Source organism: Spermophilus citellus (genome assembly GCF_964194105.1).
Source record: "Spermophilus citellus genome assembly, chromosome: 13".
NCBI classification, from domain to species: domain Eukaryota; kingdom Metazoa; phylum Chordata; class Mammalia; order Rodentia; family Sciuridae; genus Spermophilus; species Spermophilus citellus.
The window spans coordinates 70,641,717-70,713,805 of record NC_138193.1 but is presented as its reverse complement, the minus strand read 5'-3'; the positions used below and the strand labels follow the sequence as shown (position 1 = coordinate 70,713,805).

The 72,089-nt window shown below is 37.9% G+C and overlaps 1 protein-coding gene across 1 annotated transcript; it reads right to left on the bottom strand.

The window, feature by feature from the left end:
* Positions 1-35,903: 35,903 nt before the first annotated feature.
* Positions 35,904-65,409, bottom strand: CLHC1 (clathrin heavy chain linker domain containing 1). Its single transcript, XM_081264026.1, has 11 exons — positions 65,218-65,409; positions 60,552-60,739; positions 54,660-54,793; positions 52,254-52,455; positions 52,030-52,142; positions 51,340-51,433; positions 50,545-50,651; positions 44,703-44,877; positions 40,938-41,140; positions 39,712-39,891; positions 35,904-37,370 (listed from the first exon to the last, which is right to left on the bottom strand). Exons 1-11 carry the CDS (start codon positions 65,392-65,394, stop codon positions 37,174-37,176), a joined length of 1,770 nt encoding a protein of 589 aa, XP_081120152.1. The 5' UTR covers positions 65,395-65,409; the 3' UTR covers positions 35,904-37,173.
* Between the last annotated feature and the right edge of the window lie 6,680 nt (positions 65,410-72,089).

Here is a 72,089-nt window from a genome sequence, read left to right as displayed (position 1 = left end):
TGAACTATCCAATAAAAAACAGCTCCCTGTGACAGATGTGCAGCCCCCCCCCCCCAACACAGCCCAAAAAACCTCTGGAGAGAAAGGTTCCTGATTAGTTTAAAAACCAGGAACTGTGAGGTCTACAGGTGATGTAAGGAGATAAGAACAAGTGCCCTATCACATGAGGGGGCCCCAAAGAAGATCGTTGGGGTGCAGTCTCCCATTGAAGAATGGCAAGTGCTGTACCCCACCTCCAGGAGCTTAGCCCCCAAGATCACCCCTCCCACCCTAATAACCTTCACATCTGGAGTGTGGAGATACCAGCAAACAACGGAAAACCCACCTATGGGATGACAGGGAAGCGGAAAAGATACTGATCTCCAACAAAAACAATCCTTGTATCTTCCTTCAAGATTTTCTCTCTCTCTCTTTTCACTTTATTTTTGGCCCTCACATCCCCAATGTTTATGAAAGCAAGTAATTTTCATAAATTAGTCTACTGAGGACTGGGATGTCTGAAGAGTATATTTTAGTTGTGTTGTATATTCTTTTATCTCCTATTTTTATACTTTTAAATTTTTCTTAGTTTTTATGATTGTTTTCTGTACTCTCTGTACTATCTTCCCACTTACTTGTCTCCCCCAAATCACTTTCTCTCTCTTTTCCTGGTACTCACCAACTTCTTTAGCTTCTTCTTTCACACTTCCTAAGATCTAAAAACTCTATATCCTGACCTCCTACTGGCTTAACATCTATCCTACACCTCACCCCCAGTTCTTTGTCCACCATCAGAAACTGAAGACCCTTTTGCAAACCTACTATTTATATTGTAGATAATAATTGAACTCTCCACTTCTGTATATTGTGACAAAACCATAAACATCTTAATAGCAGTTATTTGGTTCAAGGCTGTATATTGTTTGTATTTGGATCTGTTAATATTGTTCTCCCCTCAAAAGAGAGGTATTGGAACCCTGCAGGGACACTATAAGCCTATAGGGTAAAAACTGACACCTCAGATCTGCAGTGCTAGAAAGGAAGACACATGAACAACATGAACACACAAGGGAAGAAAAGTGTCTCAAACAAACCAAGATATTACATTATTAGAATCCATGGCCAGCACAACAGAAGAAATTACAGAAAAGGAGTCCAGGATATACATAATTAAAATGTTTTGTGAATTAAAGGATGATATAAGAGAGCAAATACAGGCAATAAAAGATCATTTCAATAAAGAGCTACGCTTCAATAAAGCCTGCACTATAGAACATCCTTGGCAAAATATTCCATGTGGAAGGAATAAAGAACAACAATGAAAATCAGCAAAGGAAGGCATTACACTAAAGGAAAAAAAAATCAAAGGAGAAATCAAGTCAAGTTCAATACCAAAAATAAGCAAAAATGACCAGGAATACAAATCATGTCTCAATAATAACCCTGAATGTTAATGGCCTAAAATTACCAATCAAAAGACATAGACTGGCAGATTGGATTAAAAAAGAAAAAAAAAAGATCCAACAATATGCTGCCTTCAAGAGACTCATAGGAAAAGACATCCACAGACTGAAGGTGAAAGATTGGGAAAAACATACCACTCACATGGACTGCGGAAACAAGCAGGGGTTTCCATCATTATACCAAATAAAGTAGACTTTAAGCCAAAGTCAATCAAAAGGGTAAAGAAGGACATTTCACACTGCTTACCAAGAGATAACAATTATATATGCCCCAAACAATGGAACATCTACGTTCATCAAACAAACTCTTCTCAAGTTCAAGAGTCAAATAAACCACAATACAATATTTCTGGGTGACTTTAACACACCTCTTTCACCACTGGATAGATCTTCCAAACAAGAACTAAACTATAGAACTCAATAGTATAATCAATAATTTAAACTTAACAGACATATATAGAATATTTCATCCATCAGCAAGTGAACACACTTTCTTCTCAGCAGTACATGGATACTTCTCTAAAATAAACCATATATTATGACACAAGGCAACTCTTAGCAAATACAAAAAAGTAGAGATACTACCCTACATTCCATCAGATCATAATGGAATGAAATTAGAAATCAATGATCAAATAAAAAATAGAAGCTACTCCAACACCTGGAGACTAAATAATATGCTAGTGAATGAACAATGGGTTGCAAAAGACATCAAAGAGGAGATTTTAAAAAAATTATCAGAAGCAAATTAGAACACTGATACAATATATCGGAATCTCTAGGGCACTATGAAGGCAGTACTAAGAGGAAAGTTCATTGCATGGAGTCCATTCCTTAAAAGAAGAAAAAAAAATCAACAAATAAATGGCCTAACAGTACATCTCAAAGCCCTAGAAAAAGAGGAATAAATCAACACCAAAAGCAGTAGAAGACAGGAAATAATTAAAATCAGAGCTGAAATCGATAAAATTGAAACAAAAGAAACAATTGAAAAAAATGACAGGGCTGGGATTGTGGCTCAGCGGTAGAGCACTCACCTAGCATGGGCGGAACCCAGGTTCAATTCTCAGCACCACATAAAAATAAAGGCATTGTGTTGTGTCCATCTACAAAAAAAAAAAAAAAAAAAAAAAAAAAAAAAAAAAAAGTCTCTCTCTCTCTCTCTCTCTTTTTTAAAAAAATGACAAAACAAAAAGTTGGTTCTTTGAAAAAATAAATAAAATTGATAAACACTTAGCCATGCTAATGAAAAGAAGGAGAGAGAAAACTCAAATTACTAGCATTCGTGATGAAAAAGGAAATATCATGACAGATACTACAGAAATACAGAAGATAATTTATTTAGAAAATTTGTACTCCAATAAAATGGAAAATATTGAAGGCAGTAACAAATTTCTAGAGTCATATAATTTGCCCAAACTCAATCAGGATGATATACATAAGTTAAACAGATCAATTTCAAGCAATGAAATAGAAGGCACTATCAGAAGCCTACCAACCAAGAAAAGCCCAGGACCAGATGGATACACAGCTGAGTTCTACAAGACCTTCAAAGAAGAACTAATACCAATACTCCTCACATTATTTCATGAAATAGGAAAAGAGGGAACACTTCCAAACTCATACTATGAGGCCAATATCACCCTGATTCCAAAACCAGACAAAGACACATCAAAGAAAGAATACTTCAGAACAATTTCTCTAATGAACATAGATGCAAAAATTCTCAATAAAATTCTTCAAATGGAATACAAAACATATCAAAAAGATAGTGTACCATGATCAAATGGGGTTCATCCCAGGGATGCAAGGTTGGTTTAACATATAGAAATCAATAAATGTAATTAATCACATCAGAAAACTTAAAAATAAGAATCATATGATCCTCTCAATAGATGCAGAAAAAGCAGTTGACAAAATACAGCACCCCTTCATGTTTAAAACACTAGAAAAACTAGGGATAACAGGAACATACCTCAACATTGTAAAGGCTCTCTATGCTAAGTCCCAGGCCAACATCATTCTAAATGGAGAAAAATTGAAAGCATTCCCTCTAAAAACTGGAACAAGACAGGGTTGCCCTCTTTCACCACTTCTATTTAACATAGTTATTGAAACTCTACACAGAGCAATTAAACGAAAGAAATTAAAGGGATACGGATAGGAAAAGAAGAACTCAAACTATCACTATTTCCCAAGGACATGATTCTATACCTAGAGGATCCAAAAAATTCCACCAGAAAACTTCTAGAACTAATAAATGAATTCAAAAACTAGTAGAATATAAAATCAACACCAATAAATCAAAGGCATTTCTTTACAACAGTGACAAATCCTCTGAAAAAGAAACTAGGAAATCTATTCCATTTACAATAGCCTCAAAAAAATATAAAAATATTTGGGAATCAACTTAATGAAAGAGGTGAAAGATCTCTACAATGAAAACTAAAGAACACTAAAGAACAAAATTAAAGAAGACCTCAGAAGATGGAAAGATCTCCCTTGTTCTTGGATGGCAGAATTAATATTGTCAAAATTATCATACTACCAAAAGCACTATACAGATTTAATGCAATTCCAATCAAATCCTAATGACATTTCTCAAAGAAATAGAAAAAAAAAAGTCATAAAATTTATCTGGAAAAATAAGAGCCCCAGAATAGCCAAAACAATCCTTAGCAAGAAGAGTGAAGCAGGTTGTATCACACTATACCAGACCTTAAACTATACTACAGAGCAACAGTAACAAAAACGGCATGATATTGGCACTGAAATAGACTTGTAGACCAATGGTACAGAATAGAGGACTCAGAGACAAACCCACATAAATACAGTTATCTCATATTAGACAAAGGCACCAAAAACATATTGGAAAAAAGATAGCCTCTTCAACAAATGTTGCTAGGGAAACTGGAAATCCATATGTAGCAAAAATGAAATTAAACCTCTATCTCTCATCATGCACAAAATTCAACTCAAAGTGGAATAAGGACCTAGGAATTAGACCAAAGACCCTATGCCTAATAGAAGAAAAAGTAGGCCCAAATCTTCATCATGTCAGATTAGGCCCTGACTTCCTTGACAAGAGTCCTATTGTGCAAGAAATAAAACCAAGACTTAATAAATGGGTTGGATTCAAACTAAAAAGCTTCTTCTCAGCAAAAGAAACAATCAGTGAGGTGAAGAGAGAGCTTACATCTTGGGAGCAAATTTTTACCACACACATATCAGATAGAGCACTAATCTCTAGGATATATAAAGAACTCAAAAATCTTAACACCAAAAAATACAAATAACCCAATCAATAAATGGGGCAAGGAACTGAACAAACACTTCTCAGAATATGGTACACAATCAACCAAAAAATATATGAAAAACATGTTCAACATCTCTAGCAATTAGAGAAATGTAAATCATCACTCCGGTCAAAATGGAAGCTATTAAAAAATACAAACAACAATAAGTGTTGGCGAGGATGCAGGAAAAAAGCATATTCATACATTGCTGATGGGACTGCAAATTGGTACAACCAATATGGAAAGCAGTATGGATACTTCTTGGAAAAACTGGAATGGAACCACCATTTGACCCAGCTATCCTACTCCTCGGTTTATACCCAGAGGACTTAAAAACAGCATACTACAGAGACACAGCCACATCAATATTTATAGTAGCACAATTCACAATAGCTAAATTGTGGAACCAACCTAGATGCCCTTCAGTACATCTACTGGATAAAGAAATCTAACGGGTAAAGAAAACATGGTATATATACACAATGGAATATTACTCAGCAATAAAAGAGAATAAAATCATGGCATTTGTAGGTAAATGGATGGAGATGGAGAATATTATGCTAAGTGAAGTAAGCCAATCCCCCAAACCAAAACCGAATGTTTTCTTTGATAGGAGGATGCTGACTAATGGCCATGGTGGAGGAAAATGGGAGGAATGGAGGAACTTTAGATAGGGCAAAGGGAAGAGAGGGGAATGGAGGGGGCATGAGGATAGGAAATATGGTAGAGTGAGAAAAACATCATTACCCTAAGTATATGTATGAAGACATGAATAATGGATGGTGTGACTCTACATTGTGTACAACCAAAGTCATGAAAAATTGTGCTCTATATGTGTAGTATGAGTTGAAATGCATTCTACTGTCATGTATAACAAACAGAATAAATAAATAAATAAAATTTTTAAAAATTAAAAAAAGACAGGGTCTCACTAAGTTGCTTAGGGCCTCGCCAAGTTGCTGAGGCTGGCTTTGGACTTGTGATCCTCCTGCCTTAGCCTTCCAAACCGCTGGGATTATAGGTGTGTGCCACCATGCCTGTTGAGGACAAGTTTTAAATACTAGAAAAAAATAAAATACTATTTAGGACTGGGGAAGTTGCTTAGTGGTAAAGCACTTACCTAGCATGTACAAGGCTCTGGGTTTTATCCCCAGCACTGCAAAATTAATAAATTAAAATAAAACAGTATATATTATGTATGTGTGTGTGGGTATATATATATATATATATATATATATATATATATATATATATACCCACACACACATACATAATATATTACAGGATATATATCCTGTAATACATCATTCTCTGAGAAGTTTAGAAAGTTAGAAAAATAGAATGTTATATGTAAGAAGTGCTTTAAATGCCTACCTTAATGTATATACATATTTGCCTGAATAACTACCAAAGTGGCGATTACCACAAATGGGACAAAAAAGTCTTATACGTGCAATATTGGTAGTGATTACACAATGCAGAATTTTACAAGTATTTTGGATGTTGTATACAAAAACTCTTCTGAAGAGTTAATGACAGGCCCTGGGGAATTCTGGTCCTGGCAATGCATCAATAAAACCAGCAGCTACTCCACAGGTATCAAAGGCTGTGATCCCCTCAAGGGGTTGCTGACAGCTCAGCAGCTGAAAGAAGTCCTAAAATCAATACTGATCATGAGGCAATGACATTTAGAGGGCATTGAACACTAGGATAATTATTTCAGGGCGCCATTTGCTAGAGCCAAATGCTTGCATTTCCAAACGGCAAATCTTTTCAGGAGCAGATGTATGGCAGTGCAGGCCTGGCGGTGCTGAGAGCCATGGAAACTGTTGTGCAAGCTGTTACCGTCAAGCAAGTAATAGCAGTCCCAACGCCAGCCTCAGTGCTTCATTAAGACAGGTTTCAACTCATCAGACACCACACCCATTGTCTCAAAGTATCACAAAAAGGATAAGTATGCCTGTAATAAGATGAACTAGGGCAAAGTTAACAGCTTCCAGGTAAGTCATGTTGTCTGAAAACCAGGCCTTCTGGAAGCAGCCCTGCAGAGATAAAATCTGCAGCACCCTGGGAAGCCACTTGCTTTTATTTCTTTTTTTTTTCTTTTCTTTTTTTTATTGGTTGTTCACAACATTACAAAGCTCTTGACATATCATATTTCATACATTAGATTGAAGTGGGTTATGAACCCCCAATTTTACCCCAAATGCAGATTGCAGAATCACGTCGGTTACACATCCACAATTTTACATAATACCCTATTAGTAATTGTTGTATTCTGCTACCTTTCCTATCCCCTACTATCCCCCCTCCCCTCCCCTCCCATCTTCTCTCTCTACCCCATCTACTGTAATTCATTTCTCTCCTTGTTTATTTTCCCAACCCCTCACAACCTCTTATATGTAATTTTGTATAGCAATGAGGGTCTCCCTTCATTTCCATGCAATTTCCCTTTTCTCTCCCTTTCCCTCCCATCTCATGTCTCTGTTTAATGTTAATCTTTTCTTCCTGCTCTTCCTCCCTGCTCTGTTCATAGTTGCTCCATTGTGTATAGATGCCACATTTTTTTTATCCATTCGTCTATTGAAGGGCATCTGGGTTGGTTCCACAGTCTAGCTATTGTGAATTGTGCTGCTATGAACATCGATGTGGCAGTATCCCTGTAGCATGCTCTTTTAAGGTCTTCAGGGAATAGTCCGAGAAGGGCAATAGCAGGGTCAAATGGTGGTTCCATTCCCAGCTTTCCCAGGAATCTCCAAACTGCTTTCCAAATTGGCCGCACCAATTTGCAGTCCCACCAGCAATGTACAAGTGTACCCTTTTCCCCACATCCTCGCCAGCACTTGTTGTTGTTTGACTTCATAGTGGCTGCCAATCTTACTGGAGTGAGATGGTATCTTAGGGTGGTTTTGATTTGCATTTCTCTGACTGTTAGAGATGGAGAGCATTTTTTCATGTACTTGTTGATTGATTGTATGTCCTCCTCTGAGAAGTGTCTGTTCAGGTCCTTGGCCCATTTGTTGATTGGGTTATTTGTTATCTTATTGTCTAATTTTTTGAGTTCTTTGTATACTCTGGATATTAGGGCTCTATCTGAAGTGTGAGGAGTAAAATTTTGTTCCCAGGATGTAGGCTCCCTATTTACCTCTCTTATTGTTTCTCTTGCTGAGAAAAAACTTTTTAGTTTAAGTAAGTCCCATTTGTTGATTCTTGTTATTAACTCTTGGGCTATGGGTGTCCTATTAAGGAATTTGGAGCCCGACCCCACAATATGTAGATCGGAGCCAACTTTTTCTTCTATCAGACGCAGAGTCTCTGATTTGATATCAAGCTCCTTGATCCATTTTGAGTTAACTTTTGTGCATGGCGAGAGAAAGGGATTCAGTTTCATTTTGTTGCATATGGATTTCCAGTTTTCCCAACACCATTTGTTGAAGACGCCATCCTTCCTCCATTGCATGCTTTTAGCCCCTTTATCAAATATAAGATAGTTGTAACTTTGTGGATTAGTCTCTGTGTCCTCTATTCTATACCATTGGTCCACCCGCCTGTTTTGGTACCAGTACCATGCTGTTTTTGTCACTATTGCTCTGTAATATAGTTTGAAATCTGGTATCGCTATACCGCCTGATTCACACTTCCTGCTTAGAATTGCTTTTGCTATTCTGGGTCTTTTATTTTTCCATATGAATTTCATGATTGCTTTATCTATTTCTACAAGAAATGCCGTTGGGATTTTGATTGGCATTGCATTAAACCTATAGAGAACTTTTGGTAATATCGCCATTTTGATAATGTTAGTTCTGCCTATCCATGAACAGGGTATATTTTTCCATCTTCTAAGATCTTCTTCTACTTCTCTCTTTAGGGTTCTGTAGTTTTCATTGTATAAATCTTTCACCTCTTTTGTTAGGTTGATTCCCAAGTATTTTTTTTTTTGAGGATATTGTGAATGGAGTGTTTTTCCTCATTTCCGTTTCAGAAGTTTTGTCGCTGATATACAGAAGTGCCTTTGATTTATGCGTGTTGATTTTATATCCTGCCACTTTGCTGTATTCATTTATTAGTTCTAGTAGTTTCTTTGTAGACCCTTTTGGGTCTTCTAGGTATAGAATCATGTCATCTGCAAATAGTGATAATTTAAGTTCTTCTTTTCCTATTTTTATGCCTTTAATTTCTTTTGTCTGTCTAATTGCTCTGGCCAGTGTTTCGAGAACTATATTGAATAGAAGTGGTGATAGAGGGCATCCCTGTCTTGTTCCATTGCTTTTATTTCTTTAAAGAAGTGTCGGATGGGAGAAAGGGGGACTTGGTGCATCCTCAAAGTCCAGGAGGTGTGCTATGAGTCTTCGCCAGACAAATTCTTCTCTTGGCTGAACTCTGTTGTCCTCTGTGGTGCTCTGAGCCAGGAACATAGAGCCTTCTATACCAAAAATGGTGGGTTCAGTCTCAGGTGACATTTTATCCAAAGGCAGAGAAAAGGAAAGAAAAGACACCATACTGTGCCCACCACAGCAGCCTAAGCACATTTTGGGTTGCATGATGGTACTGCCAGCACCTGTGATCAGAAGCATGCTCTCTGTAGTCACCTATTCTGGTAGGAACTGCCTTCTCTGGGCAGATTCTATTCATTTGCCCTCAGAAATCTAAGCAGAGTGACCAGGAGTCAGTAGAGTAGAAAAGGTATAGCTTTGGAGCCAGGTAGATCTGACATATAAACCGGGCTACAGCTCTTATTAACTGGGCCACCTACGCCCTAACCTCTCTGAGTCTCAGTTTCTACAAGTATAAAAGGGAACTAATAATACCATCTTTCATATCTGTTTTAAGAATTTGAGATAATATGGTGTCTAGCAGAGTGACTGGTACATAGGAGTTGCTCAATAAGTAATAACTATTATTACTAACAAACTATCAAGTTTGTCATGTGGAATCAATTGCTATGCAGGAATGATTAGAAGAGAAGTAGAAAGAAAAGAGATAAAGGCACAAACAACGAAATGGGCTTTTGCAGGAAAGATTTTTCCAGGCCAAGATATAGCTATCACATAGAAAATGTATGGGCCAAAATCCTGCCTTCCTCAAAGGTATTAAGAGAATTTAAATATTCTTTATTCTCTGTGAGTTTCCCACAGTCTTGTGGTCTGAAGTGGGCAAGTATCATCTTGTTTTTATGTGTAAGAGAAACTGAGGTACAAAAGATCAACTAATTCTCTGAGTCAGAGGCACCTCCCAGAGCAAACCCAGGAGCAACACAGCATGCTTTCTGGCCTAGAACTGTTTTAACAAATGATTCATATTGACAGAAACTCCAATTTGAAAGAGAAGGAGGAGGAGCAGGGAGGAAAGGAGTGGGGAGGTTAACTTGCTACAGAAATCCCTGTTTGGGGCAATCTGGAAATAAACTTGTCATAGTTTGAGCTGTTCTCCCATAGTACATGCTCTGACATCATCCTGGGTCGATCATGGTTGTCTGGTTGTCACAGCAGTGAGCAGGAACACAGAAGGACTCAGTCCTACAACATACCTCCCTCCACAGGACCTTCCAAACTCAACCAGTGGTAGCCCAACCTGCCCCACAGCACTGATTCTTTTTTTTTTTTTTTTTTTTTTTGAGGAGGAGGGGGAATATTGGGTATTTAACCCAGGGATGCTTTACCACTGAGCCACATCCCCAACCCTTTTTATTTTTCATTTTGAGACAAGGTCTCACTAAGTTGCTGAGGCTGGCCTCAAATTTACTGCCTCGGTCTTCCAAATCACTGGGATTACAGGTGTGCACACTGCGCCTGGCACCTGTGCTGATTTTTGAAACACACCCTTCTACCCAGCATCTAGTTCAGATGAGGTTCCCAGAGCCTGGGTCAAAACAGGCAAGATGCCCCTGCTTGTTGTATGAGGGACCAGCTTCATCAGAAGTGGGCCTGTAAGGGCTGGGGAGGTAGCTCAGTGGTAGAGTGCTTGCTTGATATACACGAGGCCCTAGATTCAACCTGCAACACCAAAAAAAGAAAAGAGAGAAAGCAATGAAGAAGTGAGCCTGTTTCCGCTCTACTGCAAGACTCCACACAGGTTTTTGTTTCCCATTTCATAGATTATTCAGATTATTCTTCCACCTCTGTGGGGTGGGGAGGTGCTGGGGAGGCAAACACACTACCAATGAGCTATAGTCCCAGCCCTCACTTCTCTCTCTTGATCTAGAGCTGAACAAGGGCATTTTCTCCAGAAACTTGGTTGGTAGCCTCACAAAGACCTCTGAGGAATGAGGCTAAAGCCTCTAGCCAAATGGAAAACCACTAAAAATTTCCCTTGTCTCCATCCTTTCCATTATGTGAACATTCTGTTTCCTTTGGAAAATAGTGTCTCAAATTCCCGTCCATTCATCTGGATAGTATCCTGATCTTGAACATTGGGGAGGCTAGTTCAAGGGGTGCTTTTATAAGTAGGCATTTGGTTTTGTGCCTAGCCAAGTGACTTGAACATAGGGACAAAAATACCTGCTGAATGAATCCTCATTGTTGGCAGTCCAGTGCTCTTTTTTCATGTCTGGATTTTTTTTTTTTTTTTTGGTATGTGGTTTTTTGTTTGTTTGTTTGTTTTGTTTTGTTTTTGTTTTTAGTGCTAGTAATCAACTCAGGGCCTTACACATGCTAAACAAGGCTTTGCCACTGAGCTACATCCCTAGCTCTTGGCTGTTTTTTTAATTATACCTTAAGTGATGATAAAACAGCTTTTATAGCAATCAAAGTAAGTCCCTTTAGAGAAACCACTAGAATTCAGCCATGTTCGGAGAGGAAATACAAGGACCAAAATTATCTGTCTCATTTCTAGTTTTTCTGCTAAAAGGACAAAAAACTAGTCAACTGTTACTCTATTTCAGGGACCACAGGCATTCCTCTGTATTCAGGGAGAGGAAACCAAAGCAAATTTTTGGGAGAGGTTCAAAAAGCCAAAGAATCTACCAACCTGGAAAGATCTGCCTGGCCCTATAAGACTTTGCTGCCACAGTCGTCAAGACAATAGCAACAAAGCAACATCAGGAGATCAGCCCCAGGCTGGAGGGATGGCTATTAAAATACACTTATGTTTGACCTCTGATTTCTTTTCTTTCCACTTTTGCTGGCTAATTCTACTGCAATTTGGAAGCTCTGCAACACAGGACCGCTCACTCTCTCTGCACATTCCTCATGCCAATCCTCTTTGTAAATGTTTGTTTTAAACATAATCTGCAGCTTTACTAAGATTATGTCCTGAGCACACATTTTATAGTCATCTGAATCTCTGTGCTGGAAGAGCTGACCCTCTCCTGCACCCTCAATTCCTGCCTCCAGCTTTATACCTTAGTCTTCTCCATCCATGGCTTTTCCATGCCGTTGGAGACATTTCAGAGTCAGTCTACAGACCTACTGAGGACAAAGATCACGTATCACCCTTACTTTAAATCTGCTCTGTGTCTGGCACATGGAAGGTGCTTGATAAATATTTTTAGCACACCAGTCTACTCCTTGCTCCCTGAATTCATTTGACACATTCCCGTCTGAGGCCTAGCTGAATCCTGTCTCCTGCCAAGAACGCATTCACTCCTTACCCCTTTCCATTTATGCAAATCCCGACTGTCCCTCAGGACCAAAATCAAGTCCTCTGAGATCTCACAGAACCCTGTTCTCTCAACAATTAACATACTACTGAAAAAAAAAAAAAGACACCAGTCAAGGTCTTGAATTCTCAGTTACACTGAAGCCCTTCAAGATACATCTGGGTTGAAGGAATTTGCTGGAACCCAAACCTGGAGGCTGGCCACAGTGAAAAAGGAAGCCCAGTACCAAAGCCTTGCCTCAGGGGTGATGCCAGGGGTCTTTCCAAGTCAGATACAGTAAAATGAAAGACACTCATGTAGAAGTGTAATCTATGCCCATGATTCACTTTCAAACACCAGAACAGAGGAACAGAAGAGGTGCTAAAGCTGAGGTTAGGATGTGGTCTACAATGATGCCCGTGGATGAAGCTTGCTTGCCCTGACATGGATTTTGGAAGTCTAGATCCCAGCCCCTTCAAGCAGCATAACTTGGCCCTTATAGCAGTACTCCCCAACTCTGGCAATGACATTTCTTCATAAACACTGTTGAATCCCTTATTGTGACACATCAATCCCAAACCCAGAACCCAGCACATTGCTATACAAATAGCAGATTTTCAATGAGAAGGAAAAGAAACATGGAGGGAAGATGGGAAACAAGCAGATTATTAATTCACTGCCCTCTGCCAGTTCAGAAGGCCAAAGTGAGCCCAGGTAAAATGCCATCCTCATAGCCACTCACATACACAGCTGTCTTGTGATAACTGCCACATCCTCCTTGCTTTAGGAATTGCTTTGACCTCTGGTAGACGTTGAGCTTCTCAAACACAAGAACTTCCTTCTTGACTCACTTTATTTACTTATTTGTATTGGCAATAAGGAATGTCCTCTGGTTCCAGCCTTTAACCCGGGCATGAAGGGTCTGATTGCACTGCTCACCAGGAATCTGGTCAACACTACTTCCACCTTGGCCAGGATGGCTGGCACACTATCTGGATGGACAAAAGGTGCGACTCCTGCAATGGAGGGGGAGAAATAAAGAATGTCTACCGCTTCTGCCCTTTTCAATGCTTTATTCACTCAAATCACTCAATATAATTTCACTCTGTAGGTTCTTTTTAAAACAATTTTTAGTTGTAGATGGACACAACATCTTTATTTTTTTATTTTTATGTGGTGCTGAGGATCGAACCCAGTGCCTCATGCATGCTAGGCGAGCGCTCTGTCTCTGAGCCACAACCCAGCCCCCTTTATAGGTTCTTAATCAAGAAAATGACAATCCTTAATGCTAGGCACTGCAATAGACATAATCAATTCACAGCAAACAATTCTAGATTAATTCTAAGCACTGCAAACACACTTAATCATGACAGGCTCATGACAGACATTCCCTCTGCATGTTAAGCTCAAATGTCAGATGGAAAGTCCCAAGCCTTAGGCTTTTAAGTCCAGCAGATGCATCAGACCGTGGTGACCAGATCAGAAACCAAGGCAGGCTTATCCTGGGGTGGAGCTGATGGCTGGCTGAGAAGGCCAGTCCTTTTCTTACCAGTCAAGAGGTTGCTTTAGAATTTAAGAGCGGTGAGAACAACACAAAGAATCAGGCAGTGAGATTCAGTAGCAGTGTGTGTGCTTAACATGCTGGCTGAATGTCTGTTCATTTGCTCCCTCATTTAGACTAAATTTTGGGGCTTCTGACCACCCTTTCAATACCTATCAGCTGCCACCAGGTTTCTCAGTGATGTCATTTGCCCTGGGGTTAAAGCATCTGGTCTGGTTGTCCCCACCCTGATTTTCTTGCCTTTCCCCCTGATGGGGATGGGGGTGGGGAGGACAACATGCCAGAGACCTCACTCTGAGTTTGTCAGGGTGGGGAGAAGTGACTTGTTGGTGCCTGAGGGCCATACTGGAGGGCTCCGTAGGTATGCCTGATGAGATTGCAGGTATCAAACTGGAGTTTTAAAATGGAGTTGCTTAAGCTAAGTCCTAAGGCTATCCTTACACACACCTCCTGCTTTAGCCAGTCTGCCTTTGTCTTTTGTTTCCTGTGGTATCTCTTTCTGTCTCCTGACTCAACACACCCAATGTCAACCAGGGGGGATAGAGTCCCTTCTGATAAGTCTTCCCCAAGCTACTGCCTATTCTAATGGGTGTGTTTGTGTGGCAACTGTACCCTTGGGAATTATTCCCATCACCATCAACAGAGGGATCAAGGCCCATGTTGATGACTCTGTGCAAGTCCTGCCAAACTCACCTCTGAAGAGTGCAACACAGATGGACATTGTAGAAGCATAACTTCAACTGAGAGAATGGGTCTCTTCCTCCTCCCTCCCTCCTTACTAATTTTCAAGGCAAAATGACACATCGAGGAAGGGAAAGTCATGGTCTCACTGCTATTCTTACTGTGGCCTCCTACTGTGATCACATGCAAAGTTGGAAAACCAAATGTATCAGGGGGATTATATTTTCTTTTTTTTTTTCAAGAGAATTCTGAACAGTAAAAACAAGATTTTAGAGGGGCTGGGATTGTAGCTCAGAGGCAGAGTGCTTGCGTAGAATGTTCAAGGCCCTCAGTTCGATCTTCAGCACCACATTAAAAAATAAATAAATAAAATGAAATAAAGGTATTGTGTCCAACTACAACTAAAAAATAAATATTTCAAAAAACAACACGATTTAGAAATGAGACAAGTTGGAGGTGAGATTCAGTAGCAGTGTGTGTGCTTAACACACATGAGACCTAAGCTTGATCCCTAGCATGCATGTGCACTCGTGTGTACACACACACACACACACACACACACACACCCTTTCAATCCCTATCAGCTGCTAGAAAATAGAAAGAAAGAAAAAGAAAATAATGAAACAAATCTTACACTTTAATAAATAAAGAGGAAAAAAGTCTGATGGATCATTGAAATCCAATTTCAGAGCAACAGAGTGCAGGGGGGGAAATGTGCTAGGATAGTGAATTAGCACAGCCACATAAAATTCAAACAGCAGACGGAGGAGGTGGAGGAGGTACCTGGTGATTCTCATAATAGACGAGGAAGAGGTGGGGATGGGAAGAAATAGAGACTGACCCAGGCACAAAACAGAAGCTCTCTGGGCAGACAACAGGCTGGGGCTCGCCTTTCCGGTTCTAGACCCTGTAATGCCTGTGTTATCTCTGAGAAAACAAAATCTGTCTTATCAGCTTGAGAAGTCTAATGACGCAGTGCCTGTTACATACAGAGGCCACACCTGTGGGACCAGACTATAGTCCTATGAGGAGGCAGGGCAAAGACTGGGCCAAGAAAACCAAGTATCAGGAAGATCTGCTCCAGGCCCTTCTAGCTAAAAAAATTATGTAATCTGGACTTGAATGTGGCTCTTATAATGCCAAGCTTAGAGCTCCCTGCCTTGAGCAGTTGCGGGAAGGGCAGGAAATGAAATGAGTAGTTAGTGAGGCTCCTTGGACTTCTTTTCTGCCTTTTAAACAGGAAATAAAAGCCCAGACTCCTACCCAACCCCCAACCTACCCTATTATTCCACTTGACCCCAGCATCAGTGGTTGCAGATTCCAGGGCCAGAAAACTGGCCCTCAGGCCAAAGGCACCCCAAAGCCACACCCTTTTATACCAAAATTTCTTCTGGTAAAACAAACCTATCAAGAGAGATTTATTCTAAGGAGGCCCCACCCAGCTCAGCCAAAGGGAGAGAATGGGCTGGTGACAAAGGCTTCCTATTTTAGGAAATGTGTCAGTACTCTATCAGCACAGCCTGGGCATCTGGCCAAGTCCCTGGAGAGAGGAAAAGTGAAGAGTCTGGGTCAGATTTAGAGAGCTCTCCACCCCAGAGACTCCAAGGCCCCAAGAGCCCCTCTGCGCTCATGCTAGAGCAAGGTCTCCATGGCCTGTCTTCCCTCCAACCTCCATTGGACAGGGACCCCCTTCCCACAGTGTCATCCTGAGCCCACTAAAGAAGAGATGGGGAAGGGTTGCTGCCCCTCCCCCTAACAAAGTATACAAGGAGAACAAGCCCAAATCCCTTCTCTGCTCTTAGTCCTTCCTTGGAGAGAGTTGATGACCTCATGCAGTAGCCATGAGCCCTTGGCAACTTCCTGATTTGTAAAATATGGCAGCTTCTTCAACCAAAGATGATTAAATGAGATAACATTTGTGAAGCACCTACCATGTGATGGGTACTCAACTAAGAAATTGTGTCTTCTTCAAACAGTAATTCCTGAATTTTCATAGCCCCCAGCTCCTCCTAGATTTGTTGTCTACCATCAGTAACAACTTTCCCTAAACTCCAAATATGGCTGTCTTGGTACCAGCTGTATATTCTATCTGTAGCTCCTCCACTCCCATTTGGCCCTCGGTTCTGCTGTATATTTTATTTATCAAGCATTTATATAGTATCTATTACATACTCAGCACTCGTCTAAGATCTTTACAAATCTGTTTCTCAAGGGCAGAACCCCTTTTATTTAATCACCAGAGCCTTATCAAGAAGTCCCAACAGGCTGGACGCGGTGGTACATGCCTTTCTCAGGAGGCTGAGACAGGAGAATCCCGAGTTCAAAGCCAGCCTCAGCAATGGCAAGGCGTTAAGTAACTCAGTGAGACCCTGTCTGTAAATAAAATGCAAAATAAGACTGGGGATGTGGCTCAGTGGTCCAGTGCCCCTGAGTTCAATCTCAGGTACCAAAAAATAAGAACTCCCAACAATAGGCATCAAGTGCTAATTTTGCAAAGGAAAATTTGGCTGCTAACCTTTGTTTCTATTTTCAAATACAATATATTCTCATCAGAGTGTTTCAAAGTCTTTCTCTGCCTGCTTCTGATATTAATACATTTTCTTTAAGAACTTTCTTTAGGGTCTAGGGTTGTGGCTCAGTAGTGTAGCATTCACCTGCCACGTGTAAGTCCCTGGGTTCGATCCTCAGTACCACATAAAAATAAATAAAATAAAGTATTGTGTCCAAATACAACTAAGAAATATATATATATATATATATATATATATATATATATATATATATATATATATATATATATATATAACTTTCTTTAGGGGCTGGAGTTGTGGCTCAGTGGTAGAGCACTCACCTAGCACACATGAGGCCCTGGGTTCGATCCTCAGCAACACATATAAATAAATAAATAAGATAAAAAGGTATTGTATCCAACTACAACTAAAAAATACATATTTTTTTTAAAAAGAACTTTTTTTGGAGGCTGGGGTTGTGGCTCAGTGGTAAAGTGCTTACCTAGCCTGTGTGAAGCACTGGGTTAAAGCCTCAGCACTACATAAAAATAAATAAATAAAATAAAGTTAATGAATTCATCTACAACTAAAAAAAAAAAAAAAAGAAAAGAATAAAGGAACTTTCCTTGGCTCAGCTCCTCCTACCATAAATTCTAAGACCAAAGAAACTTTAAAAATCAAACCAAACTGCTGTGCCTAGCAAATTATGAATGCAAATGTTTTTTTCTCACACCTTTTCAAACTAGTTGGGAGCCCAAGCAAACCTGATGGGGTAGACAAAGGAGAGAGGGTCAGCAGCTTCCAGAGAACAAACATTTCAAGCTAAAATCTGTTCACAGGCCCTGGGCCAGTGCAGCATAATGCAGTGTGATCAGAAGGAACAATCGAAAAATCAGTATTGACCAAGCAGCCGACACAGCACCAATGAAAATAGCCAAGCAATGGATCTCTCCTTCAAGAATCTGTCAGCCACCCTGCACCACACATACAGAGAGAGAGAGAGAGAGAGAGAGAGAGAGAGAGAGAGCAAAATAAGTGAACTTTCTAAATCAGCATAGTTTCCCCGATGCTAAGAAATAATGACAACTCGGGAGGCCAAGACAGGAGGATTGCAAATTCCAGGCCAGCCTCAGCAATTTAGTGAGGCCCTAAGCAATTTAGCAAGACCCTGTCTCAAAACAAAAAGGGATGGAGATGTGGTTCAGGGATTAAGAGCCCCTGGGTTCAATCCCTGTACCCGCCCACCACCACCAAAAAAAAAAAAAGAAGAAGAAGAAGAAGAAGAAGAAGAAGAAGAAGAAGAAGAAGAAAGAAAGAAAGAAATCCCAAAGCAGCTCTGCAAAGAGAAACTAAAATAAGATAAATCCCCTGAGGGGCTGTCAAATGTCATCATCATTATGGCCTCTATTAATGATAATAAGTAGAAGAAAAAAGTTCTTGAATCATACTTACCCAACACGTCTCTCCTACTCAGCCTCCTGGCGTGCCTGCAGGTGAATAAGGTAAGCAAGGAGGTTAGATGTGTTTAAAGATGTTGATTTGGGGGGCCACAAAAAAAGCATCATAAAAAGAGAGATGCAGAGCAAAAATTCCTAGCAGACAAGGGCCCATTACCAAGTATTTGAGAATCCACTGAGTCCCTGATCTCCCACTGGGAAAAGTGAGGTGGGGTGGGCCCTAGAGGCAAGTGTTCTGCACCTGTCTCCCTCACTTTCCCTGGGATCCTTGGAGTAGGGGCACAGATTGAAAGTGCTAAGAGAAATCAAGTTCCCAAGACCATTTCCCCACATTTCTTTACCTTTTCTGTTACAGTAAGGACACAATTTATACTTATTTAGTGATACTTCTCAATTTTCTTCCAGACCAAGGCTGGTTTCATGAGATAATCCAGGCATCTGCTGGTGATCTACTATCAGGAATGTTGTAGAGGGTTGGTTTATTAACTAATTAAAGTAATGACAAAATATTGCCTCCACAGAGGTCTGGGACATGGAGGCATTGTGTGGTTTACCTAGGACCAGCTCAGAAGGGTTTCAGATTCCTGAACTGCCCCATAGGAGAGAGTCCTCTAATTCTGATTCTGGCTGTGAGATTAACATCTTGAGAAAATATCTCAGCATTTAATAACCCAAGTCAAGCTTTAGTGCCTTTCTCCTTGCTAGGGCGTGGCCTCCTAAGCTCCCAACAAGCAGAGAAAAGTCCCCTCTGATGAATGAATGCATCCCTATGGATAGAATCCTACCTGAGCTCTGACCACCCCACCTACTTCTCTTTTCCCCCTGTCTCCACCTCATAGAATGGGAAAGGGTTTCTTTTCACTTTAAGGTGTAACCTGACATGAACTCCCTGGTGGCAGCTCTGTGTGGTTGCCATGGCACCCTTCAAGGCTGTTCAGTGTCCCTGCTTCCTCTGCAGACCCAGCCTGAATCTCCTTAGGCAAAAAGGCAGACCATCAATAAAGCTGGAGGTAATGAGCAGTGGGTGTTAAGATCTTATTCAATCAATATACTCTCATCACCCCCTTTGTTTTTTGGTACTGGGAATCAAACACATGACCTTGTGCATGCTAGGCAAGTGCTCTATCACTGAGCTACAACACCAGCCCCCCTTATAAAAATTACTTTTTAAGTTTTGGGATTGAACTCAGGCTACTTTACCACTGAGCTACATCCCCAGCACTTTTTATTTTTTATTTTGAGACAGGTTCTAAGTTGTTCAGGGCCTCTTTAAGTTGCTGAGGCCGGCCTTGATCTTGGGATTCTTCTGCCTCAGTCTTCCAACTAGCTGGGATTACAGCCATGTGCCACCACACACTGCCCCTGTCACCCCCTGACAAGCATTTGATTTCTTTTTACATTCCTTGTCAACTCTAGAGAGCAGAGGTTAAAATAAAACCTTTAAAGTTCAGGCCTGGTGAGTAGATAAAAATATAGAAAGAACCCTGCCAATCCATAAGGCAGAATATAAGCCCCTGGCATATGGCAAGTACTTAATAAATATCTGTTAAATAAATGAATAAAGGCAGCTCAACCATGGTTTAGGCCCCTTAAGGGACATTTTCTGAAAAAAACATGGTCAGTATTAATAATTGGTACATTTGCTATAACATTTTCTGCCTTCCAAAGTGCTTTCATGTGCTATCACTTTTGATCTCTGCAACAAGAAAAGGGCACTAGAGCTGGTATAGGAAGTCATTTCTATTTTGCAATTGAAAAAACTAAGGCAAATAAAGGTGACTTAGCTGAGTGACTCAGCATGTCAGTTGAGCTCATGAGGGGCAATCCTTGGCCTCCAGCCTCTGGCTCCTGACCCACCCCTCTCCCACCTTCTCTAATGACAGCCTCAGGCCCTTCTCTGTCCCCTTCCCTAGAAGGGAGTCCTTGAACATCTGAGAGGACTTGGGCATATACCAAAGCCCTGTCCCCTGCCTCAGCTCAGTGGGACTTGAATGATGAAATATTCATTTGGTGATAAGACCTTGCATTTCAGATCAAATGTCTGTTCTTTCTTGAATTAACTTACAGTGAAGTAGACCTGATGTCAGTGTCTGCTGCCTGCTGCCCCCAAGTCTCTAGAGGGTCACTCACTCAGGGTTGCACATGAGCTGTCCCAATCCCTCAGTCTGAGAAACAGCAGCCGAGGAGATTCATACATCCAAGGACCTAGAGACACAAAGTCCAGGTCATGCTCCTGCGTGCCCAGGCCACATGCCCTTCTCAGGACCGTCAGTTCTGCAACCTCCCTTCAGAATAGAAAGCACCAATATGGGAATGTCACAAAGGCTGAAGAGAGAGGACAAAGTGTTCACAGTCACTGTCCCACTGGCCTCAAGCTCCAGATGATGGGTTCCAACACACTTCCCCTCTTCTCAGCTCATCAGCCTAAACATGCAATGAGGCGTGAGTATGCACTATGCCCATTAGCCTCTGGTAGTCTATGGAGTCCCCGGCTCAGCCTCTTTATGGAGTAATTTTTAAGGATTAAATGAGATAACATATGGGAAGCTATATGAAATATTTAATATGCATGATTTATGGTAATTGCGTTAGTGATCAGTTTGCTACTGATTGTTCTCCATTTGGCTACCTTCATGTACACTCAACCCACAGGAGCTGACCCCCCAGAACCGCATCATCCAGAGAACACCTAGGGACCAGTTGGCCAACAGGAAAACCCCAGCAGGAAAAATGGGCAGAGTATTCTTCCCCACTGCTTCCCTGATTGGGTGTCCCATAGCCATGTCCCTGTGTCCCTGTGTGATGACAGTTCCACGGAGGTCCCACCTTTCATACCTCCAGCTCTCACTGGTTCCTGTACAGAGTTTTCTTCCTTCCTTTGTCCCTTTGCTTTTTGGAGGTAATGGTTTTCCACTAGTACAAGTCTCTGGGTATCCTGACATTCTTTATTTGTTAAGGAATAATCTATAATATCTGTTAATAATCCCTTTATTAATTTATTTAACCACTGGGATAAATTCCATCTTCTCGTCGGGCCCCTGACTTAGGAACACCTGCGTCCACATCTGATCAGCTGCAAAGATCATCCTTATCCTCATTCATCACTGGGGCAGAGCAACTATTGTGTCCAACGCCTGTTCACTTATCTTCAATGCAAAGCTTCCAAATTCCCGCCAAGGGTGCTTGCCCTTCCTTCCCCTCATCTTTCTGGAGGCCCTGGCCTAGCAACACATTCTTACAAAGCAGCACAGCGTGGGCTGCCAGCACTGACCTCAGGGTGGAAGAATACAGAGGCCTCAGAGGTTCGGCATTTTCTGGAATGTAATGATTCTGCTGATCCTCTGGCGTTTGGCAATAGTTATTTCAATTTCAGAATGCTTAAATCACTTCTTTATTCTTTCTGCTGTGTAATGAGGGCACCACTAAGAGTCTGGGGGAGTCTCTGTTTGAGGTAGGCGTTTTTGAGTGGGGGAGGGAGAGGGGTTTCTTTTTGTTTTTAATTTTCACCTTGTTCTGGAAGACTCAGACCTATACACTCGGACAAGGGTCAAGCTTATTTGGGATTTTCTCCTACCGCAGGCCTCCAGCTGGCCCCTTTTTCAAAAGGGTGATTCTTCCATCCTTCAGTCTCTCCCTCAGTCGACTCTCTCCTCACACTTCAGGGTGGATATCCTGTTTGGGAGTTCCAAGGCTTCTCCTCCTCTTTTGTATTTACCTTCCTCCCACTTTCAGGTATTCGCAGGCTTCATTGCCAATTCAGTCAGCAGATTACTTTACATCCTCACTTTCCAAAGGCCTAGGATGTGCAGGGAGTAAACAATAGTGACCAAATGCTGTCCCCGCTGTCCTGGTCTCCACGCTCCATAATCTCAAGACAAGTAAATAGACTTTTTGAATTCTGCCACTTCAGCAGGGGAATTATGAAGGTGGGATGGGAAGAATTGGGGGGTGGGGAGTCCCTGCTGGATTCTGCCTCGTGAGCCTGAGCATCCTAGGGCAGAGATCAGGTTCACAGCAAGTCTGTTTTCCACACCTCAGAGGAAATGTGCTTCGTAAATAAGTAACCATATCCGAGTTACTATGCAAACAAGCTCAGGTCTGCTCTCTGAACAGCCAAGTTCACTTTTCCACCAGCCTTTTCTCTCCAACTTCTTCTACCCTCTGTGCTATATTAACTCTGCAACTCATTTATCATGGTCTGTCATTACTGAATGAAACAACCAGCCCAGAACAAAAAGAACTATTTGAATGGTCTTTACCTGGTCTCCCTGAGTTCCTTTCAAGGGCCAATGTTTATACAAGCTCAGTCTCGTGAAACAACAACACACACACACACACAAAAAAAAAAAAAAATTGAAAAAGTAAAAAACAAAAACAATAATAAAAAACCTTCACATTAAGAAAAGCAGAGCGACGCCAATAGAATGAAATCAGCAGGGCAGGAAATGCTCTTGCTACAGTGTGTTCCCCTGTACAGTTTCAAATGCTGCAAACCTGATTCACCTTCATTTAACCTCACACCAGATGCTTAAAGACGGAAAAAGTGCAGCTTTAGGATGAGCTGCTAAGAACTTGCAGATTTCAATTCAGACAGGTTTCCAAAATGTTCTGGGGCATTCCAAAACTTCACTTCCCAAATACCTCAATTTATGCCACCTCAAATTTCACATCTTGCTTTTATCTGGGGATGGAGGCTCCAAGGTATTCTGTGTGGGTGAGGTAGGACACAAAGATGGCAAAAGGTGACCCTTTTGTTTTCATTTCCTTTTGTGAAAAGCCTTCAAATCAAAAAAGTTATCAGCCAGGCACCGTGGTGCATGCCTGTAATCTCAGTGGCTCTGGAGGCTGAGGCAGGAGGATCACGAGTTCACAGTCAGCCTCAGCAAAAGCAAGGTGCTAAGCAATTCAGTGAGACCCTGTCTCTAAATAAAATACAAAATAGGGCTGAGGACGTGGCTCCGTGTTCTAGTACTCACGAGTTCAATCCCCTGTACCCCGCCCCCCAAAAAAGTTATCAGACATTGGAGTTAGAAGTTGGAGATCACTTAGTCCAATGGCCTCTCCCTATTTTAGAGAGGTAATCAAGGAAACAGGCCTTGATCAAGACCCTGCCAACTAGCACACCTGAGCTAACCTGACTCTGGTCCATCACTACTGCCCTGGGAATTCATCCACCAGGTATTTGCAGAGGACAGGGGGAACACGTGGCCGAAAAGCTAAATCCAGTTGACATTTAGCTTGCTATCTAGGCTGGCTGTGATCTGCCTAATGAGAAGGAGGAAAGTAAGGAAGATGAGGAAGGAGGGAGGGAGGGAGGGAGGGAGGGAAAATCAATGGGATTCTGCATTTACTCCATGTACTGGGGTAGTAAAGAGCTGAATGGGAATGAGGGGAAGGGAAACACGTTCCTGAAGGAGGGAAAATGCTTCTTTTATAAATGAGTAAGGGTGAAGGAAAGTCTCAGAGTCCAGTAGAAGACAGTGGAAGCTGCTTGTGGTAGAGGTTGTGATGTCCCCCTTTCTTGAAGGAAGGATTTATTCCCTCATGTGGTGGGAGAGCTGCTGGAAGAAGACCCTGGTTATCAGCACTCCTTGGGGAATGCCTGGGCTAAAGGAAGCTGCCCTGCCCAAGGTCATGCCTTCTTCATATGACAACCCCCATCTAGTAACACATTCATCAAAATATCAAAACCCAGTCCCTTTGTTCCATGTGGGACACCCGAGCGGGGCCCTCCCAACTTCAGAGCTTTCCATGTGATCAGCTGAGGTCTCTGTGGGGACTTCTTAAAGGTTTAACTTCTCCCAGCCCAGTGGTGCTTCCTTCCAATGTTGACACCAAGAGCTCTTCCTGATGGACAACCTGCACACAAATCATCTCAGAGTCAGCCTTTGGAGAAGCCTAACCTACAATGCTGCTTAAGTAAATGTGCAGAGCCCCAGCTGAAGGCAGAGAGATCTTCATCCACAAGTCTTGTCAGGTAACTCATACCTGTGAATGAACATTGCCCAAGTCCTTATTTAGAGAATAAAGTTAGGTAGATGACAACTCACTGCCAACCACAACATGGGTACTGGGCATCTGAGCACCAAAGCAGTAGAACTCAAAAAAACTATCCTTTCGATTACAGGACCACACCCTGCCTCAACCAGTCAGCCAGATATAGCTACAGGCAATTCTCAAAGATCTTTAAAGATGTCTCCAAAACCACACTTGGTCCCCATATAAAGTTTATGAAGGAAGTGGTGGTGTGTGTATTCAGGGAAAGCAGGGATAAAGGTGATTTATGCATCTGTGTTTTTGATGGGATGACAGTGAGTTCTGGGTCCTGCACCCGTTTCCAAATGTGAGGGGTTTTAATGATATCTGTGGTGGAAGGGGTTGTAATGAGTGTGCATCTTCACATGTACGTGCCTCAGTAAGAGGTGTTCACAGGTCTCTGTGGCTGGGTGGCATGTGTAATCATCAAAAATGTCCCCTTGCAATAACTTAAAGTTCTCACGCCCCATGTTAGCTTATTTTTGTTATCTTAGGCTGAGATAGAATACATTTATAAGGTTCTGTGCATAAACGGTGACCCCCATGGTTCATCTTTAATATTTTTTTGTATCTTCAATATTTTCTTCCAAATGAATGATCCCATTTTCTGTTAGCTTCTCTGTAAGGGTTATACTTTTAATCCTATCATCATCTCTGTGGTTTTCTATAAAGAGCACAAAAGAGGCCCTTTCAAATCTTGGTTTGGATGCTGGTCAGTTTAATGGCTGTACCAATTGTTCACCTGTTAGAGTCACCTCTATTATCTTCTGCTAAAGGAGTCCCTAGTGCAACAAGTTACCATTTACAAGCCACTGAGAGCACTTTCCTTCATTCCTATTCTTCTAAGCAGGCATTCCCACAGCCTGGAGACTCTGACTGGGATTCTAATTGAAGAAACAGGAAGAGATCCAGAGGTGGGAAGAAGAAAAGTAAAACAGAAGACATGGCACCTCACAAAACAAGAGGGCACTTCTGCGGAGCTCAGAAGGCAAACAGCTCATGCTTGGGGGTGACATGCTTTTGTCTGTGTAAGAAATCTGAGCACCTCAGTTACTTCCTTCTTTTTTTTAATATTTTTTGGTTGTAGATGGACACAATACCTTTATTTCTTTTTTTTGTGGTGCTGAGGATTGAACCCAGTGCCTCCCACATGCTAGGCAAGTGCTCTACCACTGAGCCACAACCCCAGCCCCAACTTCCTTCTTGATGAGCATCCCTGAGTTATCAATTAAAAGTGAGGTAAGCCCTGTTTTGTTTCTCTGCAGTTAACTCATGGTGCTTTCAGATCTTCATGGTAAATGGTGATTTATGCACAAGAAAGATAAAGAAGGCATATTCAATTATTTTCTATCTTTGACCCTCTTTACAGAAGAATCACCCAATAATATGTTTAATTGTAGATTAGTGGAATTTTTATACTCATTAGAAAAACTACTGGCATCTAGCGGATTGAGGCCAAGATGCTGCTCAGCAGCCTACAGGGCACAGGACAGCCCCATACAGCAATGTCCTGCCCCAAATGTCAACAGTACTGAAATTGAGAAACCTTGACTTATGAATAATTTCATGTCCTAAATGTACTCACTTCTTCAAGAAGCTTCAAACACTGTTGTTTCTCCTCCTTTAGACACTCTTGGAGAAATTTCAAGGTGCTCAAATGACAAGTTCACTACCCTATATTAGATGAAGGTAGAGGTGGAAACAAAGGAAGCCCCAACTGTGAGGTGAAACCAAGCTTAACCTTGGCTCATAAGCCATGTGTTATATGGGGATATATCTGCAAGCTAGTAGGCCTGATCAGAAAACAACAAGGAATCTCAGAATTAGTCCCAAGGTCAGGGTCTTGTTCAGAGGCATAAAGAGATGCCTCTTGCTTTCAACTCTGTAATAATCTCACTCTCCTATTTTGAATCCAGGGTTGAACATTAGGCACACAGAAGAAGCAGATTCCTTCTTCAATTAGTTTTGAAAACCATTTCAATGGTTTTGGGGAAAAAAACTTCCCACACTCTAACAGTTAATTGACCAGCCTGTTGTATTTTTACACCTACATTTCTTTCTTTTAATAACACAATGCCTTTATTTTTTTTTATGTGGTGCTGAAGATCAAACCCGGGCCCCACCCGTGCTAGGCGAGCCACAATCCCAGTCCACCTTAGTTTCCTAAATAATAGACTAGGCATGCCAAACTGTTTCACAGCTACAGTTATGGCATCAGCAACAACTTTTCAGCCAGTCTGTGCTTCAACCCAAAGCAGCACAAATAGAAAAGTCAGCCAAACCTTAAGGATCTGGTCAAGCTTCTAACAGTGTGGGATCTCTGTGTAAGGAGCAGGATTCTACTACAATAAAGTCTTTGAAGTGCCTTGAAAAGAAATCCAATGTCTAGCAAACAAAGCCCTCCTCTGGAGGCCCCATTCACCCTACTCACCCCACCCTAGCCTCTGCTTCTTTTGAAAAGCTCAAAAGAAAAAGAGCTAGGACTTTAAAATATTTTAATGTAGAGTAACTTTTTTTCTTTAAAGGGCCATCTTCCTAAGAATACAAATTTCCAACAATAGTCCTCAAGCAATCCAAGCTTTCCAACCAGAATAACCATATTAAAAATAAATAAGCAGCAACAATAAGACCAACAAAAAGCTCTCTTTCTTCCCCCCAAAACAATTCACATGGTGGTGTCACTGGCAATTCTGCTGCCATCTACTGAGTCAAATTGGTACTACATTCTAATAAATCCTAACCAAAGAAACCTATTATTATGCTTCCATTTTAATGCTTCCCAGTTTGTGTTACAATTGTTTGTGTTTACCTGTGTTTCTAGATTGCAAGTACCCACAGATATGTAGAATGTCTTATTAACCTTTTAATAGATAATCAGGAAATGGTTATTGAATTAAATGATCTTGTATGGCCCTTGACCAAAAAGACTAGCTCAAAAAACTTTCTTGAGGGCTATTCTCCAACATTCAGAACTACTATAATTATATGACACTGAGGAAGGAAACTAGTTAATTTTTTAATTCCATAAGAACAGATACTCCTAAACCAAGTGTGGTGGCGCACAGCTGTAATCCCAGAGGCTCAGCAGGCAGAGGCAGGAGGGTTGCAAGTTCAAGACCAGTCTCAGCAATTTAGCAAGACCCTCAGCAATGTAGCGAGACCCTGTCTAAAAATAAAACTATAGGGCTGGGGTTGTGACTCAGTGGCAGAGCACTTGCCTAGCACGAGTGAGGCACTGGGTTTGATCCCGAGCACCACATAAAAAAATAAACAAATAAAATAAAGGCATTGTGTCAATCTACAACTCAAAAAATATTTTAAAAAAATAAAGATAAAACATAAAAAAAGACTGGGGATGTAGCTCAGTAGTAAAGAGCCCCTGGGTTTAAACCCCAGTACCCAAAACAAAACAAAAAAACTCCTACAACTTTCCTCATTCATCCAGTATCAGCCTTCATAGTCTCCACTTTCAGCAAATTTTTGTCTCAATTTAAAATGGTTTATTCTTAAAAAAAAAAAAAGAAAAAAGTTTATTCTTAGGCTACGGATATAACTCAGTAATAAGAGTGCTTGCTTAGCATGCTCAAGGACTTGTTTGATTCCCAATACTAGGAATGAAAAAAAAAAGCTTATTCTTTAGTTCTTTACCTGATGTGGATTAAAGTTGATTGTATCTTTAATGTGAGGGCCTTTACATACTCACAGGCCGAATGGATTGTGATTGTACTTTTGTTTTCTTCCAAAACTGAATGATCCCTTTCCTTCAAACTTTGTCTTCATTTTCTACACATGCTCAAAATGTATAGTTTTTAATGTTATACTTCAAAATTATTTCCATTGCTCAAATTAGCATTTAGGCAGAGATGAGTATAAACGAGGATTTTTGGTACGTGCTATTACCCTGAAGACACAGACATACCTTGCATCAGGCAAACCTTACATTTGCCGTGAGTTGGTGATTCATTTCAGAACATTCTCAGCAAGATATCTTCAACATGACTACTTCAGTATTATTATAACTTATAAAATGTTCACATTGAGCAATTCTTTCATAAATTACAAACCACAGTGAATGCAGCCATAATCCTACTAATGTCTAGCTGATGTATCACTTGGGTTTAAGATATGGGCTATTGTGATTAGCATACTGCAGCACAATTCACAATAGCTAAATTATGGAATCAACCCAGATGCTCATCAATGGGTGAATAGATTAAGAAATTATTCTCTCTATATATATATATACACACACACACAAAATGGAGTTCTACTCAGCTATAAAAGAAAAAATGAAATTATGGCATTTGCTGGTAAATAGATGGAAGTGGAGAATATCACACTAAGTGAAATAAGCCAAACATAGAAACTCAAAGGTTCAATGATTTCTCTCATATGTGGAAACTAGAGTAAAATAAATGAAATGGGGAGGGAAGAATAGGATAATATAAAGAACCAATCAAATATAAATTAATGAGTGAGAGGAAGTCAAGTAGAGGAAAGAGAATGGGAGAGGGAAGGCAGGATGGGAGGAAAGGGAGAGAAAAGGGAGACTCATGAACTAAAATAGAATTCCATGAACATACAAGTTTGTGGGGATTAACCCAAATACTATAAAACTTTATAACTATAAAACCCTAATTTAAAAAAATAAAAAGAAAGATATGTGCTTTATTCTTGTATCTGCTGCTGGAGATATGAGTTCCTTAGCTCAGTGGTAGAGCACATGCTTAGCATGTGCAAGGCCCTGTCCTGTGTTCAATCACAACACCAAAAAAAAAAGTGTGAAGTGAATGTGAATATGTGTGGTGAGCAAAGAATTCCAGGAAAACATGAATAGGATATAGTGTCAGATATATATTTATAAATAATGTAGAGTAACTTTTTTCTTTTAAGGGCCATATTCCTAAGAATACAAATTTTACAGATATATATATATATATATATATATATGGCAATACATATTTTATATATATATAAGAATACAAATTTTATATATATATATATATATATATATATCTGGCAATACATATTTAAATATATATATATATATATATATATATATATTTTTTTTTTTTTTTTTTTTGGGGGGGGACTGGGGATTGAACCCAGGGGCACTCTACCACTGAACCTATTTTGTATTTTATTTAGAGAGAAGGCCTCACTAAATTGCTGAGGCTGGCTTTGAACTTGAGATTGTTCTGTCTCAACCTCCTGAACCACTGGGGTTACAGGCATGTGCCACCATGCCCAGCTCAGAAATCTTAATCTATATGCCACCAGAATTGGAGTGTTTATTTTGTGCTACTGTAATAGAAAACAATAGACCAGTAATTGATAATGAACAGAAATTTATTGGCTTGCAGTTCTGGAGATTGGAAGTCCAAGACCAAGGTACTGGCATCTGGTGTGGGCCTTCTTGCTTCATCATACACACGGCAGAAGGCAGCACATAGGCATGAGAGAGCACAAAGGGCCAAAGCTGTCACATTTTAAGCACCTACCTCCTCAATAAAAAGCCCATTCCCTTTATAATGGCATTAACCCAGCCTCCCAGCTATGCCACAGTGTGGATCAAGTTTCCATCGTATGAACTTTGGGGGACATGTTCAAACCACAAGAGGGTGAGATGGACTTCACATAAGCCCAAATTTAACTAAAGCTGGCCCTATTTATAGTACCTTTAAGATTTCATCCAAGCAAACAAAATAACAGAATATAATCCATATAACTGCTCCTTGGATTAAAAATATGGCTTCTCCCCATTATTATAGATGAGAGCTTGAAAGGTAGAGTTTGCACCCAGTAGAGGACTGAAAATGCTTGGTGGTGATTTCTGCCACAAGTATTTTGATAAACGTGGTAATGGCAAATCCCCACAAACACAGTGGAAATTCTACTAAAGAGTAACTGAGTAGAGATATAAGAATCACATAGGGAAATCTTCAAGCTGTATCTCAGTAGCCTCTTTAAAAAAAAAAAAAACTTTAATATTGCTTCTTAACCACCCTTCTGGCAATATAGTTGGGGAATGATACTGGTAAATTAATTTTTTAGAGAAAAAGATGTCAGCATTACTTGTGTATCTTTTCTTCTTTCTACACACAAATTACATGTGTGCTACCTTTCAAGTTCCTTGACATTAGAAATCAAAATAGCCTCCACACTAGATCCGCAATACAGGTACCAGTACATCAATAAAGTGGGTACTCGGGCTGGGGATGTGGCTCAAGCGGTAGCGCGCTCGCCTGGCATGCATGCAGCCCAGGTTCGATCCTCAGCACCACATACAAAGATGTTGTGTCCGCTGAAAACTAAAAAATAAATATTAAAAAATTCTCGTGCGTGCTCTCCCTCTTTAAAAAAAAAAAAAACTCAACATCCTCAATTTTCAAAAAATAAAAAATAAAATAAAGTGGGTACTCTACGGCAACTTTTTCTGAATGAGAAAAACATTTTTTTAACTTTCATATTCAAAGTGTTTAATTTAAAGTTGTTAAACACAAGAAATTAAGCTTGGTCTTCTGAGTTTGGGAGAGAGGCTTCAAATTGATGCTGCCCAGCTCAATCTTGGTCTGTAGAAGTATCTTGTTTGGCCCACACAGTATTCTGAAAATCAGGCCTACATACATCAGACAACATTTCCATAATCCTGTGTAATAAAAACTGACTGGAATTTATCATAATTGTCCCTCCCTTTCAAAAATTACTCAGATCCCCCTATGTGTAAGTGTGATATATTTCACTAATTTACAATAGTACCAGGCAGGCCTCTATAGATACTGCAGAGTGATTTTTTTTTTCGGGGGGGATATGGGGGGAGTCTAAAAATTGGAGATATCTACCATAAAAATTGTTAAGAAAATTTAATAAGAACATATATTAAAAATTGCTAGGCCAGGGGCAGTGGCACATGCCTGTAATCCCAGCAGCTTGGGAGGGAGAGGCAAGAGATTGTGAATTCAAAGCCAGCCTCAGCAATTTGGCAAGGCGCTAAGCAACTCAGTGAGACCCTGTCTCTAATAAAATACAAAACAGGGCTAGAGATGTGGCTCAGTGCCCCTGAGTTCAATCTCTGGTACCCTACCCCCAAGCAAAAAAAAAAAAAAATTACTAGCATAGGGTTGGGATTGGCTCAGAGGTTTGATCCTCAGCACCACATAAAAATAAATTTAAAAAGTTATTTAAAAAATTGCTAGCACAGTGTCAGCACTCAAGAGCATTGAAAGAATTTTGTTCTTGACTTTACATGAGAAGCAAAGAAGTGCCCTATGTAAGAAATTAAGAAAACCATAGTTTGGAAAGAAAAATATACAAATAATTTCTATTACACATACTTCACAGTAGCTCAGAGGCGATTAACATGATCACTTATCCAATAGAAAGAAATGCACACATGGAGCACATAAAACACGTATTAGAATGCTTACGGGCCCACTATGTTTTAGCCCCACACTGGAAACAATTTACGTGTTCACTTATAGTAGAAACCTGTATACTTATACAATAGACTAACAAATAGCAATGAGAATAAGTAACTACAACTACACACAACATGGAAAAGTCCCACAAAAATAAGAAAGAGCAAAAAAAGACAGACACAAAGGAATAAATGCATTTTTTTATATAAAATTCAAAATCAGGCAACATTCATCTATGGTAAGAAAATTCAGGAGAGTAGCTACTTTGGGGAGAAGGACGGTACGGATTGGAACCTTCCAGTGGTGTTCTATTTCTTTGTGGGTTGGTCACACTTTGTGAAAATCATTGAGCTCTACATTTACAATTTGCACATTTTTCAGAATGTGTGATATAATTGTATACATATATGCTTACACATAATAAAATTTACCAAAAAATAATTTATCAAGACCAAAGTTAATTAACAAGAATGGTATTGATTACCATAGAAATGTTGGGAAAATATTAGACTTACACGCAAACACAAGGATACAAAAGAAACACAATCAATAAAATATTCCTGATGGCTGACCCATCAAAGATGCTGAGATCTATTGACTGAATTACATGAATGCAAAAAAAAAAAAAAAAAAAAAGATTGGCATTAAATATAAAAATATTAGACCCATACTAATATTTATTCCTGCAGCAACTGCTTACTAAATATTCATTTTTGTTATTGCTTTTTAGTATTTTTATTGGCACATAATATTATATATAATAGTAGGATTCATTTTGACATACTCATACTTGAATATAATTTGATCAATTCTATGTTTATGTATTTTTGGTGATGCAGTGATAATTGTTGAGAATTGAATTACATCCTCCCAAGATTCATATGCTGAAGTCCTAACTCCCAGTATATCAGAATGTGACCTTATTTGGAGATTGGATCAAGTTAAAATGAGATCATCATGGTAGGCCCCATAAGATAAGGAATTTGGATACAGGAATACAGAAAGGGAAGAAAACTGAAGAGACATAGAGAAGATTGTTATCTGTAAGCCAAAGAGAGAGCCTTCTGAAGTAATCAACCTTGAGCTAAGACTTCTAGCTTCCAGAAGTATGAGACAATAAATTTCTGCTTGTTAAATGGCTCAATTTGAAGTACTTTGTTACAACAGCATAGAAAACTAATATGATACCTTCCCCATCCCTCAGACCCTAAAAGGTGCTGTTCTTTGTTTGTATGTGGTGCTGAGGATCGAACCCCGGCCGCACGCATGCCAGGCCAGCGCGCTATGGCTTTTTGGAATTGGTAGGAGGAATTTTGAGATGTGTAGCAGCACAAGCTTGGATTACTTTAAGCAGAGATTAATGGCCAATTCTGATGGGAACTCAAAAGAACAGAATGCCAACAGGACTGTGAAGACAGGGCTCAAGAGGGTTCAGAAAAGGAGGATCCTATTAAAATCTGGAGTAGAGGCTATTAGTGTTATGTTCTGACTGAGAAATTGTCTTCACTTTGCCTGTATCCTGAGACTTTCTGTGAGGCTGATTTTAAAAGCGATGTACTTCTTAATCTGGTAGAAGAAATTTTGGGATAGCATAGCATTCAGGAAGTGGCATGGATATTGCTGGTGGCTTTTAGCCAAATTTATTCTGATATTCAGGAGTAGAAAACAAAGCAGAAATATTTGAAAAACTTGAACTTGAAAAGCAGGAATAAAACTGAGGATAAGGAAGTTGCAAGTGTTAAAAACATTATGCCACTAAATAAATCCTGAAGATTTTGCTCAGAGACAATAAGAAAGATTGCTTCAGGAACTGGCAAGACCATACCTAGCTCAAGCTCAAGGGAATAAAAGAGAAAATTCTCTTGAGAAGAGACCAGTGGGGCACCCTTCTTGCACAAGGGGGCCTAGGAAGTTGTTCAACATGCTCAGCTACTCAGGCACTCAGAGGTTGCTACAGCCAGGGTCCCTGGAGGCTTGGCTACTGCTCGAGATGGTGGCAGACCTTGGCATCAACCACATGGTGCTGGTTTTACAGGAATGCTGTATGCTGAAGTTAGAGGGTCATGGAGGCTTCTACGAAGATTTCAAAGGAAGGTCTGGGAGTGCAGGCAAGGTTCAGCAGGGTCAGAGTCCCTGTGGGCACCCTGAGAAAGCAAAGTGTGGAGATATGACGAGGAAGCTGAAGCTGCAGTGGAAACCCCCAAGATTAAGAAATGCTTGTAACATGGGACATCATCCTAGGAAAACTGCAAGAATCTAGCAGAAATAAGCCAACAGGAAGGCCACTTGGGCTGCAACCAACAAAGCCACAGGGGTGGAACTACACAAGCCCTTTGGAGAGAATACCACAATGCCATATGTCCCAGTTGCTGGATATGGAGCTACAAGACTTGTTTGCTCAGCTGGATTTTTGGTCTTGCTTTGGTCCTATCTCTTCTTTCTATGCCCCTAATTTTGTGAATGGAAATATTTACTCTGTACCATTATATATTGTATACCTGTAAATTGCTTTTATTTTTATAGGACCTCAAAATGCAAGATTGCCTTGAGGTTCAGAGAAGACTTTGGACTTGAACTTTGAGCAATCTTGGAAGAGTTGACACTATAGGGAGTTTTGGGAATGGACTAAATGTATTTTACATTGTCAGATGAGTGTGAGCTTTTGGGGGCCAGGGCTGAAATGTTATGGTTTGAATGTGAGTGTACCCCAAAAGCTCAGGTGTGAGACAATGCAAGAAGGTTCAGAGGAGAAATGACTGGGTTGTTAAGAGTCCTAACCCAGTCAGCGAATTAATTCCCTAATAGTGATTAGCTGAGTGGTAACTGAAGTGGTAGGGTGTGGCTAGACAAGGTGGGGCATTGGAGGCGTGGCTCTGGCCTGTATATTTGTATCTGGCAAGTGGAGACCTCTCTCTGCTTTCTGATCACCATGTGAGCTGCTTCCCTCTGATACACTCTTCTGCCATGATGTTCTGCCTCACCCTGAGCCCAGAGGAATGGAGCCTGCTATCTATGGATTGAGACTTCTGAAACCATGAGCCCCTAAATGAACTTTTCCTCCTTTTAAAAAAATCATCTTAAGCATGAGGAAAAGAGCACAGAGCTCAGTAGGGGTACAGCTGGTCTGTAAGGCAGGCTTCTGTGGTGAGCCCATGTTATACTTCTTTCAGTGTAGATTACAGGGAGGTTATTATAGCTCATAACTACATAGCTCACAACTCAATTATTTCTCCTTCCCCTTTTCATTTGTATTCTCACTCTTCCTCCCAACTTTTATCTCCAGGCATTTTAATTTATATTCACTTGACAACTTTTACTTTCCTTAGGAAAGCTGCCAAAGGTAATGATAACTGAGAAGGAATCATATTGAGCAAAGGGAAAACATTTCAAAATCAAGGTAAAATTAAGAAAAAAAAAAAAAACCAACAGCTGCTACTTCAAGCTTTTTCCAGATTTATATAGCTACTTCATCCCCCTGGCCTTCATGGTCACATTTTGTTCCTAAGTTCTGTCAGTGAACCCACAGGAGCTTGCTATCAATTGTGCAATTCTCTTTTTTTTTTTTTTTTTAAAGAGAGAGTGAGAGAGGGGGGGAGAGAGAGAGAAAGAGAGAGAGAGAGAGAGAGAGAGAGAGAGAGAGAGAGAGAGAGAGAATTTTTTAAATATTTATTATTTTTTAGTTCTCGGCGGACACAACATCTTTGTTGGTATGTGGTTCTGAGGATCGAACCCGGGCCGCACGCATGCCAGGCGAGCGCGCTACCACTTGAGCCACATCCCCAGCCCAATTGTGCAATTCTCAAAGGAAAAAAGGACTTAAACCATTGTGACCTAAAGAATGGATGTGGCTGAAATACCCTCTTACTTTCCCTTCTTTTTTCTTGCCTTCATCTGTTCTTTTAAAAAATCACAGCCAATGAAAGACCAGAAATAAAAATATTATTAATTATCATAAGCATCTTAATAATATGTTGCTTTTTAAACTATTCATATTACTTTAGTAAAATTATTAAAGTTTAGAAAACTGAAGTATAGCTATCTAGAAATTTTTAGCACTATATGGAAAAATTAAACTCAGCCCGTACACTTATGGATTTATACTATATGCCAGGCAACCAAAATATGAGTTTAGACAATAAGTTAAACTAATGTCAACTACTCTAAAGAATTACAATTGTAGCATACAAAGGGATAGAAATGTGGGATTAATTAAGTATAAACTAAGCAGAGAATATGTGCTTCTGGGGCCTACTACATAAAAATGATGGCCATCTTCTACTAAATTTCTCCATCATGTTATATTATACATATAAATTATCACTAATCCTCATAACAAGCCTAGATCAGACAAATTTCACAAATGAGTAAAAGATAGTACCAGAATTTTAATAAGACTGACTCCAAGTTCATATTCTTTCCATTGTGACATAAAAAATACATATCCAATTTAAATTTAGGAGAAAAAAAATTATGTTTTTTATTCCTATTCTATGTAACAGCAGCTAATTTTTACCATACCCCATGGTCAAGGCTGACATTCAGCTGCTATGTTCTGATGTGGCAATAAGAACAGAAAGCTGTTCTGATTGGTTGGATGCCTGTTCCGCTTAATTGGTGCCCCTGTCATATTGATCATTAACGATTTTGATTATCACACCTATACAAGGCACAGAACTCTGAGTTCTCAAATACTTCAAATATTTACATATTTGAAGTCATAAAATAACACTTTATGACACATTTATGCCCATAGGTATCCCAGTTCTACTTATGAGCAAACCTTGGCTGATCTTCCCTCTAAGTAAGAACATGTTAAGATGCCCAACTTTAGTAGAAGCCTAATCTTTGCCATATTTATATATCCAAATCATGGGGCACATCTTTAAATCAGCAGTATTTTAAATACAAAATTATTATACTCTAGCTTTTTGTCAGCGAGTCAACCCTGAAGTATCATCTTGCTTTTTCTTGCATTACACAGAAAAAGGACCTCAGAGGTTTTTTCCTAAAAATATCAAGGATTCAAAAATTCAAAAAATGAAGATTTTTAAGAAGCCAACTTGAAATCATAACAAAAAGAAGTGTGATTTACTTCTGAGAGCTTCATGCACTAGATTTATTTGTAAGTTAATTATGAGAAAACTAGTTTGCCTGTAAAATGTTATACAAGCTCCCTCAACTGGCTAAAATACAGAACTACCAAAAAACATGTTCCATTAAATTGACTGTATCTTCTTCTTCAGAAATTTCTGCAACTCCAGCCTGAGATCGAAGAATGGATATGATGTCATTAGATAATTTGTCAAAGCCACTCTGTAAACATATATTTGCCAATTTTTGCCACATTTCTAGGGAGCAATATGAATCATTTATCACAAGATGTTCTACTGCATCTGAGAAGAAAAATACAATATTACAGTATAGTACTTATCTGATAATCCACACTTAGTGATTCTTCTTCTTCTTTTTCTTTTTTTAGTACAGGGGACTGAACCCAGGGGCCCTTAACTGTTGAGTTCCATCCCCGGTGGTTTCTATTTTTTGAGACAGGCTCTCGATAAGTTGCTTAGGACCTCACTAAATTGCCCAAGCTGACCTCAAGCTTATGATCCTCCTACCCCAGCCTCCCAAGCCACTGGGATTACAGGCATGTGCCACCATGCTGGGTTTAGTGATTCTTCAAAAAAAAAGGGGGGGGGGGACATAGTTTCACCTGAGTTACTTTTGAACTCTACCTGATTTCCATTAAGTTTAATGATATAACATTTAGTGTGCTTAGACCTGCTCAGGTTAAGTTTTCAACTGTTAGTTCCTTCTCCCCCTTTATCATTACCCTTTCATTTCTCAATTCAGCCCTCTACCATTTTCCACATTCCACACTTCTCCACTCATCTCCTTTTGGATAAGGTAGCAGACACTGAAGGCTATAAGGTAAGGAGCTCAGAAAGTGAAGAGTGTGGGCTCTTCCTTATTCACAGAGCCTATAATGCTCTACCAGAATTTGTCAAATAACTAAGGATCTGTTGCCCGAGTTCTCATGATTCTTTTCAAGCACTTCAGTAAATGCCTTAGTAGTGCTGTCCCAAGGGTTTCAGAAACTCTTAGGCAAATCTTCCATCATTTCCCTAAATGGAAGCCTCAAAGCCACATCCTTAATGTGGTTTCTATAGCAAATGTTTTTCTAAAGAAATAATTTTGTTTTTAAGTGAAATCTAATGACATTATTTACTTTTAAAAGTCAATTAGTGACTCTGTGATCTATCAATTTATGTAATTAATTTTTTTAATTAGTACATTATAATTATACATAATAGTGAGATTCTACAAAATGAATTTCTTACCAATTACCTGCATTACTTAGTGATACTTAATAAAAGAGGATTTCTCTTTGGAATAGTTACTGCTATTATTTTATTTATATCACAATTATAATTTATTTTCCTATCAAATATTTTAGATAATATCTGTAATGAGAATTTCAAAATATTAAATTATCTTCACAAATATGTTTTTAGGCAATTACATGTGGTGGTAAACATCTGTAATTCCAGCAATTTGGGAAGATGAGGCAGGAGGATTGCAAGTTCAAAGACAGCCTCAGCAACTTAGTAAGGCCCTGAGCAACTTAGTGAGATCCTATCAAAATAAAAAATAAAAAGGGCTGGGGATGTGGTTCAGTGGTAAAGCACCTCTGAACTTTACTCAATCCCAGTATCAGAAAATAAAAATAAAAAATGAAGTCAAACTGTCTGCTCAAATTCATGTTAAATTAATGAAAGAGAAAAAAAGTGAATTTTTTAAATTCTCTATCCCACTGCAGTTCAGTTCAGAATGATTATTATATTAAATATTCATATATTTGGTTTAGAAATTAAAATACATGTTTATATCTAAATAATATTTAATAAAATACACATAAACTATTGCTAAAAGTACACATACGGGCTGGGGATGTGGCTCAAGCGGTGGCGCACTTGCCTGGCATGCGTGCGGCTCGGGTTCGATCCTCAGCACCACATACAAAGATGTTGTGTCCGCCGAAAAGTAAAAAATAAATATTAAAATTCCCCCCCCTCTCTCTCTCCCTCTTAAAAAAAAAGTACACATACATTAATATATGTAAAGTTTTATAATTTATAAAAGTGTTAGCTATACAATTGTTATTGCATTCCCCTCAGGCTGTAAAAAGATTTTCTCTTCATTCTAATTCTCTTAAGAAATATATAGTATTGTCAATAGACTATTATTGGCATGGAATTGTTATATTTATCAACTCCTAACTTTTTTTTTTGCAGGGAATACTATCCCCAGTACTCCCCTAACACTTTTTATATATTTATATATTTATATTTATATATTTATATATTTTTTGTATATTGAGATAGGATCGCACTAAATTGCCCAAATTGGCCTCCAACCTTGAAATCCTCCTGCCTCAATCTCCCAAGTAGCTGGGATTACAGGCATGTGCCAATGTTACCAGCCTCAAATTAATTCTTTTTCTTTTTTATACCTTTATTTTATTTATTTATTTTTATGTGGTGCTGAGGATCAAACCCAGAGCCTGGCATGTACTAGGTGAGCACTCTACCTTTAAGCCACAACCTCTCAAATTAATTCTTGCTAAGAAGGAACCCTAAGGAAAATTTGTGTTAACTTGTACATAACTATCTTGAACCTTTCCTTAAATAACCCACTAATATTTCTTTCACAACAACATTTTACTCTACTTACCTATCCCACCTTTGTTTATTTCTTGGAGTAGCTTAATGCCAACTTTTTCCATATTCACAGAGAACAGATGAAGTATGGCAAGTCCAAAAGATAAGAATGGTGGTCTCCCATTCTTTTCTTCAGTGAGACATTGAATTAGTTCAGTTTGAGGACATAATGTTATTAGCTTCATCAGGTCATCTGAAAGTAAAAATGAAAAACTATCTCAGCATCCTAATATAACCTAGGTGTTTCAAAATTCTGAAATAAACATTATTTCCTTAATTTTTTCAATTTTAATACTTTAGAATATTATATATGACAGATAAGTTCAGTAATTTTAAAATAGCCCTATGTAGCCTGGTCCAGCATATCCATTAAAGTTATCTTTAAGAGTATATATTTCCGTTTATACCCAAAGGACTTAAAATCAACATACTACAGTAATGCAGCCACATTAATGTTTATAGCAGCTCAATTCACAATAGCTAAACTATGGAACCTACCTACCTAGGTATCCTTCAATAGATGAATGGATAAAGAAAATGTGGTATATATATTCAATGGAATATTGCTTATCTTTAAAGAAGAATAAAATTATGGCATTTGCCAATAAATGAATGGAGTTGGAGAATATCATGCTAAGCAAAATAAACCAATCCCAAAAAACCAAAGGCCGAATGTTTTCTCTAATATGTGGATGCTAACTCACACTAAGGCGGTGGGAAGTGGGGGGGGGGCACTAGAGAAGAATAGTGTTACCTTAGATTAGGTAGAGGGAGGTGAAGGGAGGAGAGGGGATAAAGGGATAGGAAAGATGGTGGAATGAAACAAACATTATTACTTTATGTATATGGGTGACTGCATGACCAATATGATTCTGCAACATGTACACTCAGAAAAAAGAAAAATTATATCCTATCTGTGTATATCAAAGTGCATAAATGCATTCTACTGTCATGTATAACTAATTAAAATAAGATTTTTTAAAAGACTATATATTTCCAATATCATCCAATTTACTAATGTTTTGGGAAAATGCATAATGAATTTTAATGTCTACCATGAAATTCAATTAGCTCCATCTTAACTATTTTCATGAAAAATTACAAAAGAAATATCCTACTTATCAATATGTATAAAACAGATTCTATAATGTAAATTTAAAATAATGCCTGCTGTGATCAGTGATCAGAAGTCAAGTCCAGAATTTGAATGTACACAAATAAGTAGCTTCTTTTATTTACCAGGAGTAAAGTCCTTGAATTGTTGTAAGTATTCTATGGCCCCATGGATCTGACCCTGTTTACACAGGCAAAGAAGAACTTTCTTATGCAGGCCACATTCACTGTAGATAATCTGAGCTAAAGCCAGGCACTTGGCTTTGTTAAAAGTGTCTTGTTCCCCATAATCATAAATCACATCCCCAGCCTTCTCTGAAAATGTCAGCCTAGAGCAAGCAGATCAATAAGGCATACATTAGAGAAATCTTGATGAGTAGCTGAGACTGAAATATTTGAAAATTCAGCATGACTTCTCTATACCTTGTAATGATTCCAAATCAGTAGACAATTGGTATAAAAGAAATTAAACATATCTGAGATTTAACAACAACAAATGAACAAGTATTATTTTGGGGGAAGACATTTTGGTGAAACTGATATCAAGTTTTTAAAACATCTACAAACCCCAGCAACTCAGGAGGCTGAGGCAGGAGGATCACAAGTTCAAGGCCAGCCTCAGAAATTTAGCAAGACCCTGTCTCAAAAGAAAAAAAAAAATCAGATTAAAAAAAATCTATAAACAAAGTTAAAACTCTCCTGATAATATGGACAGGACTTAAAATTACAAGATAAACAAAAATTCTCTTAGAATTGGGGGTCACAATATTCTCAGCAGCTAGATAGAGTCCAGAACTGTAGAATATAAAGAACTTATTAATTGTTGGTTAAAGATAGAACAATTTTACCTCAAAATTAGTGATAGATCTTTCAAGAAACATTTGTACTAAAAAGAAAAAGAGAAAGTATGACAGCATTGTTACTTTTAAAGTTTGTTGTAGATTTATAAGAAGCAACAGGGGAGAAAAGACATAACTGTGCCTATTAGGAGAGATTAAAACTGAAGAAGCACTTCTTTTGAGACAGCTTGATCGAATAGATTTTATTTGTTTTTTTTTTTTTTTTTTTTTTTTTTGTACTAGGGATTGAACCCAGGGATGCCTAGCCACTGAGCTATATCCCTAGTCCTTTTCAGGTTTTATTTTGAGACAGGGTCTCACGTTGGGTCTCCATAAATTGCTAAGGCTGGCTTTGAACTGGCAATACTCCTGCCTCAGCCTCCAGAACAGCTGGGATTACAGGCCTGTGCCATCATCCCAGCTGTCATTATATCTTTTTTTTTTTTTTTAAGAGAGAGACAATTTTTAATATTTATTTTTTAGTTTTCGGCGGACACAACATCTTTGTTTGTATGTGGTGCCGAGGATCGAACCTGGGCCGCACGCACGCCAGAGGAGCGCGCTACCGCTTGAGCCACATCCCCAGCCCCTGTCATTATATCTTAATTTTCCATCTTCATACACAGTTGAAGTGAATCATCTGTATTATCACAGTAACTCTTCCTAGAAATCATTAGCATGAGCAATAAGAACATTTGGGTATAAAGATATCACTTTTAATTTCTGTTTGATAAAGGCTTGATAACCAAGGTCATCCTACCAGGCAAGTCATCAAAACCAACAGAAGTGCAAGAATAAAAAAAAATTTAATTAGATGACAGAAGAGAGATAATTAGTACTATTTAGTATGGATGAATCTGAAAATAATTATAAGTGAAAGAAGCCAACCCAAGAAGAAAAAAGAATACATAACTGTATAATTCCATTAACATAAAATTCTAGAAAATTCTATAAACTATTCTACAGTGATAGAAAGCCAATCTGTTGTTACCTGGGTATAGAGAGGGAGGTGGTCAGAGTAAGGAAATGGAGGAAGGAAGGAGCAATACAGGAAGTATAAGGAAACAGTTGAGAGTTATGTATGTTAAATTACCTTGATTATGGTAAAGATTTCATGAATATATACTTATGTCAAAATTTGTCAAATTCTATACTTTGAATATGTTGAGTTTTTGTTTGTCAGTTATATCCCATTAATGCTTTTTCTAATCAAACTCATCAAATTATATCCTCTAAGTATGTGTAGCTTATTGCATGTAAATTTTACCTCAATAAAGTTATAAAAAAAACCAAATTATGTAGTATCCTACATAGTAACAGGAGCTACAGTATGTTCCACTAACTCTCCTCAAGAATTATGTTTCCCCAGGAATTATGACCACAGAATCCTGCAGAAGTTGGATACTTTTTTTGTTCAGGAACTTATCAAGACCCAACATGAGACCCTGTCTCAAAATAAAACCTGAAAAGGACTAGGGATATAGCTCAGTGGCTAGGCATCCCTGGGTTCAATCCTTAGTACCAAATACTTTTTTTTTTTTTTTTTTTTTGGTGAGGTGGGTATGAGGATTGAACTCAGGGGCACTTGACCACTGAGCCACATTTCCAGCCCTATTTTGTATTTTATTTAGAAACAGGGTCTCACTGAGCTTAGTGCCTCAGGCTGGCTTTGAATTCGTGATCCTCCTGCCTCAGCCTCCCAAACTGCTGGGATTACAGGTGTGCATCACTGTGCCCTGAGAGTATATGTTTTTTTTGTGTGTGTGTGGTGTTGGGGATTGAACCCAGGGCCTTGGGCATGAGCGGCAAGCACTCTACCAACTTAACTATATCCCCAACCCCGTGTATACTTTAATGTGAGAAGCAAATAGAATGACTTTGTGCAACTGGTTGACTGGAATTGATGCCACTCAAATGTCCCATCCAAATTTTCCTACAGGGCCAGAATATTCTTCCTGATAGAGAAATATAAAAGACTGGTCCATTACATCAAGGAAGAGCAGCTCTATAGTGTGCTTTATGCTCCTGAGCAATAAATTAGGCCAAGTAGACTTTGTCTGAGGCCATATCCTTGCTTGACTCTTTCCCCTTCCCTATTCTATTTCACTCATTTCCTAATATATTTCCTGAGAAGCCCTACCTCTAATAATCATATTCACCCAAATTTTTGTCTTCAGGCTTTGGTTCTAGGGAACCTAACCTCAAAGAGCTAGCACAAACCTGCCAAGCTATGCTGAGATTCAGCTTCAAGAAGTCATCTCTCACCTGTCACCTTGCCTACTTTATGTGTTTTTTATCATCTTGGTCCATATTCTTCCTGCTTATACACTGTCTCTTGGCTGTATTCTTTACATGTCCCCACAGCCTATCCAGAACCAGATTTGAATCTACCTTTTCTCTCCCAATCAGCATGATACTGACCAATCCTTCTCTATTCTTTTTTTTAATTTTTTCTTTATTTTTTAAATTTATTTTTGCATTACAATTCCTAATACACCATCATACCATAATTTATCATATCTCTGATTATATATGTTGACATCAAATTCACATCTTCATACATGTATTTTGTATAATGATGAGGGTCTCCTTTCACCACTTCTTTATTCTTATTGCTCAACTTCCATCTATCATTAGGTTCTTTTTTTTTTTAAGAGAGAGAGAGAGAGAGAGAGAGAGAGAATTTTTTAATATTTATTTATTTATTTTTAGTTCTCAGCAGACACAACATCTTTTGTTTGTATGTGGTGCTGAGGATCGAACCCGGGCCGCACGCATGCCAGGCGAGCACGCTATCACTTGAGCCACATCCCCAGCCCCTCATTAGGTTCTTATAAATCACCCTGGAGAGTGCTGTCACTCAACTCTTTGTTTGTGCTTATTGTGACTAGGTCTCATTACTCTGTGAATGCTTAGTAAATACTTTCTGATTAACTGCAATAGGGACCTGATGTAAATGCTCAAATAATGTATTAATGTGAAAACTATTATAATTTTTAGACCAAACAATAATCTTAACAAAATGTCACAATTAAGATTTAATTTTGCTTACTTTTCCTGGGTGACCCAGTTGATAACTAAATCCAGCCGTTTTTCAGATAATCCACATTTGATTCCTTCTAGGGTTAGATCTGCATCAACAGGAGTTTTAAAAGCATGGCTTGTGCTAAATATAGCCTCAAAAAATAAGAGTAATGGAAGAGTTTTTCCTCTAATTTTTCCAATAGCTACAGAAAAGAAAAAATGTTAGAATCAAATATTTTAAGAAAGTTTGCTTTTTCTTATTTCATATTATTATTTTCATCTCTGCATTTTCTAAAAAGCTTAGTATTACATATAGATTAAACTTTATATATTGGATGAGGACTAAATATCATTATTTACACCCTGTGAAGATGGAGGCAGAGATTAGAGTGATCCGTCTACAAGCCGAGATATGCAGAAAAGTTGCTAACAATGACTAGAAGGTAGGCAAGCCCACTTAGAGTCTCCAGAAGAAACCAACCCTGCTGACACCTTGATTTCAGACTTTTGGCCTCCAGAACTGTGAGAAAATAAATTTATTTTATTTCAAGTGACAGAGTCTCCCATTAATGGTGTGACCAAAAAAAAAACCTGATTTGAATAAAGAACACAAAGGACGTAGTTACAAATACATTGAGGATAAAATTCCTCATGCAGGGGCTGGAGTTGCTGCTCAGTGGTGGAGTGTTTACCTTGCATGTGTGAGGCACTAGGTTCAATCCTCAGCACCACATAAAAATAAATAAATAATAAGGATATTGTGTCCAACTACAACTAAGAAAAAAAAAATTTTTAAGTCCTCAAGCAAACTACATTGCTCTATAACCAAATGAGAAAAATATAAAACTGGGTATTCAGAACTACATATTTAGCCAGACTATAGACCTTAACTTTGAAAATAATTCAATGAGAATAATAAATTAGAATCTTTAAAAAATAATGTGAAGCTGGGATTAGCAGCTCGGAGGCTGAGGCGGGAGAAACTCAAGTTCAAAGCCAGCCTTAGCAATTTAGCAGGGCCCTAAGCAACACAGTGAGACTCGTCTCTAATAAAATATGAAAAAAAGGGCTGGGGATGTGGCTCAGTGGTTAAATGCCCTGAGTTCAATCCTAGGTATCGAATAATAATAATGTATATTAATTGTACAAAATAATGGGTTTCTTTGTGGTATTTTCATACATGCAAATAATGTATTTTGATCTCACTGTTACCTCTCTTACCACTTCCTCCTGATCCTTGGTCCCTCTCCCCTTCCCTAACAGTACCCTTTCTACTTTCATGCTGCCTAACGTGCCCCCACTCTAGATTCCACACTAGAAAAAACATGTGATACTTGTCTTTCTGGGTCTGGCTTATTTTATTTAACACGATGAGCTCCAATTCCATCCACTTTCTTACAAATCACATGATTTCATTCTTCTTCAGGGATGAATAATACTCCATTGTGTTTATGTGTATATACATGAACTGATAAAAATGTGATATATATATATATATACACACACACACACACACACTCTGACACGCACATATGAACAGTTCATTTGTTGATGGGAATCTAGATTGATTCCACAACTTGCCTATTGTATATAGTGCTGCAATAAAGATGCACATGCAGTTCTATTGTCTATGGTAGTTCCATTTTTTTAAAAATATTTATTTTTTAGTTTTAGGTGGACACAATATCTTTATTTTTTACATTTATGTGGTGCTGAGGTTCGAACCCAGGGCCTCGTGCATGCTAGGCAAGCACTCTACCACTGAGCCACAATCCCAGCCCTGGTAGTTCCATTTTTGTTTGAGGAAATTCCATACTAAAATTCCATAGTGGCTGTTATTAGTTTACACTCCCACCAACAGTGTATTCCTTTTCCCCTGCATCCCTGAGAGCTATTTTCATTTGGTTTTGTATTCTTAATTTTGTTTTTGGTTTTGTTTTCTAGACTATCTGAGTATAACAAGATGGAATTTCAATACATATGAAGTTTTTATGTGCATTTCCCTAAGAGCTAAGATGTTGAGCATTTCTTCATATAATTATTGGCCATTTGTACTTCTTTTGAGAAATGTCTGTTCAGCTCATTTTCCCATTTATTAAATGAACTGCTTGTTCTTTTGGTGTTAATTTTTGAGTCCTTCATATATTCTAGATATTAATTCTTTGACAGCTGAATAGCTGACATAGCTTTTCTTTCATTCTGCAGGCCTCTTTCTTTACTCTGCTGACCATCTCCTTTGCTGCACAGAAACTTTTTATTTTTTTATTTTTATTTTTTTAAATTTTTTTATGTGGTGCTGAGGATCGAACCCAGGGCCTCACTCATGCTAGGCGAGCGCTCTACTGCTAAGCCACAACCCTAGCTCCCCCCACCCAGAAGCTTTTTAATTTGATATAATCCCATGTGTCCATTCTTTTTTTAATTTTTTTTTTAGAGAGAGAGAGAGAGAGAATTTTTATTTTTTTTTGTGTCTTCATACATGTACTTTTTTTTTTATTGGTTGTTCAAAACATTACATAGTTCTTGATATATCATATTTCACACTTTGATTCAAGTGGGTTATGAACTCCCATTTTTACCCCGTATACAGATTGCAGAGTCACATCAGTTACACTTCCACTGATTTACATATTGACATACTCATGTCTGTTGTATTTTGCTGCCTTTCCTATCCTCTACTATCCCCCCTCCCCTCCCCTCCCCTTCCCTCTTCTCTCTCTACCCCCTCTACTGTAATTCATTTCCATTCTTGCTATTACTTCCTGAGCTACTGGAGTCTTGAGGACAGTGTTGTCTATACCAGTATCTTGAAGTATTTCCCCTGTTTTCCTCTAATAATTTCAAAATTTCAGGTATTATATTAAGGTCTTTGATCCATTTTGAATTAGTTTTTGTGAGAGATGGGGATCTAGTGTCAATCTTTTACATGCAGATACCCAGTTTTCCCAGCACCATTTATTGAAGAAGCTGTCTTTTCTCCAGCATGTTTTTGGCTCCTTTCTCAATAGTCAGATGACTGCAGATAGGTGGATTTATTCCTGGATCCTCTATTCTATTCCATGACTCTATGTACCTATTTTTACGACAATATCATACAATACATGGCATATTTTGAAATCAGGTATTATGATTCCTCCATCATTGTTCTTTTTACTCAGGATTGCTTTTGACTATTCAGGTGTTTTGTGCTTCCATATGAACTTGATTATTTTTTCTAGTTATGTGAATAATGCCATTAGTATTTTTTAAAATATTTTTTTACATGTTGATGGACCTTTATTTTATTCATTTATTATATACAGTGCTAAGAATTGAACCCAGGAACTCACACATGCTAGGCAAGTGTTCTACCACTGAGCCACAATTCCAGGCCAGTCATTAGTATTTTGATGGGGATTTTATTGAATCTATAGATAGCTTTCAGCAATATGGCCATTTGAACAGTATTAATTCTCCCAACCCATGAATATGGGACATCTTTCCAACTTCCATTATTTTCTTCAATATTTTTTCAGTGTTTTATAATTTTCATTGTAGAGGTCTTTCAACTCCTTAGTTAGGTTTATTCTTATGTTTTTGGTCTTGTTTTTGAGATAATTGTGAATAGGACCATTTTCCTTATTTAATTATTGGTGGATATAGGAAAAGCTACCAATTTTTGTATGGTGATTTTGTATCCTGCTACTTTGCCCAATTTATCAGTTCTAAAATCTCCAGGATTTTCTAGGTATAGAATCATATCATCTACAAACAAAGCTAATTTAACTTTTTCTTTTTCTATTTGTATCCATTTTCTTTCTTTCTCTTGCCTGATTGCTCTGCTAAAGTCTTCAGTGCTAAATAAGAGTGTTAAGAGTGTACATCCTTGTCTCATTCTTGATTTTAAAAAAGATTCTTTGTTTTTCCCCATTTAGTATGATGTTGGCTATGGATTTTTCACATATTATAGCCTCTATATCCTGAGATATGATCCTGTATATATAATTCATTAAAGGTTTTTATCCTGAAGGGATGCTGAATTTTATCAAAGGCTTTTCTGCATCTATTGAGATGATTAGGTCATTTTTATATTTGATTCTATTTATGTAGTGAATTACATTTATTAATTTGCAAATGTTGAATCAGTCTTGCATTCCAGAATGAGACCAACTTGACCTCAGTGTATGATATTTTTAATGTGATATTGAATTCAATTTGCAAGTATTTTATTGAGGATTCTGCATCTGTTTATTAAGAATATTGGTCTACAGTTATCTTTTTCGTTCTTCTTCTTTTTTTTGATATATCTTTTTCAGGCTTTGGTAGTATAGTAATTTTGGCTTTGTAAAAAGAGTTTGGGAGAGTTCCTGTGTATGTCTTTGTTTGTTTATAGAGTAATTTGAGAAACATTGGTATTCACTCTTCAAAAGTCTGGTACAATTCAGCAGCGAACCCATCTGGTCCAGGACTTTACTTTGCTTAAGACTTTATTATTGCTTAGGTCTGATGCTTGTTATTGGTCTATTTACATTTCTTATATCATCTTGATTCAATTTTTGGCAGGTCATATATGTCCAGAAAATTTATTGGCAGGTAGTACTTAAAAAATATGTCCTAATGATCCTCTGGATTTCACTGGTATTTGTGAAATACCTTTCCATCTCTAGTTTTATTTATTTGGTTCTTCAATTTTGGTTAGTAATTTGTCAATTTTATGTTTTCAGAGAATCAACTCTTTGTTCATTGTATTGTTTTGGTTTTTTTTAGTCTCTATTTCTCCCTGACATTTATTATTTCTTTTCTTCTACTGACTTTGGGGGTTGGTCTGTTCCTGTTTTTCTTTTCTTTTTCTTTTTTTTTTTTTGAGGGGGGCCCAACAGGGATTGAACCCAGAGGCACTTAACCAATAAACTACTTTTTCTATGTTTAAATATATAAATACTTATTCTTGTGTTACAGTTGCCACAGTATTCAGTATAGTAATATGCTGTATAGGTTTGTGGCTTAGGAATAATAGGATATACCATATCACCTAGGCTATTCCATCTAGGGTGTTTAAAGTGTGTTCTGTGCTGTTTGCACACTGATAAAATTGCCTGACAACCTGTCAGAACATAGTACACATGACTTTAAAAATGAAATATATTGGGCTGGAGATGTGGCTCAAGCGGTAGCGCGCTTGCCTGGCATGCGTGCGGCCCGGGTTCGATCCTCAGCACCACATACAAACAAAGATGTTGTGTCCACCGAAAAAACTAAAAAATAAATTTAAAAAATTCTCTCTCTCTCTCTCTCTCTCTTTAAAAAAATGAAACATATTATTGTACAAGAGACGGTATAAATAACATACACATATTATGTACTTTAAATACACACAACTTGTTGTATGTATGTCAATTTACGACAAGAAAGTTGTTTTTTAAAAGGATATGCCTGCCTATCGGGCACAGTGGTACATGCCTGTAATCCCAGCTACTTAGAAGGCAAGCAGGAGAATCATAAGTTCAAGGCCAGCCTTGGCAACTTACTGAGACCTTTCTCAAAATAAAAAATACAATGGACTTGGAGTGTAGCTCAGTAGTAGAGCACCCTTGGGTTCAATCCTCAATATAAAAAAAAAAGTAAATTTGACAAAATATTAACATTCATTACATTTTGATAGTGAGTATATGAGTGTTAATACATTTCTCCATATTTTCTATATACTTGTAATATATCAAAATTTAAGTTAGAAAAACTATTCAAAGTCCTTAATTTTAACAGTAAATGACAGAGATGGGGCTGGAGTCTAGATCTGATCTTTAGTCTCTCAGTTTAATATTCTTTATATTCTATCAAGAAAAAAAAGTATAATTTACATACATGGATAAGGTTTGGAGAGAGATGCTTACCCTTAAATTTACCCATTGAACCCATGTTTCGAAGAATCCTTCTAGGACTGCTTGCTGCAAAATAAGCTGCCTTTTCATATTCACCAAGTGACATTAGTTCATTGAACCTAGAGCCATTGCATTTTATAATGGTACACAAAAAAGTAAGAACGCTGATTAGAAATATCTAATATGAAGTAAGTATAGTGGCATAATATAGAAGAACAAAAAACAATTCTAACGAACTATGACTAGATTTGTTTACTTAGAGGCTGTTCATTCAATTTTTTCTCTAATATTCTTGGGGGTGTTTTGTTTTATCTCATTGTAAAACAAAGCTGACTTTCAACTTGATCCTGTACATATTCCAATAGTACTTAGTCGAATGCCCCTGAGTTTAATCCCTGGGAGGGAGGGAGGGAGGGAGGGAGGGAGGGAAGGAAGGAAGGAAGGAAGGAAGGAAGGAAGGAAGGAAGGAAGGAAGGAAAAAGAAAAGAAAAGAAATGAAATGAAAAGAAATTCTCAAAAGAACATTTAAGACCAGTAAATTGATGGCTAGGGAATGCAAGAAAAATGTAAATAAAATTTATATCAACACTACAATCCTCTTATCTTCTCTGAAATGTCTGCTATAAGCTGTGGGTTTTTTCCCACAAAAAATCCATAAAAAATGAAATTCTACTTTATATTCTAAATTTTCAACTAAAACAGAATTTTAAAGATATAAAAACCAAAGACTACAGCTTATCAATATACTAAATAAATGATAAACATGGTCACTTAAATGTAGAAAATAAAAGTTTTAAAAATATTTGCCTTTCAATGTAGTACAGTATAATTTCAGCATTTTTTGCCTTGCTTGGATCATCTTCAAGCAGTTCTTCAACAAAGCCTTGGTCAACTATAAATGCTAAAAGGACCAACATAAGATATTTAAGGTTATTTACCAATAAAAAATAATAAACATACTTTTTTTTTTTTTTTTTTTGTGGTGCTGGGGATTGAACCTAGGGCCTTGTGTGTGCAAGGCAAGCACTCCACCAACTGAGTTACACCCCAGCCCATAAACATACATTTAATACTGCTTTGGTTTCAAACAGTACCAACCTCTTCCTAAACTGAGTGGCATCCCTGTCCCTTTGCTCCTTATTTTCAGTTCATTTTAAGGATTCCCTCTTTGGCTCACAAAGTCTATTCTTAACCAATATCTGACCGCTGCTGAGGGAAGAAACCCATAGGATATCAGAGAACTAGTAGAGGTAAGTATATTTTAAAAAATTTTTTTTTTTAGTTATAAGTGAACACAATGCCTTTATTTTACTTTATGTGGTGCTGAGGATCCAACCCAGTGCCTCACGCATGCTAGGCGAGCGTTCTACCTCTGAGCCACAACCGCAGGCCGAGGTAGGTGTATTTCTGTTTTCTTTAAACTCAGTTAATTCTTAGTTTTCTAGGGGAAAAATATCTCCTACTACTTGTGCTAATTTAAAAATGTAGATAAGCTACCATGAAAATCTTTGGTTTTCTGAACTTCTTCCACGAAGTCTTCAAATGTTTTGCTCTTATCAGATTTTACCCATGAAGAAAGTGCATATAAAATAATCTGCAGTCTTTGATGACTATAAAGATAAAAACATCAACAAAATACTAAGCCTAAAATTGAAAGGTAGAATATTAAAATAAACAAATAAAACCTTTGAACTTTAAAAACATACAATCAACTTTCATACCGAAACTGTAATCTTTCATTCAGATTTTCAGCTATATCTCGCCGTTTTAATAACACAATCATTTCCTCATCAAAATCAGCCATCCTTTGAATTGGTACATATTTTACCAACATAGCTTGCTTCATTTCTCTGTACTTATCTTCAAGGTGTTTCCTGAATTTCCTGAGAGCATTTAGATTGACAGAATCTTGGAGAGTCATGCCTATGAGAAGAGGAAATAAACAAACAGGCCAAGCAATTTGTGGAACTCTTGTGCTCAGATAGTGTCTCAGCAAAATAGAGCAGAGATTCCAATGCTAAGAAATAATTCAGAAGTAGTAGCATGTACTTACAGCTCCTGACATAAGCAAAATTAGCAAAAAATTGCAAAAGGCTAGCAGTTTTAAACATCACCAATGAAGACCCAATTAAGATTGCTTGTTCTAGTCGGACACAGTGGTACATGCCTGTAACCCCAGTGGCTCAGGAAGCTGAGACAGAAGGATCGCAAGACAGAAGGATCGCAATGGCAAGGCACTAAGCAACTCAGTGAGACCCTGTCTCTAAAATAAAATACAAAATAGGGCTGGGGATGTAGCCAAGTGTTTGAGTGTCCCTGGGTTCAATCCCCAGTACCAAAAAAGAAAAAGAAAAAATTGCTTGTTTGAGAACACACAAACCTTAACATATATATTATATATATTTGTATTTGTAGATGGACACAATACCTTTATTTTTTTTTTTTTTAAATGTGGTGCCAGGGATCAAACCCAGTGCCTCACACATGCAAGGCAAGCGCTCTACCACTGAGCCACAACTCTAGCCCTTGAAATTTTTTTAATTACCTCATCAGTACTGCCTGAAAACCCCTAAATATCACCAAAAGCCTCTGCCTAATAACTGAGGATTGAATCAACAAATTTCCATTTCCCATTATTTACAAAAATTAACCCCAATATAATCACCTTATTTTTTCCAACACAAAACTTATAAATGCCTGCCAAAACTCTAGTTATCTCTTTCTCTCTTGCTGTCCCCTGAATTCATTATTCCTAACTCAAACACTTCAAATGCCTTCCTTTCTCATCTGGGCTAATTGCTAACTTTATGAAATACCTCAAAATTCCCCTCCTCCAGAACCACTCTGGATTAACCCTACTGGATTTTAATCATTCCCTTGTCCTGTTATCTTCTCACCAATTTATTTGTCAGTTACTCTGTACTTATTCATATATATCTTTTTTTAAACAATTGTTTTAAATATTTATTTTTTAAGTTTTAGGTGGACACAATATCTTTTATTTTACATTTATGTGGTGCTGAGGATCGAACCCAGTGCCTTGTGCATGCTAGGCGAGCGCTCTACCGCTGAGCCATGACCCCAGCCCCTATTCATATATATCTTATTTGAAGTTTGCTAGTTACGATTTTATATTTATATTTGAAAGTGAATTTAGACAAAAAAATAGAATGTGAATCTTTATTTCCACAAAATGCAAAATGATCGTTCAAAGTTAGTAAAAATCCTTTAGTATAGAGTAGCTTATTACTTAAAGGAAGAGCCTCTTCCATTTAGACCAAATCTGGCATCCTACAATTTCTACCTATTGATTCTACCAAGTAAATATCTTTTAAGTTTTGAATATCATTACCTATTTTCAAAGTCTTTATTTTCTCCAGGATAAATACTTACAACTACTTTATATATTCACCATACAAACCTCTACAAATCCTACTGAATTCCAAGATACACTCCAATTTCTTAAAATATGTATTATACTAAGATGTTGAAACAGTGCAGACATAAACACAAATAATAATGCAGACATAAACACAAATAATAAGATGCATGAAAACAATATCCTACATTTTTTCCATACATTATACTAGGGGTTCTGAAATTTTATAATACATCATAATAACCAGAACTGGATAAAACATTGACTGCCAGACTCAATCACTGGGTTTCTAACTTAGTAAGCCTGCAGTGAGACCCAAGAATTTGGATTTCTAAACAATTTCCAGGTGATGCTGATATTGATACAAGAACCATACTTTGAGTCACTGCTTTATACTTCATATAACCGTGACAGATTGGAATGCTTAAAATGTTTTAGGGTTGTTTAAAGTTTTCTATTTTCCAAAGTTGTTTTTGTAACATACAACAGACAGATATAAACATGTCAGCATGCTTATATAAATTTGTGTAATAGGTAGTAACTGGAAATAGTTGGGCTTTCTCTCGAATATTTTTTAAATACTTTTTTAGTTATAGTTGGACACAGACACAGTATCTTTATTTTATTTATTTATTTTTATGTGGTGCTGAGGATTGAACCCAGCGCCTCGCACGTGCTAGGCAAGTGCTCTTCTGCTGAGCCACAATCCCAGCCCCCTCTCTTGAATATCTTAAACAAAATACAGTACCTGGAATAGGTTTTGAAGGATCTTTGGAGAGAGTATAGTATTTTGCTTCTTTTTTGTCATACTCTTCCCTAAGCTGTTTCATTTGATCTATTTGCAATTGAATCTTCAAGGAATTATTTTCAATAATCCTCATTCTAAAAAACAGAAATTCTTATGTTTCTTTCAATTAATTTAATTCTTGAATCATAATATTTAAGATAAGCAGGTTACATCATTATTTTATTTTGGCTAATTATCATTTTGAACCATTATGAATTAAGTAGAAGTTCAGAAAAACATGCCTTGAAAAAGTTAAGTAATCTCACAAATAAGAAACAATTTTCTTTGAGAGCTTCAGTAAAAATATAATCTAGTCACAAAACACCATCTATTCCTTTTAGTAAAAAGAAAATAACTTTTGTAATTTAAATATCATTTTGGTAAATAATTGTTTTGGTTTCCTGTAGCTATTGTAAAAATTATAGAAACTTGGTGACTTAACAGAAATTTATTCTCTAGCAATTGTGGAGGGTTAAAGTCCCAAATCAGTATCACTATACATAAAATCAAAGTGTTTTGAGGGCCATGCTTCCTATAGAAGCTCTAAGAGTCAATCCGTTCCTTGCCTTTTCCAGCCTCTGGTTGCTTTAAGAATTCCATAGCTGCAAAGCTTCAATCTCTGCCTTCATGATCACATTGCTCTCTCCTATTCCTCCCCCTTATAATACTTCTTAATATCTAGGGCTTATCTGGACAATCTCCCTACCTCAAAACCTTAATTTATTCACATCTGCAAAACCTGTTTCCAAACAAAGATAAACATTTGCAGGCTCCAGCAATTAGGACCTGATGTTTATGAGGGCCATTATTCAATCTACTGCAGCGATTTTGATACTAAAGCTAGAGGAAAGATAACACTTCCCTGAGGTAAAATTGAGCACATTCAGAAATGCAGATCCTAAAAACTACAAAGTAGTGCTCAGCATAGTGGTTCACACTTGTAATCCCAGCAGGTTGAGGATTAAGTCTCCCATTTTGGGAGGCTGAGGCAAGTCAGCCTAAGCAATTTAGCAAGACCCTATCTCAAAATAAAAAAAGCTGGGCGTGTGGCTCTGTGGTTAAGTGCCCCTGAGTTTAATCTCTAGTACTGGGGTGGGGGGGGGGAAGAAATGAAATTTACCCTACTTCTTAGTTTAAGAAATAACCAAACATAGTTTTAAAAGTACCTTAGGTCCGCACTATACAACTGAGCTACATCTCTAGCCTGTTTTGGTTTTGCTTTACTTTTTTTTTCCTTTTAATATTTTTTAGTTGTAGATAGATACAATACTTTTATTTTATTTATTTATTTATTTTTATGTGGTGCTGAGGATTGAACCCAGTGCTTTACACACTCAAGGCAAGCACTCAACCACTGTGCTATAACCCCAGCCCTGCTTTACTTTTTGAGACAAGGTCTTGCTACAGAGCCCAGGCTCGCCTAGAACCTGAGATCTTCCTGCTTCAGCCTAATTTCAAAAATTCTATTAAGGATTATTTGAGGTTTATTTCCTAGCTTTGGTGGTCCAGGGGGAAAAAATAACAGACTAAAATAAGTTAGACACCCTTGCAGAAAAATTAAGCAAGGGGGGCATGGCAAGATCTAGGGACCACTGTAATGGGGTTCTGTAGTAGGAGAGAAAGATTGGTCTCAATTCCTAATACATTTGGCAAGTGGGAATACATAGTCAAGAAGCTGCGGTGGGGGAGTGTCAGTGGAAAAAAAAATAACTAAGAGGAAACATCAGAAGGGAAGACTCTGGGTAAGTAGACCTAACAGAATTGCTGAAGGCAGGCCAGCAAGGCTCCACTATCTCTGATATGATCAGACATAAGGAATTTAGTCAGACAATGAGGATGATCGGGTATTTAGGGCTGGAAATTCTGCCTAAACCAATCTGATAGGATTCTTGCTAAAACTATACAGTCATAGGTGGATATGAAAGTCCAGAAGACAGGTCTATTTGAAAAAGAGTTCAGGGAAGCTAGATAAAGAATCTTTGTCAATATAAAAAAAAAGTTATTTTTTTCTTTTTCTTTTTTTTTGCAAATTAAAACCCAGTTTTTTAGTAGATAACTGCTGTCCACTTCTGATTATTATACCGAATTCTTGGTTTTGACAGATGACTCAAAGTAAAAGCCAAGTATTTATAATAAAGGGATTATAGAAATAAAATTTATTTGGCTTTATTTCAAATAAACTTCTGCTTGTGAAAGAAAGCTATATTAAAAATAAACAGGACTTCAAAAGAATTTAAAGCAGGAACTCAGATACTAGTATACGAATGTTCATAGTGGAATAGCCAAAGGTGAAAACAACCCAAGAATCCATCAATAGATGGATGGATACACAAAATTTAACACAAAATTTAACATGTACATACAATAAAATATTATTTGATCATAAAATAATGACATTCCAATTCATGCTACCACATGGATGAGAAGGCATCTAAGTGTTGCTCCTTTCTTTTTCTTTTTCTTCTAAAATGTTTTGGATGTTGATGGACCTTTATTTAATTAATTAATTTATTTTTATGTGGTGCTGAGAATCGAACCCAGAGCCTCACACATGTTAGGCAAGCGCTCTGCCACTGAGCCACAACCCCAGCCCAAGTGTTGCTCCTTTCTATGCTACTTTTATGGTTTATTTTTTACAACTTCATGATGATAGATGTAGCTGGGGATTTCTTAGCATGTATCACACTTGGCTTTCTTGAATCTGTGAATTGGTATTGTCGGAGTCCAGCTCCAACAGGGGGTCTCAGGAGACTCCTCAGGATGGTGAGGAGTCTGCAAAAGGCGGGTGGAGAAACAACACAGACACCAAAGTGAAGGTGCTGATCCCAATCTTTACTTGTGAAGTTGACCATATATACTTTTAATTTTGGCAGGCTCACAGTACTTTGTGGTTACAAAACAGGAATCATTATTCAAAGAAACAAAATATTACATAGCTATAATTAGAATAGAAGAATGTATTTTGGCTTATGCATAAGCAAGCATTTGTACTTTCAGTTCGCATTTTGCTTTGAGCTGTTTCTGCTTAGTTAACTTTTAATAATAGTTAGAAATGTCCCAAACTATTGGCCTATACCTTGACTATTCTTTCTTGACTTACTGACTGGAACCGGTGCCATGGTTACGGCAAGTGGTTGACTTGTTATTAATTTTAATCAAACAAGAGTAAGAGCACAAACCATTGTGCACAGGAACAAGAACAAGTTGCCCAGTACTAAGCACTAATCTGTCTTCTTAACATTAATTTTTCTTCTCTAGATTTTAATTTAATTTCTCAAAAACTTCCTCGACAGGAATACAGGGAGTTTTTCATTAGACATTAACAATTTACGCTCCACAGCTGAATCATTGCATTTAGAGCAAACAGATCTATTCTTTAGAAGTAGTTGCATTAATTGGGAAAGTCATGTTTTTTCCTTCATACTTAATGGTCATATGAGAAGTTGCAACTATACTTATTAAAGGAATACAAAAACAAACCAGCCCATTCCCAGAAACATACTGAGCTCCTCCAGAGGATGGATGCCTCGCGCCATCCACCTCAGTAGGGCCTTGCCATTGCCTGAGTCAGGGGAGGGGCGCAGCATGGTATATTTCACCAGTTCTAGAAAACTCTCAGTCATTATCTCCTCAAATATTACTTCTGTCCCATATTCTTTTCTTTTAGAGCTGTGATTAGACAAGCTAATATAACCAATCTGCCACATCTTTTATAATAGTTCTAATGATATGTAGTTTAGATTCTTTTAAAATTCACTCTTAAGAGTATAATTCAGTGAATTTTAATACAACTATCACCACTAAATAGTTCTAGAATGTATCATCATCCAAAAAATAATCCCTATACCCATCAGAAGTCTGCTGAGCAGAAAGTAATTTTCCATTCAGTCCCCAGGCATGGAGCAGTTCACCTGTGGTTTGCTCTACCAGAGTGGAGTCCTTTATCATTCTAGCCTTATGGGGAGGGCTTCCCAGTGGGCTACACCCCTTGGGCAGAGCCTAGACTTTGTCTTTTATCCCAAGTTGCATACTAAAAACTGAAATTTATGGTCACAAGTTTTAATAAATATTCTCATGGCCAATCAATTTTTAGTGCTCTGCTTATTTTTTATCTTCTGTTAGATTTTGCCCTCATAATCTCTTATTTTCTCATCAGCTTTCTAATGCTTCTGAAAAGACTTTTGTTTATTTTATAAGCTGGGTACAGTGGTGCAGGTCTGTAAACCCAGAAATTCAGGAGGCTGAGGCAGGACGATCATAAATTTGAAGGGAGGCAATAAGCAACTTAGTAAGACCCTGTCTCAAATCAAAAAATTACAAGGCTGGGGATATAGCTCAGTAGCAAAGCCCCCTTGGATTCAATCCTCAGTATTAAAAATAAATTATAAAGGCAGGTGTGGTGGCACATGCCTGTAATTCAAGCTACTTAGGCAGCTTAAGCAGAAAGATTGCAAATTGAAGGCCAGTCTGGGCAACTCAGTGAGAGCCTATCTCAAAATAAAAACAAAAAGAGCTGGGAATGTAGTGAGCGCTCAGTAGTAGAATGCTTGCCTTGCATGCATGAGGCCTTGGGTTTGATCCCCAGTACTGGAAATCTTTTAAAAAGAAAAGAGAGATCCCTAATAGCAAGGTCTATACCAACATCTAGCCATTCATATTACCAGAAAGGTCAAACTTTGCATAATTTTTAAGTTGATTTGAAATCATCTATAAAAATATTTATCAATTATTTGTCAAATTTAATACTGAAAATATGACTACTTAACAAGAGTATTTTCTCCTCTCTAGTAGGTTACTTACTTTTGTACATTACAAGATTAAGCTCTAATTCAGAAATAATCATGAAATTGTACTATCAAATCACTGCTGGTGGGACTGCAAATTGGTGCAGCCAATATGGAAAGTAGTATAGAGATTTCTTGGAAAATTGGGAATGGAGCCACCATTTGACCCTGCTATCTCTCTCCTGGTCTATACCCAAAGGACTTAAAAACAGCATACTACAGGGACACAGCCACATCAATGTATACAGCAGCACAATTCACAATAGATAAACTGTGGAACCAACTTAGATATCCTTGAATAGATGAATGGACAAAAAAAAATGTGGCATATATACACAATGGAATATCACTCAGCAATAAAAGAGAATAAAATCATGGCATTTGCAGGTAAATGGATGGAGTTAGAGAAGATAATGCAAAGTGAAGTTAGCCAATCCCCCCAAAAAAATGCCATATGTTTTCTCTGATATAAGGAGGCTGATCATACTGTGGTAGGGAGAGGGATCATGGGAGAAATAAAACAACTCCAGATAGGGCAGAGAGGTGGGAGGGAAAGGGATGGGGCATGGGGTTAGAAATGATGGTGGAATTGTGATGGACATTGTTATCCAAAGTACAGGTATGAAGACATGAATTGGTGGGAATATACTTTGTATACAACCAGAGATATGAAAAATTGTGCTCTATATGTGTAATAAGAATTGTAGTGCATTCTGCTGTCACATATAAATAAAAAATTAATTAAATAAAAACCAAAAGCTATTCCATGAATAAATTAATTAATTAAAATTTTTTTTCATGCAAGAAATTACCTAGAGAATAATTTTTTGCATCCCCCATTTTATGAAAACACAGTGTACCTCTGGTTTTCACAAAGTTCTCAAAATTAATACTCTTACTTGAAACATGTAAAAAAATATAATTAATAGGAGAGGAAAGCATAAAAACCCAGATTTTAAAATTAAAATGAAATTTAAAAGACTAATAACCTTTGGTTAAAGTTATATTGGCTGGTTATTATAGTCTAGAAACAATTATCACCTTTTGGGCTAGCTACTAATATACTTACTTTGCTTCAAGCTGGATAGCTCTTCTCTGATGATATACCAAAACTGTGGGCTCTGCTGCCCAAACTTTAAGTTTTCCATGAAGAAAAAATGTAGTTCTTCGGTCTTTCTTTAGCGTCTCAATAAAGGCATCATATTCTTTTTTGATTGAAGTAAGAATGGATTTGTATGCAGTGACATAGTCTATTACCTGAAATATGATATTTCTGCCCATGATACTGAAATTTTTTCTAGAAGACTACAAGTCAAAAGCCTTACAAATAGCATTAAGATTATTTATTAAATGAAGCATGATTAATAATTAGAAAGCTAAAAATTTTACAGAAAGCTCATACATGACTGGGCACTAAAGACAATATTTATTGAACATATGCTCCTTATGGATCATTACAGTGGAGACTGATCTTAAGTACCAGAGAGGGGAGAAAAAAGACTATTTCTGTTTTACTTGTTATAAACGCATACCATATATTATGTCAGTTAAATCTAATACCAAGTTAAATTTTTCCAATTCTCAATCCTTTAATCACATATCTTCTCTTAGTTCCTTCATCTAAGACCTTAAAATCCTGAATTCCCTTTACCTCTGCTTTTCTAACTTATCAATTCCTACTGGCTAATCAATGCTCTGAATTGATGTTGAGAGCCAGAGCCGAAGAGGCCCCAGCAAACTTCCAGCTGATTGGCTCCTCTGCGGGGATGCTCATTGGGCTGTGTCCTCGCCCTTTCAGACCACGGAGCTGCTCATTGGGGCACTCTTTTGGCTCCGCCCATGAGACCCAGCCAATCTGCCTCAAGAGCGGTTTAGGTGCTCACCAGAAGAGCTAGTGGTGGCAGTTGGACTCTCAGGGAATTCCTGGAGAGCTCGGGAGTTCGTTCCTGTTTGACAAGTGGCTCCTGAATTGCGCCCAGCCAGACTGCAGCAAATTCCTAATGCATGTCTATTCTCAAGGTGTCAAATGCAACTTTAAAAAACCCTCATCACTACATAGTCATGGTTTCCAGTAGTGTTTAAGTAAAGACTATCTCAGGAAAAATAACTGAAGAAAATAACAAATAACTTAAGAAAGGATAACCGAATAAATAGTGGGCACCTGCTGAGAACGGAAGGGTGTGAGATGAGAAGGGCCAACCTTCCATGTACTAGGTTTTTTCCTTTACCAGTTTTCTTTTTTCTTAATCTTGTACATTACCCATGCAAAAATAATCAAAAATACTTTTAAATAAGCTAGAAAAAAACCCAGAAAAGTATAAATAATTATGGTTTTCAAATTTTGCTCATGAGGATTTGAGAAGATACTGATGTGTACAGGGAATAGAAATGATTTGCCCAAAACTTTCTCTGAAGCCTGCAATTATGCTTTCTATCCCTGCTACATTCTAGACTCTAGTATCCCCCAGTAGTTTTCTTTAGCTAGTCAATATCTAGAAAAAGTTATCCAGGAAGACTTTCAGTTGATCAAGAAATAAAATAAAGAGACAATGAATCAGTGGCAAGAAGGAGGAGAAATCACTTGAGTAGGAGATAGGTACCGGTCTCTTTTGGACATGACCAAACTGTTTACCTTAATTAGAATAGGGGTCAATAATAGAATAGAGGAACAATCTATGAGAGTCCAAATTAAGTACCCTGCTGCTCCTATCATCCTCTACTTCATGAAGCCCTGTGATGTGCTCCAACAATCCAGCACAACTCAGATACATTAATGAGTAGATAATAGAACTGTAGTGATACCAAGATCAGATTTTCTGTCAGTTTGCTAGAAGAAACAGATTTCAGAAGAACCACCCATGATATCTATGAGAATGCACAGAAAATGCTTTAAAGTAGAAGATGCAAACTGGCATGCCACTAGTAGAAGACAGGTGGAAATTTTGCCTGATCCACAAAATAGGTTTAAGTTAAAAAAATTTCACCCCCAATAATATTTTCAGCTCCTCTTGAAAACTCTGAAAAGTCTACCAGCATGGAACCCACATTCATTAATGGCAATAATAGCTGGACCTTTAGACTGAGTTGATTCTTCATTTTACAACAGTAAAATTTCTCTCAGAACTAGTCACTTAACTCTTTATATCTTCATTCTGGCCTCTGCAGGAATTAAACTTTTGAGACTTTGGTATTAAGATTTCCATTAAACCCAAGAAAATCACAACTATACTTACTTGCTACAGGGATCTGAGGGAGAAAAAGAATGGCATTCATTCTGTCTCTGTTCCTACACATGGATCTGAACTATTCAGGAACACAAAAGTCTAGTCATTTTCTAGAGTCCAGTACCTCCATAAGACACCCATTTCTATAGAAACTCCCTCATCTAGCTTTTATCTTGTTTCGTAGACCTCTGACTCATTCTACATCTAACCCCAATTCTTAATATATGCATCTCAGCAGCTGGGTTGTGGCTCAGTGGCAGAGCACTTGCCTAGCATGTTTGAGGCACTGGGTTCAATTTTCAGCACCACATATAAATAAATAAAATAAAGTCCATTGAAAACTAAGAAAAAAAAAATATATATATATATATATATATCAGGTCCTCTCTGCTTTGATTCAGGTTTGATTCTCTAAGTCAAATCATTTTAAATATAATTTGGTATTTGTTCTCCAATTCCAAGAACCTGAGATGCAAGTTGATATTTTTTATCTTCTGTCCATCAGATCCTTCCAAGAGAGAAAGAACTGGGGGAGGCAACCAAATCATCCAAATCAATCAAATCAAATCATCTATCATCAAATGTGCTGGAATAATGTGAAAAATCAAAGAGAAGCTAGGAAAAAAGTTTCTCTATTCTCTTAAAAGGATCAAATGATTTCCATTTCAGAATTGTCTCTCAGTCTTGAAAAACAGATTCTTTACAAAATAAATAAATGTACAAATTTTAATTATAATGTGCAATCTAGATGGAAATCTTGAAAAACAGAAAGAAAGGGAGCATCAACTACAGATATAGATAATGTTTTTTAATTAATCACATCTGCTTTTCTAAGAATTAAATTTACCATTGGGCATGATTGTGCACACCTGTAATTCCAGCAACTCTGGAGGCTGAGGCAGGAGGATCACAAGTTCAAGGCCAGCCTCAGCAATTTAAGGAGGCCCTAAGCAACTTAGGAGACCCTATCTCAAAATAAAAAATAAAAAGGGCTGGGGATGTAATTGAGTAGTCAAGACCTCCTGGGTTCAATCTCCAGTATAAAAAAAAAAAGGAGGAGGAGGAGGACGAGGAGGATGATAATAATAATAATAATAACAACAACAACATTTATCAACACTAATTCCAAGATCACTTTAACTATACTAATTTAGAACAGACTGCTCTTCAGATGACAAAAATTCTGACAAAGTGTTAGCATTTGGGCATGCAAAGATAAGTAGGTCATGCAACTTTTCTTTGCTGATTTCACACAAATAGAGTCTTAGTAATGACTTATATTTATGAAACCTATTCAAAATAATACCTTTATTTAAAACATTGACCCAGTATATTTCTTAATCACCAACTAAAAGACCAACATACAATGAACACATTAGATACAACATACAGACAACACATACAATGAAGATAATCTTAAGCAATTCTAAGGAAGAGATATTCTGTATGATTTAAAGGGAAGGGGAAAAAAAACTCTCTATACTCTCATACATATGTATCAAGTTTCTTAATTATATATATCAAAGTATATATCACTACTTTGGGCTCACTTTTCTGTAAAGTGAGGCACTAGGTTTTTATTTAGAGGAGAAATAATTGACTCATAGTGTACTAACATTTAAAAATTAAGCAAAACACTGAGTTCCTATTTTGCCTGTAGCTATTTTACCCAGAAACTAAGAAACTTAAGGTAAGCACTTCCTTTAGGCAAAGATGAAAGGATGCTGATTTCTGTCAGGGTACCTTCCAAGGGAGAGTTAAAAAAAAATAGCTAGGCAAAAAAATACATGTACAAATTGTAAATGTTTATAAGGAAAAACGATTATTTCTAAAATCTCAAGGAACTAAATCAAATATATAAAGTCATAACATTTTTTAATCTGATCTCTATTATTTCCAGTGTTAAGTCCAGTCAAATTTCTTGCTCATGCTTATAAGACCACTAACTACAAGAGGTATCATGTTTTTATATCAAGTATTTTATTTGTTTATTTGTTTGCCTATTTATTTAGAGTCTGGGTGCTATGTTACCAAGGATGGCCTCAAATTCCTGCCTCAAGGGATTCTCCAGCCTCAGCTCCCTAAGTAACTGGGCTATAGGTATATGCCACCATGCCAAGCTCAAAAGGTCTCAATTAATATGCTAAATCAAATTTAAACCAACATTTAATGATATCACAAACAAACCCAAAACAATAAGGAACTAGCAAGCTCTTGATTAAAACCCAATTCCTAACAAGTTAGATGCTACCTTCAGATAGAGAGATCAAAATGATTATGAGAAGATAAAAAACAACCTGTTAAGTTAAAATAACTAAAACATTCATTAATAAGTAATGTAAATCCAGCATTGCATTTTCCTCATTCATCCCTTTCTGACAAACCAGTAGAACTTCCAAAAACCAACAAAAAGAATGAGGTCAAACAAGCAGTGGTATTTTTAAGGCAGTTATGAAGATAGGACATTTCTACTCTCATGAAAACTTCATTGCCTTAAGAGCATTAAGATACCTTATTAAAAACATTTTGGTATATGATGTAATATTCATCAGCAGGTCCTTCCTCATTACAGCCCACTCTTTCAATTTCTGTAATTATGTATCTTTGCATACTTTCCAAAAATTCCTTGTCACATCTACTAATGATAGGAGGAAGAACTGCATGTTTATGTATTTCTTGGATGGACATAAGTCACAATCTGCCCACTTAGTCACCAAAGAAAAGTGAAATCTTGAACTGCTTTTGTAACAAAGCCAAAACTTTGATAATCCTGAAAGAAAAAAGACCATCAATTAATCTAAAGGCTTAAAAATTATAAATTGAATATTAATCTAAAAAATCATATATTTATTTGAGAAAAATTCCCATTGATCTGTTTTTAAGAAAAATATTTCAATCTACAAATTAAAAGGTCTATGCTACAGAGTAGGGTATAATTCAGTAGTAGAGTGCTTGCTAGCATGTGCAAGGCCCTGGATTTAAGCACCAGAACAAAAGAAAAAAAGAAAAAAAAAGATCTATGCTATTCTAGGCCATGTAGATATCTCTGGGATAGAAATACCAAATACTAGTTAATTAGGAGCTCTTCCTTTATTAACCAAGCACAACTCCTCATATGTATCATATAATAGATGGTTTAACGCAACACTTTCTTTTTCTTTATTTTTTTTTTTTCAGTGCTGGGTTTCAAACTCAGAGCCTTGCACAGGCTAGACAAGTGTTCTACCACTGAGCTATACTCCAGCTCTCAATTTATTTTTAGATCACACTTTAATAATTATAAGGATACTTCAGGCAGCTAGAAAACTCAAATGAAGGTTTAATATTTTACTTGTTTCATGTGAAAAACAAGTTAGTAAGTCTCTTGATGACAAAAATAAGGTCAGATAGGGCTGGGGTTGTAGCTCAGTGGTAGAGCGCTTGCCTTGCATATGTGAGGCTCTGGGTTCGATCCTCAGCACAACATAAAATAAATAAAAATAAATAAAGATATTGTGTCCATCTACAACTAAAAAAATTTAAAAAAGGTCAGAAACTCCCCTACCCAAGTGCTTACCTGGCCCAGTCACAGTTGTCCAGTATACAGTACCTATGAAAAATTAATTTTTATAATAGATTTTATAATGATTCGCATCCTTGATACAAAGGTGCTAACTGAAAAGTAAGAGGCAGGACTTCTGTTAAAATCCATCCAATAAGGCTGGGGATAGGGCTCAGCAGCAGAACCCTTGTCTCACATGTGGGTTTGATCTTCAGCACTGGAAAAAAAAAAATCTATCCATCAATAATGTCAAAGATAACAGTACTTTAGGGAGTACAGTTTTCAAACAGCTTTTTACAATGCTTTTGGCAAAGAATCATTATTCAACTGAAATTGGATACAGAAGGTGATTCCTAAAATTCACTCACATTAACCCATTGAGTAGGCTGGGGTTGTAGCTCAGTGGTAAAATTCATGAATTTGTGTTTAGCATGTGCAGGGCCCTGGGTTCAACCCCCAGCACCAAAGCAAACAAAAAAAGCATACTGTCATTGTATTAAACATCAGACAGAACACTTGGTTGGCTTTGTCTGGCAAGGAAAAACATTTTAACTTTTCTCCCAATTACAGAAATATATATCCATGGAATAAAATCTGAAAATATAAACCAAAGAAAACTATTGAAGAAAACAAAAATCATCCAGAATCCTATTACCCAAAGATAATCATTATATTTTCTACCAATCTTTATAAGCATTGGGTTCAAATTCTATATTCAGTTGTGTATTCTAATTTTTTCACTTAATTTTTTTTTAATTCTTTTACTTGTAGATGGACACAACACCTTTATTTTATTTATTTATATGTGGTGCTGAGGCTCGAACCCAACGTCTCACATATGCTTGGCAAACGCTCTACCACTGAGCTTCAACCACAGCCCTTTTCACTTAATATTAAAAGCACTTTCTATTTTGTTGTTTTCAACACATAAGTTCTAAAGATTGCAAAGTATTTCATAGTATGATATTTTATAATTTGTTTAACCATCCCCCTAATTTTGGATAATTTCACTATTATAAATAATGCTGTAATGAATAAATTTCTAAACCAATTTTATGATGTTTTGGCAATCAAATTGACATCTGGTTATCTGAAATAACATATATATTATTTTCTATATAACTATAGAAACTATATAACTATAAAACCTATATAACTATAGGTCATAAAAAAAAGGGGAGACAACCAAAATAATTTTGAAGTTTAAGAGACCAAATTAATCTTATACTGATGAACTAGATAACAAAAAGTCAATTTAAACTACAACAACGTAATAACCCATAAATGGATAAACAGTTTTCTTAAATGAAAAAAAATCAGTGAATTTTTATTCATTCCTTGAGCCAGTATTTATTGTCTACTAAGCACCAAATAATATTTCACAGCTAGAAATTCAGCAATAAATAAGATAACGCCACTGGCTCCTTGGAGCTTAAGATGTAGTAGGGGAGACACACTAAAAACAATGTTTGTTTGTTTGTTTGTTTGATTTTTGTGTGTGGGTGGGTGGGTGCTGGGGATTGAACCCAGGGCCTTGTGCATGAAAGGCAAGCACTCTACCAACTGAGCTATATCTCCAGCCCCAACAATGTAATTTTAAATTATAAAAGATAAAAATCAAAGGAAGAAGGAATGGATTTAATCACCAGGGAACAGATGGTCAATTCAGAATACCAGTGGCTTCCTATAACCTTTAGGATAAAATTCAAATTCCTTTACTTGACCTATTAATGCCCTTTAGGAACCAATGACTCTTTTTCTCTCTGATAAAATCTACCCTTTTCATGTTCTTGTCCTTCTCCCCATACCATTCTATCCTCACCCCTATGAATTTGCCCTTTTACCTTAGGATCTTGTATATTTCTCCCTTCCTGCAACTCTCATCTCACACTCATCTTCCCCTTTCCCCAAAAAAATTCTCTCTCTCTCTCTCTCTCTCTCTCTCTCTCTCTCTCTCACACACACACACACACACACACACACACACTGCATCACTAGTTCTCCAGATCTCAGCCTATATGGTTTCAGGAAAGCTGCCCCGAATTCCCTCAGACTTGGTCAGTGCCATTGACATTGTTCTCCTATAGTACTATGCACTTCCCTTGTCACAGAATTATTACACTGTTTTATAGAGTTTCTGTTTATATTCTCTGCCTCTCCCGTTAGGACGTATATTTGACAAGATCTGGAACCAAAATGTTCTCATCCCCATTACCCCTCCTCCACCCATGTGCACTCCAGTACATAGTAGTCCCTCGAAGAGTGGGTATTCAACAAATATTTGCTGAATCAGCAAACAAAATCTTGTCTCAGAAGACAACTGACTTATGGTGGCCTCAAACCAGGAAACAGTTAAATTATTTATTCCTTAGAATATTCAAAATGTCACTGAATTACATATATCAACTAAGATTGCCATTCACTTATTAATTCATACTAACTTAGCTATATCTCCAGGTTCATTCACTTAGGGATACATTAAAACAAGTCACCTGTATTCCCAATCAAGTCTGTTGGGTCTAGTAAATGAGCCACTGCTACACAGCAGAGAAGGCAGTGTGAAGCAATGAGCAGAGTACTCTGGACTACAGATGTCTACCACGCGGCCTGCGCAGTGGTTTCATTAATGAGGTTCTAGGCATTAAGTTAGTTAGAAGAGATCAAAATAAAACACACAGACAGTACCTTATTTTACATTGCTAGGTCCGAGACGGCTCGCCTCCCTGATTCCCGCCTCTAGCCACCCAGCAGGGCAGCAAGGATTACTCTGGGCTAGCAGGAGAGAGAGAGCGAACACGCAGGGGAGTAGCCTTTTATTTGGGGGGACAAGAGATTCAGGGGAGAATTCCATCCAATGAAGGTTGAGGGGGGGCTGTACTCCAAGGTCAGGGTCAGTGATTGGGTCTCCAGGGTCAGTGGTTACGCACACCCCCACACGGATGGGCTCTCTCATCAGGAAAGGGTCGGGATAACTCCGACACAGCCAGAGTGCCTCAGGCCCTTAACGGGAGTCACCCAATCACGTGTCAGAATGGCTCCCCACACAGATGCTCACAGAGCATTTCACTAACCTGTGAGAGAGGAGAGAACATTAAGTAGAGAACATCCAGTGGAACAATATAGGGTAATGCTTAAGTTGTGCTATACTTACTTCTTCAATAAATACTGAGGACATCTACGTGTATCTGTCACTATTCTAGGCACTGGAGATACCAAACTGACTAAAACAAAATCCCTAACCTCTCAAAAATTACATTCAAGTAAAGACAGACAACATATAAGTGAAAATATATGACAGATGCGGCAAATTGAATGAAGAAAAATAAGACAGTATGGGGGATAGAGTACAGAAGCTGGGAGGGTGCTATTTTATGTAAGACAGGGTCAAGAAAGAGGAAAACCTTCACTGACTAGGTGACATTTCAGAAAACGTGTCATGCAGATTCCTAGAAGTGGTTGAGGCACAGAATAGTAAATCCAAAGGTCTCAAGGTGGGACAGTATATTTAAGGAATAAGAAGGCCTGTGGGACTTGAAGAGAGAAAGGGAGAGAAGAGTTAAGGTCTGAGGTAGCTGTCACATCTTGCAGGATACAGGGCCATGAAGACAGGACTACTACCAGTTGATTTGGTGCCCCTTTCTCTGGGCGGTTTTGGTAAGAGGAATACTGAGCTGGATTGTGGCCTTCACTTGTTCCTGTGCTGGAGCAACAGTCTCACTTATAGGAATTTAGACTTTGCTCTGAGTGAGATAGAAAACAAAAGAATGGCAGCTGATTTACATTTTAAATTAAAAATGACAGCTGACTTTCATTTAAATTGCTGGGACTGCTCTGTGAAGAATAGATAATTGGGATAAAAGAGTCAAAGCTAGAAGTATTTTTAGAAGTGTTCTCTACATATACTGAAAACAAAGCCAAGATTTCCTTACAGATTAAATGTGGGGTATAAAAGAGCAGTCAGGGATGACCATACAATTTCTGGCCTTAGCAAATGGGAAAATGAGAACTGCCATATATACAGATGGGAAGTGCAATTTCCTGAGATCAGGAGTCTGTGACTTGTCTTTTACAGAGGCTGAATACACATCTAGATATGTGAATCAGAAGTTCTGGGAAATGGTCTGAGTGACAGTTTATGAATCTTCTGCATATAAATGGTATTCAAAAGTTATTAGGATGAGATAACTTGGGAAATATAAATAAAGGAGAGATTTATACACTGGGGTGCTCTAAGTCTAGAGGTCTCATGGGTTAAAAATAAGACCCTGGAAAAGAGCTTTTAGTACAGTAAAAGTGTTGAGATACCCTGAAGTCAGGTGAAGAAAATGTTTTAAAGATAAAGGAAGTGATCAACTGTGTCAAATGTTGCTTACATCAAAGAAGATGAAATGACTAGCTTAGCAACATGGAATACATAAGTGCCTATTACAAGAGCTACTCCACCAGAATGGTGGGGCAAAAGCCTGACAGAAACAACAATGAAGAGAAGGCTCAATGAAGAGAAAAACTGAAGATAATGAGTATAAACAAGTCTTTGAGAGTTCTGTTATAAAAGTGGAGACTAGTTGGTAAACTATAGATGAGGAATATTCCAGGAAGAAGAAAAGAATGAGTTCTTCACAAATGCCAAAGCCATTAGACAGCATAAGTCAGTAACTTCAATCAATTCAATGTAACTAAAATGTGAAGTGAGCGATGGGTTTAGCAGATAAGACTGTAAAAAAGGCAGAGGCTGATATCATACTCATGAATTTGGATTTTATAGGGAAGGTGACCCATTTGAAGTAAAGCAATGACAATCATTTTTACTTTCTAGAATGAATATTTTTGAGGGTACATTGTGGGTTAGAAAGGGGAAAAGAGTGGAGATAAGTAACCAGTTTGGTAAGGAACTCTTGTAGGAGAAAATAAAGGAAGTACAAATTTGGGATGGGGAGATAAAGAGATAAGACATAAAGAGGAAGGAAGATGCCACTCTCAGAACTTAGTGACACAGACTAAAAAAGCCTGGGGGTGTAGCTCAGTGGTAGAGTTTTTGTCCAACACTAGGGACAAGACCCTAAGCAGGGACTCTGAAAAAATTTCTTTTTTTTTTTTTTTTAGAGAGAGAATTTTTAATATTTATTTATTTATTTATTTATTTTTAGTTTTTGGCGGACACAACATCCTTGATTGTACGTGGTGCTGAGGATCCAACCCGGAGCCGCATGCACGCCAGGCAAGCGCGCTACCGCTTGAGCCACATCCCCAGCCCCTGAAAAAAAATTCTTAAAGCTGGACACAATGTCATGCCCCTGGTAGTCCCAGTTGAGGCAAAAGAATCCAAAGTTCCAGGCTAGCCTAGGAAACTTAAACCCTGACTCACAATTAAAAAAAATTAAAAAGGGCTGGGGATGTAGCTCAGTGGTAAAGCAACCCTGGGTTCAATCCCTAGTTAAAAAAACAACAAAAAAAAGATGACATTAATAGTACATTAGAGGGCTGGGCTCAGTGGCAGAGTGCTTGCCTAGCATGCGAGGGCACAGGGTTCGATCCCCAGCATCACATAAAGAAAGAAAAAAAGAAAGGTATTATTGGGAGTCTCCAGGCTCCAAAGACTAACTTCCCCATCCCCCAAGAAGAGCCATCCAATGGTGAGCCCTGCTGGCTTATGTGATCCTGCCGTCCAATGGTGAGCCCTGCTGGCTCACCTGATCCTTACCTACCAATTAGAATGCACCCCAAGCCAGCTGTCAATAAAACCTTTAAATTGTTAAACTGTTTCAACTGTCAAACCATCCCCAGCTCTATAAATATGCAGAGCTGCCTCAATAAACCTGCATTTTTTCTCCAACGGCAAGCC

What these genes read in the sequence shown, in the direction of transcription:
- CLHC1 (XM_081264026.1), bottom strand. Translation starts at nt 65,394, where the DNA reads ATGTCCATCCAAGAAATACATAAACATGCAGTTCTTCCTCCTATCATT. An exon ending in ACCAAAATGTTTTTAATAAG is followed by an intron (nt 60,740 to 65,217) that starts GTATCTTAATGC and finishes ATCATATTTCAG; the next exon opens with GTAATAGACTATGTCACTGC. An exon ending in ATTCAAGGACTTTACTCCTG is followed by an intron (nt 39,892 to 40,937) that starts GTAAATAAAAGA and finishes TTTTACTTTCAG; the next exon opens with ATGACCTGATGAAGCTAATA.